This window comes from Lampetra planeri, chromosome 13 (genome assembly GCF_965212315.1).
Source record: "Lampetra planeri chromosome 13, kcLamPlan1.2.h2, whole genome shotgun sequence".
Taxonomy (NCBI): domain Eukaryota; kingdom Metazoa; phylum Chordata; class Hyperoartia; order Petromyzontiformes; family Petromyzontidae; genus Lampetra; species Lampetra planeri.
The window spans coordinates 12,662,770-12,734,858 of NC_136119.1; the positions used below are offsets into that span (position 1 = coordinate 12,662,770).

The 72,089-nt window shown below is 54.8% G+C and overlaps 1 protein-coding gene across 1 annotated transcript; it reads right to left on the bottom strand.

Annotated features, from left to right (window-relative positions):
- Positions 1-915: 915 nt before the first annotated feature.
- On the bottom strand, positions 916-55,760 carry LOC144722087 (hepatocyte nuclear factor 6-like). The gene is made up of 2 exons (XM_078600214.1): positions 54,414-55,760; positions 916-1,223 (listed from the first exon to the last, which is right to left on the bottom strand). The coding sequence occupies exons 1-2, from the start codon at positions 55,600-55,602 to the stop codon at positions 916-918; spliced, it is 1,497 nt and encodes a 498-aa protein (XP_078456340.1). The 5' UTR covers positions 55,603-55,760.
- Positions 55,761-72,089: the final 16,329 nt, after the last annotated feature.

Here is a 72,089-nt window from a genome sequence, read left to right on the forward strand (position 1 = left end):
GAACGACGTCGAGACAGAGTTCATCTTTTTGTGTGTTTTGGGGGAGGAGGGGGTCTCCACGCCAAGTGCCGTTTGCTCGCCGCGCGCTTCCCACGTCCCTCCAGTTCCTAGAGGGGGTTTGCGCGCGAGGCCGTTTGCATCACCAAGCCTTTATCTGTTTGTTTCTTCGTCGTCGTTTTCTTCCTCTTTCTCCTTCTTCGTGTGTATATATAAAAACAACAACAACAACAACAGAGTGTGGTGGGGGTGTGGGGTTGGGGTGGGGGGGTGAGTCTTTGGTTTCGCACGTAGATATTTGGAGCTCGAAAAATAAATAATAACAATAAAGCTGTAGAGTGAAGTAGTAGCAGAGGAAACTGCTTTGTGCCAGACGATCCAAACAGTTGCAGAGGGGGGGGGGGGGCGCGGAAAGAAAGAGGAGGCCGTCAGACTTTGGCTCGCAATCTTCGTCGTGTGCGGCGGGCCGAGGGTTAAGGCCCAGAGACCGCTCGGCAGAGAGAGAGAGAGGCGTGGGGGGCGGGGGGGCCCAGCGAGCTCCTCCACGCCGCCACCGACGAGTCGCCCCTCGCACACCTCCTCCTCCTCCTCCGCCCGCGCCCTCGTGCGCGTCTCCCGCTCACAACTCCACGCGGCCTCCTCTGTTTTCCCACCAGCACCACCAGCACCACCACCAGCACCACCACCAGCACCACCAGCAGAAGCAGCAGCAGCAGCGGCGGCGGCGGCACCTCCACCGCCCACCCAGGCCGACCCCGGCAACCCGCTCCCCCTCCCTGGCTCCAAACCAGCGACGACCGCCGTTGTGTAAAACTCCTCCGGGCACCGGCCTCCGTGCCACAGCGCCGCCAACGGAGACCCGGCGGCGTTGCTCCGTCCCCTCCCTCCGCCTCCCCCACCCCCCCCATCTCCCCCAACTCAGGCTTTGGTGCAGGTGCCGTGGACCGAGCCGGCGCCCGAGGAGGCTCCCGAATTGGCGCCGGGACCCCCCTCGTCCGACCACTTGTCGAGGCTGCGGCGGCGCGCGTTCATGAAGAAGTTGCTCACCGTGCTGAGCTCCAGGCCCAGCTGCTGCGCGATGGTGATCTGCATCTCCTTGGACGGACGCTTATTCTCCTTGAAGATGGCGAACAGAGTCCGGCGCTGCACGTCCGTGAACACCAGGCGCTGCTTCTTTGGTTGGCTGCCCTTGTCGCGTCCCTGCTCCTGCTCCTTCCGCTTGCACGCTGCGGACAGAGGGAGGGAGGCCGGGCGTCAGGGCGGCGACGGTGGACTGTGGCTCGCGCACGTGCCCACGCACGTGCCCACGCACGTACCCAAGCACGCGCCCACGCACGTACCCACGCACGTACCCACGCACGTACCCACGCACGTACCCACGCACGTACCCACGCACGTACCCACGCACGTACCCACGCATGCGCAGGAGATGCACCTGCACCCTCGCTCACTCGCTCGCGAGTACACACGTGCTCACACTCACATGTAAAGGTTTGCTCGTTCTCACGCTCGTTCTCACACTCACTCTCTATTACACTCACTCACTCTCTATCACACACACTCACTCACTATCACATTCACTCATTATCTATCACACACACTCACTATCACTCTCACTCACTCTCCATCACACTCACTCACTAGCTCATGTGGGACAGGAAGGCAAGCGCGTTTCTCGCTGCTCATTAGCGGAAATTCACCAAATCTGCCACGGTGAGTGCAGCAGTTTGACAGGACTCGACTCCAAGTCAAGAAGGGCGTGAGTTTGAATCCCCATTAGCGTCGCACTCAGCCTATCATCCCTCCAATATTGGGAGAAAAAAGTTCAACTCTGTAGGAGGTTTAACAATAAGTGTCCTCTGAATATCCTCCTCCGCGGCATATGAACGTGGAATTTCCACCACTGGCTTAAGAAGATCACAAACAGGGATGAGCTCCATCCCACGTTCTTTGAGCTGACGTTAGCGAGTGTGGGATTCAAGATTAAGTTCATTTAGATTTTTTACACGGATGATGGTTCCGTGAAGCCAGTTTTTGCCCGGCTATTTTACACGGCAAATCCGTGGCGCTGCATGAGCAACAACAACAACAACAGCAACAACAACAGCAACAACAACAACAACAATGTCAATATCGCAAAGCAAGACGTACAGGGCCCTTACGGAATGTCACAACCCTCACTGGGGTAGAAGACGCGAGCATGCAAAGTGGACTTGTAGAGCGTCAACATGACACCACACATCAGCAACATTGCACACGGAGACAGCGGGCGTCGTGGTGTCATGGAGAGACAGAGATAGAGAGACAGAGACGCCAGCAAGCGGTAGGCGGAAGAGGAGGAGAGGAAGACGATGCTGAGACGGGACTTGGACAGGGAGACGGAGCCGACAGCACGGATCGCTGGGCTGGTCAGGGAGCTGCAGGCGAAGGGGGCAGCGGGGGGGGGGGAGGACGATCGACGAAAGGTTTCGATGACCTCAAGAGGGCGACCCTGAGCCTTGCTGACCCCACGTGACCTACTGGACATCTGTGAGAACGAGAGCTTTGCAGCTCATCGGATTTCTTCTGCAGTGTCAATAAATGTGTTGATTCCGAGATACGGCGTGGCCTGCAAGGGGTGGGGGGGGGGGGGCACCAGGAGGCCGCTAGCAGCCCGCTAGGGCCTCACAACGAAGGACACTGGGGGCCCAGGAGATGAGTTGTTGACACTCGCCGCTTAGTAAGAAATATAAATAGAGAGAGGAGAGGGGGCTATCTTCTGGGAGGTGGTTCTTAGTATCTGGTGGCGTGCGTTCTCTCTCCTCTGGTGTGAGGGTCACGTCTCACTCTCACTCCACACCCCTCACCCCTCACTCCTCACCCCTCACTCCTCACGCTTCGCTTTGAAACACAGAGGGGGTTGGGGTTGGGGGGAAAGCATCTGACGATGGGGAGAACACGGTGCACGGTGAACATGTCTGCCTGCAAGTCATACAACAGAGTTAGACACGCATAGTGAGACACGCAGAGTTAGACACACAGAGTTAGACACACAGAGTTAGACACACAGAGGTAGATACACAGAGGTAGATACACAGAGTTAGACACGCAGAGTTAGACACGCAGAGTTAGACACACAGAAGTAGACACACAGAGTTAGACACACAGAGATAGATACAGAGTTAGACACACATAGTTAGACACCCAGAGTTAGACACGCAGAGTTAGACACACAGAGGTAGACACACAGAGTTAGACACGCAGAGTTAGACACGCAGAGTTAGACACGCAGAGTTAGACACACAGAGGTAGACACACAGAGTTAGACACGCAGAGTTAGACACACATAGTTAGACACCCAGAGTTAGACACGCAGAGTTAGACACACAGAGGTAGACACACAGAGTTAGACACACATAGTTAGACACCCAGAGTTAGACACGCAGAGTTAGACACACAGAGGTAGACACACAGAGTTAGACACGCAGAGTTAGACACACAGAGATAGATACAGAGTTAGACACGCAGAGGTAGACACACAGAGGTAGACACACAGAGGCAGACGACACACAGAGGTGGACACACAGAGTTAGACACCCAGAGTTAGACACAGAGTTAGACACGCAGAGGTAGACACACAGAGGTAGACACACAGAGGCAGACGACACACAGAGGTGGACACACAGAGTTAGACACACAGAGTTAGACACGCAGAGTTAGACACACAGAGGTAGACACACAGAGGCAGACGACACACAGAGGTGGACACACAGAGTTAGACACACAGAGTTAGACACCCAGAGTTAGACACGCAGAGTTAGACACACAGAGGTAGACACACAGAGGTAGACACACAGAGGCAGACGACACACAGAGGTGGACACACAGAGTTAGACACACAGAGTTAGACACGCAGAGGTAGACACACAGAGGTAGACACACAGAGGCAGACGACACACAGAGGCAGACGACACACAGAGGCAGACGACACACAGAGGTGGACACACAGAGTTAGACACACAGAGTTAGACACGCAGAGGTAGACACACAGAGGTAGACACACAGAGGCAGACGACACACAGAGGTGGACACACAGAGGTGGACACACAGAGGTAGACACACAGAGGCAGACGACACACAGAGGCAGACGACACACAGAGGTGGACACACAGAGTTAGACACACAGAGGTGGACACACAGAGGTGGACACACAGAGGTAGACACACAGAGGCAGACGACACACAGAGGTGGACACACAGAGGTGGACACACAGAGGTAGACACACAGAGGCAGACGACACACAGAGGTGGACACACAGAGGTGGACATGCGGGAGGAGAGCAGCCAAGAGAGTGGTTTGCAAGCCCAGAAAGTCAGAGGCAAGTGGAAGCGAAACGGTGACATTGTGCGCGAAAGTTTGCAGCTGTCGGATGACAAGCCCGTGGGTGAATCTACGTCCCCCTGGTCTGTAGACCTTACTTTGTGCGCTGATGACTGGCGATGGATACTGGGCCATTCCAGCAGTGCTCTCTATAAAGTCTAACGCACACACACGCACAGGGACAAACACACGCGCACACATCCCACGTTTTAGCCTCGCACACCGAGCGCTGGGTAACGGCGGCATGACACAACAGCGACGTCATCGCGACGACCCCGCGCGGCCCGCGACACGGCTCCGTCTCCCCACTGCCAAAGCTTCGCGCACACCGCATCAAAGAGAACATTTCAAGGCCGAGCAAACCTAGGGGTTGAACGACCCACGCGCGCGCTCCTCTCGTCGGTGTCATTCGAAGCACGTTTCAGGTTTGGGCAAAGTTTTCGGGCCGCCACCGAATGTCGGGTCCACGTCTCGCAGTGGGGGGGGGGGGGGGGGGTGCCGCTTGCGCGCCGATGAGGACGTCGGTCACGCGGCCGCTCGTCCGTCGTTCCGTTCGCGGGTCCTGTTGTCCAAAAGGGTCACAGCCAGGGACGGGCGGTCAGGGGAGGCAGGGGAGGCAGAGCCTCACCTGTAGTACTCCAATGAAAATAGCTGTTACGAAAAGTCTAAAAAAAATCAAGTAAAATAAATATTAAGATTGTCCCACTGATCTGTGTTATAAATGTCATTTCTGTACGATTCCGATCATTTTTAATAGTCAAAATCGCCAAAATTTGCGGAGCTCCGCTGCAAATACAGGGAGAGACGAGAGGTGAGGCAGCGACGGGCTCAGCCTCCCCTCTGATTGCGCAACCCCTCAGTAACTGGATGGAGCGCGGGCAATAAGCGCGTGCCTGTTACTCTCTCAGTATGTCACCAATGTAATGTTTGTAGACCCCTTCATTACATGTCCTCGCCTTTCATATTCCAGGTAACTTATTTCACGTATGTGTATAAAGATATTTAGGCTCGCTGGTCTCGTCATGAAACTGCAATAAGAAAGCACCAGGGGAGGCAGCTGTCACATCTGCCTCCCCTTAGTGAGGACACGCCCCCCTCCTCAGTGTGTGAATCTGGCTGTGACACTAACCAGTGCCTCCCCAGCCATTGACCTCACCGCACGTCACTGATCACAACCCCCCCACCCACGCACCCACCACTCTCTTGGCATGCCCAGTAGCCAAGAGAGAGGGAGAGAGATGGGCCAGTGGACTCTGTACTCCAGCACGCGCCCGTGTGTTGAACTTCTTTCGCACCGCACGTAGCCAACCGTGCTAGTCGGAGGTGCGGCCACGCGCGTGGTCGGCTTTGCCTCCTGCCTCCACCGCCGTCATCAGCCACTGCCACTCCACTGCTGGATGAACGCCTCCTCGAGCCAACTGCCGCCTCGCGCTCCCTTGCGAAGTTAACAACCCGGCTGGCACCTGCACACAGGGTAGCCACCGTCTCCACACGCCAGGTGGTGGCTAGGATCGCGAGACCCTGAGCGACTGCATGGGGAGGGAGGACTTCATCCAGCAGTGGATTGGTCACAGCTGGCGCTGAAGGTGAAAATGCAACGGCATCTCAAGAATCGCCTCCAGCGAGTCGAGCTCGTCAACGGACCTGTGAGGCACGGCGGCCACGAGAGGGCATGCGAGAGGACTCGGTGCGGGAACTTCTTGTGAGCGTGCGGCTGTTGACGGAGCTTGCGGGACCACCAACTTACAATTTCACCGTCTGGCGGTCAAGGCGAGATAGCCGCGCCAGGAGCAACAGAGGGTATCGTCATCATCATCATCGCTGTGACGTCTCCTTCGTTTGTTTGGTTCGGGGCATTGCGACGTGAGACGTTGCATGTGGTCTGTTCTGGATGAGCCACAGTTGCACACCACTGTATTGTAATTGCGAATAATTGCAAGATATTTTATTAATAAGTTGTATTTCTTTAGCTTGTAAACTATGCAACCCTCCTCGATGGCAGGGCCAAAGTGCCATGCGGATCGTCGACGGGCCAGTTGCTGGTTCCATTTCGTTCACGGGAACCCCGCGGCGAGGGTCCAGGAGGAGGGAATCTCGACGTTAAAGATCCCCGTGCCGACACCGGCAAGAGCCGTAGGGGCCATTGCGTGCCCCGTGTCACGGCTCCAATGTTTTTGTTGTTGTACCAAAGTTTGAAACCCCCCCCACCAACCCTCTCCTCCACTCCCCCCCCAAAAAAAACAAAACCTCTCCGCAAATTACTCATCGTACGTATGTTTAACTTCTTTCGCACCGTACGTAGCTAACCGCGCTAATCGGAGATGGGGGGCGATGACAAACCACACACACACAAAACAACGTCCAGCGAACACTTAGCAGTGCCCTCCCGAAGGAAAGCCACGGAACTCACAGAGCGAGGCTCTTGCCGGGTAAACCATCGGAATGCCAAAAACGAAACATCGCCGCTCTCTCTATCCGAGAGTCTTACGAGTCGAGACCAGCACCGTCCAACATCGAACCGCACAGTACAACTACACCAGCAGCAGCAGCGGGGCCGGGTTCAACTGAGCTTAAGTCGAGAGCGCTAATCTATGCAATGGGGTTGTTGTTGCTGTTGCTGCTGCTGTTTTGTGTGTTTGCAGTCATCGTCGACCGTGCCGAGGCCATCAGCACTCAGCACAGCCGAGAGCCCAGTTTAATCCCGGGTGGGAGCACGGGGATTTAAATGCGGGATTTCAGCCGTGATGGCTCAGTGCTCCGACATTGACACCGCGGGAGACCTCCCAAACCCACCCCCCCCCCGTCTCAGCCACTCAGCAACCCTCAAAGCCCCCTCCAAATTGAAAGCCAAAGCCCTGGGATTGCATGCATGGGTGATGCGGCTCCTGGGGCTCCCCAACGTTCCGAGCGTCCGCGTCGAATCATCGATCGGCAAAGCAATCGTCAGGGCTCGTGACCTGGGAGGGCTCGTGACCTGGGAGGGCTCGTGACCTGGGAGGGCTCGTGACCACCTGGGAGGGCTCGTGACCTGCGAGGGCTCGTGACCACCTGGGAGGGCCTTGCGACCTGCTGCGGCTCCGGGCCAACCGCAGGCGGCGGCTCTTGGAGGACCGCGGCGCGGCTCCTGGAATTCGATATCAACAAAATAAAATGGCTCTTATTGTTGCTTTTGTATGCCGACCCCTGACCACGGAAGTCCAGTTTACCATGGGATTTCAGTTTACCATGGGATTTCAATTTACCATGGGAGTCCAGTTAACCATGGGAGTCCAGTTTGCTATGGAATTTCAGTTAGCCATGGGAGTCCAGTTTATCATGGAAGTCCAGTTTACCATGGGAGTCCAGTTTACCATGGGATTTCAGTTTACCATGGGATTTCAATTTACCATGGGAGTCCAGTTAACCATGGGAGTCCAGTTTGCTATGGAATTTCAGTTAGCCATGGGAGTCCAGTTTATCATGGAAGTACAGTTTACCATGGGAGTCCAGTTTACCACGGAAGTCCAGTTTACCATGGGAGTCCAGTTTACCATGGGAGTCCAATTTGCTATGGAATTTCAGTTAGCCATGGGAGTCCAGTTAACCATGGGAGTTCAGTTTGCCATGGAAATTTCAGTTTACCATGGAAGTCCAGTGAACCATGTGGCAGGGGGGTGGGCATCCTGCGACTCTGGGGCTGCATGCGGCTCATGAAGGACTGCTTCGAGACTTTCATTGATGAAGCAGGACCATCAGCGGTCTCGTGCATTGCGGCTTTTGAAAAAGAACGTTTTGTTTTAAACGAATTCGACTTTTTTCTCTCTCTCTTGTTGTTGTTGTTTTGGTTTCCCACCCCCTTTGCTCGTGACGATACCGCGTGCTCTGGATGAGAAGACGTGCCGGAAAGTAAGACGCACACCGACCGCACCCCTTTATGGCAATAAAACAGGTGTTAAAATGTTTAAGCACCAAATATAACCCCTTTGCAAGTAATCGAGTCTCTGCATGAGCCACACGGCGTACTTGCGGTGAACATGAAGACAAACACGTAGCTCTGATAATAATGTTACACGCGTTGTCTTGAATACTAATGTAACTACAGCAAGTCCCCGACTTACGATATTTCGATCTTACGATGGCGATATGACAACATTGTAAAATATTTTACATTTCGCACGGCAGGCAAACGCAGCAGCGTACGAGGTACGATACTGTGCGTTGGGACGCTGCCGGGATGTACTGTACGCATATAGTTTATACAGTACGGCACTGTAAATTGCTCTGTTTTGCTAATTTATCACCATTCTTTAAGACTTCTGGGTAGGCGAGGCCGTTTTTCGACTTACGATATTTTCGACTTACGATGGGGTCGTCGTAACGCATCTCCATCGTAACTCGGGGACTACCTGTATAATGTCATTATGCATTGTATTGTAAACTGATTGGCCTACTCGAGCGACAGCAGCGGCCTTCTTCACGGCCAGTCTCACCACCAGTGTCAGACCAGAGAACGACGCCAAAAGGCGAACAGCGCAACCCCAGTGCACGCATCGGAGCGTTTATAGCTCGGGTCGATACTGGCAAAATATGTCCCAGAACGACAACCGCCGCCGTTCGCCACGAAGTGACGGTGGCGTCACCGCGGCGCGTGTGCCAGGCTAGGTGCACCTTTTGCGGCCACGTGTGAAAAGTGTCGGAGGCTCGCCGGAGAGGTCAGCGCATGAGACGCACCGCCAACGACCGGCGACCGATTTTTTTTTCAATTTGCACGTTTCAAAGAGATGGCACGTGCGCATTGTGGGGGCGTGTAAAGAATAGGCGGGGGGGGGGGGTCCAATGTGAATATTGTCTACAAATCGAGGGGGTTGGCACCAGACCAGAAGCGTTGATGTCATGTGGAGCAACAAGATTTGACTTTGCGCTATTTGCGGAAGCGAAACGTTACCGCCCTAATTAGATTAAAATGAAACGTGGGACGTGAATGAAAGCGATTTCTTGAAAAAAGTAAATAAAAATGTAAACCGTGTTTACATTTTTGTTGTTCTTTGTCACTACTGTAGGTGGTTGTCAAGGGGACCCCCTGCATGCCCCCCACGCTCGCTACGCTGCTGACCGTCACTAATGCTCACCCCTGCAGAGTCTCCCTCGGGGAACCACGGGTGTATGGTGTGTGTGTGGTGTGTGTGTGTGGTGTGTGTGTGGTGTGTGTGTGTGGTGTGTGTGTGTGTGGTGTGTGTGTGGAGCGTGTGGGGCCCAAGTGTGTGTGGTGTGTGTGGTGCATGTGTGTGGTGTGTGTGTGGTGTGTGTGTGTGGTGTGTGTGGTGTGTGTGTGTGGTGTGTGTGTGGTGCGTGTGTGTGTGGTGTGTGTGTGGTGTGTGTGGTGTCTGTGGTGTGTGTGTGGTGTGTGTGGGTGGAGTGTGTGTGTGGTGTGTGTAGTGCGTGTGTGTAGTGGGGGCTCCGCGTGCGTGCTCTCTGCGGCGCGCGCTCTGCGCTGCAGTGACGGACATCGGGCAGCAGAGGGGACACGCGGCGCGTGGAACCAGCGCCATCCTCATCCTCCTCGCTCTGCGCACCCACTCCCCCCCCCATACATATGGATTTGCCGCAGTGACCGTATCTCTCTCTCCGGTGTCTCTCCAATGTCCCCCCCACCCGCCCGCCGCCTCCCCGAGCCAGACGAGAGAAATCAGAAAGCGAGACGATGCGACCACGATTTTTCAGATACAATGGTGCGAGTTCGCAGTGCCTCGCTCCACACCCTCCTCCTCCGCTACCTTTCTAATCCACCCTCCTCATCCACCCTCCTCATCCACCCTCCTCATCCACCCTCCTCATCATCCCTCCTCTTTGTCCCGTTCTCGGTGAGAGGCGCTCGCCAATTGGTAGAACCTTCATGAGAAATGAGCTGCGCCTTCCTGTCCGATTTCAATTGATCACTCCTGGTTTGCGATAACGGAAGAGATGTGGACGAGAGATAAGAGATGGGGGCGAGATGGGGGCGAGATGAGGGAGAAATGTAGACGCGCGATAGAGCCGTGTGGTGAGATGGCAGAAGGGGTTATAGGCGAGAGTGAGTGAGATAGCGAGATTAGAGAAATGGAACACAATTCGGGATGAAAATAGATGCCGACAAGATAAGAGACGAGACGGATTAACAATTGTCTTTATATATTAATTAGCTCCTTGTGTTTATGAGGTATTTGAATTCGAGCTGTATATATGTGTACCTGATCCAGCCCTACGTTTTTGTGTATACACCCTTTTGGGCTATTTGGGTGCCGACGCTTTTGCCAGAGGGGGGGGGCACTGCGGACAAAAAAAACCAACCCACACCCACCCACCCCCACCCACCCATTCACATCCACTGACACCCACACCCACCCACCCACCCACACCCACCCACCCACACCCACCCACATCCACCCACACCTCCTCATCCCCCCTCGTGGCGCTGCTCCCCACCGCTCCTCCAGACGCGGCCACCGCGCGCACGCGGGACTTGAGTCACCGCCACAGCGACACTCATTCGCGAGGCGGTGGAGGCGATTCCACTCCCCCCCCCGCCCCCCCCCCCCTGCTTCTGAGTGCACACGGAGACTGAGGATGGGAGCCCCCCCCCACACTCACTCACCACTCCTCGCCTCCCACTCCCCACCCTCCACTCCAGAACGTGTCCGTGTAACAGCCCACGTGGTGCGTGTCGCGAGGGATCTTTCACAATCAGAGGATGTATTTATACTGGGGGAAATCCGATGAGCTGAAAAGCTCTTTTCTTCTTTAACAGATGGCCACTAGACGGAGCGGGCGAGCAAGGTGCCCATATTCTTTGGGTCTTTCGGTAATGTCACGTAGATAGGTAAAACAAAAATAATAAAATAAACAAAAAACTACGAGGTTTCGATCGCAGCACAAGCGATCATCAGGAAGAAAAGGGGGGAACCTATCTACGTGACTTTACCGAAACACCCAAATAATATTAATTCCTGCAGTCACGAAAGCTTTAAGTCAAGATTGAAGGTGTCCAGACTTGGAGCTGAACGGGCCCAGATAGCACGGACGGATGGGGGAGTGGGAAACTCAGGAGTGGGAAATTCAGGAGTTGGAATTCCAGAATGGTGCGGTGGTGGTCAGTTCGCTCGCCACTGAGGCGGTTTGCACTTTCGCGATGGTTCGATTCCCGCTACAGGCGCCTCGTAATTTATTACGTGGTAGCTGACGATCAGTGTAACTAACGGTTAGTTAACCGCCGACATACTGTATCTATTAACCCGGACACATGCGTCTGATTACCTGCCCCATTAGTGACGTGCCCTCCTCTAGCTTAACCAAGTAGAGTCAAACAACCCCATGGTGACGTCTGCGAGGGCGGACCACGGCGTGCCGGTCATGCGAATTATGCACCGAGATTCACTCCAAAGTCTCAAATCTCTGGCCAACCCTCGCGGGCTCTCGCAACGCCATGCACGACAACACCAGGCAAGGCACTGGCGGTCACCTCCACACACAACCCACTGACCAGATCCTCGGCCCTGCTTGGCGTCCGAGATCCAGGGGAGATGGCGAGACGCACTCAGGACGATTGTGGCGTGCGACGTTTCTCGCCTGCTTATCATACGGGGGGAGGGGACACACCGATCAGTGAACGAAGCCGGGTCCGCACCTGAGCGAGCAGTTGCGCGCCACGTTGGTTTTTGCGTGCAACTGGAATTGTTTCAAAGCGCGCGCGTGTTGGCGCTCACGCAAGCAGAGGCACGACTCGTCCCACGGTGACGGCGCTGCGAGAGAATTGGTCGGCTCAATTGGTCGGCTCAATTGTTGGCTCAATTGTTGGCTCACGCGTGGACCCGGCGTCAGATAACACAACCGGCGACGTGGTTCACATTTGAGTTGACGTCCCGTCCCCGGGTTGAGCCCCGCTGCATTCGTGCACTGCTTGCAGCCATTTGGTCAAACCACTGCTGGGTGACTGGGCCCTCCGCACGCCACGGATGGGGTTTTGTTTTGGCCATACTTCACCACGCTGGTCAGTGCGGGTCGGTGAAGTGGAGGGGGGGGGGGTTCCCGGGATCGGTTCAGATATCACTCGCCACTGATGTCATCCGTGGCCGGCAATCGAACTCGGGTCTGAAGCACGGCGCGCTAACCACTGCGCCACCCCTCCACACTAAGAAAAAGTGTTCACCTATCACTGCCAACATTCGATGGACTGTGGTGCAGTAACGTATCGTTGAGTGGCAAATGGTCGAGGAGGTATATGAACATTTCTATTATTTACTCTGAACATTTAACAACCAATTACATAATTACGTATACTTACACAACGTGTCGATGCGAACACACACAACTCCAGTGCTGTCGAGGTGAGGCTTATAAATAGACACACAACTACAGCAATAACCTGGCCCTAAATTCAATAAATCACATTTCGTCTTTCCGTTCCGTATTCGCCACGCAGACCCAATGCGCGTTTGCATTTTGTCGGCGTAACGGCGCTGCGGAGTTCACGTGAACCAGCAGCCCGGTTTTGCCTCATTCTGGAGCTCATCGGCAGAGTCGGGCGCGGCCAACACAAACTCCCGCGTGGCCTGCGAGATGCTCTGCTGCTCTGCATGGCCACGCCACGGGCCGCCAGTGCAAGGGACGGGACGCACCGGGCGACCCGAGTTCGATTCCCGCTTGAGGCCCCCCCAACACCTCAGCCTCAACTGGTGAGATGCATAATCAACACTGGGAAGACAAAGGTGGCCGGGCGCGTTTGCTTGACACCCCACCCCCTCCCTCGTGTGCCGCAGTGCCAGCCTTCACGGGTGCTGCTCGCTAACAGCACTTGCCCCAACAGTCTGTTGGAGGCTATACGAGGGATATTTGTCTTTGTGATGTAAAGTGTTTGTCATTCCTCGAGATATGAAGGGGCGGCGAGGCAGTAGATTGGCAAAACAAAAATGGATGCGCAGTGCAGTACATGCACACGATTAAATAAATAGTCCGTTGGCGGAAGAGTCGAACGTCTGGCGGTAAAATTATCGCAAAACTCCTCCGCCGTAGATTGATACTCGGCTCACTCGCTCTCACACCTGTGCAACGAACAGTCTTTTGGAGGAGGGGAGGGGGGCGGTCAAATTGCGTAAGCAAAAATGTGTGTCGTAAGCTCTGCGCCACCCGACACAGCCAATTAATAAAAAAGCTGCCGCGCGATTAGCGGCACCGCGGGTGTCGCTGTCGCGGGTGGCGATGTCACGACACTGAACACGTCTTGGTGTCACGTGGCAGCTTTACTCATTGGCCGCGTCGGGTGGAGGAGGGTTTACGACACCACACACACACACATCTTGCTTACGCGGCGATCTGGCCTCCAGCAATCAACGACGACGATGATGATGACGAATCACACCTCAGAGGGAGTCTCTTCGTTCGGTGATTGTATTCACTCCCCCTCCCACCCCACCCCACCCGGGACGCCGTGAATGGAACCCCACGGATGCCACAGAAAGTCGCTACGCTGCGGGGCGAAGCGCCTCGCCACCCGCGGTGTCTACGGGCGCCCACGTGGGGTTCGAGACGCCCTCCGTAAAACCAAACCAAACAAACATAGCGGCCCTATCTCGCCCCCTCCCCGCCATAAACACAGAGGCCCCTGTGCGCGTGAACCCACACGCGCGCACACACCAGCCAGAGCCGGCTACTGCCCACACAGATAAAGACTCCCTCCACCCAACCACCCTCGTGTAGACTTTATAGACTGTTGGCTGGGGAAAGTGATGATGTTTACACATCGCACCGGTTGCCTATAATGGTTTAAGGCCGAGCCGACTTCAGGGAGGTTTAACCATCCGCTTTTTTTTAAACCATAGGTTTAACCAACTTTCTGCTTGTGCAGCCGTGGTGGTGCAGGGTTCGAACTCGGGTTTGCCTGGTTCGTAGTGCAGCCGGAGCGGGTCAACCCACTGCGCCACCGCTACGCCTGCTAGATTTATATAGGGCCTGTTCGCGTCCTGTTTTATTCCAGGGCATGTGGCACCCACACGAGTGCCTGCATCTCGTGCCACTCACGCCGGGTTCGTGGGTCAACAACCCACTTGCTGTGCCGGCACCTGCAGGCCAAATAGCGCGTTCCCTTGCAAGCGGGTGGCCTCGCGCTCGTGGCAATCTTCGCGTGATCCACCAACCCAACCCCCTCCCCCCGGGCCCGCATTGCGCACCGCGGTTGGTGACGTATGACGCGAAAGATCCGCACTTCCTGAATTATATTCGTGGCCAATCGGCGCCTTGAGCAACGCGCAGTGTGGAGGACCGGGCGTGGTGAAGTCTGGTTAAACAAGAGGCCGCGGCTGGCTCGGCGTTTGGAGGCCCTCATCCAGCAGTGGATGGAGACCTGCCAGACGCTTCGAGAGCGGCTCCTCCCGACTTAAAAAACGAAGCCGTGGCGGCGGTGATCCTGAGCAAGCAGTGGAATGTCCTCGTTCCTGTGACAGGTGGGGGGGGGGGGGCAGTCCATCCACACTGCGTGGATTGTATTCTATGTTTTAACAAAAAGGTTTGCCGGCTGGTTGGCTGGCTGGACGTCACCGTTCGCAGGGACGGACGGTGACGTCCAGACGGACTAGCTGCTCCTTGTAAAAACAAACCAAGGTGCGTGTGTGTATAGGTGCGTGTGTGTATAGGTGCGTGTGTGTATAGGTGCGTGTGTGTGTAGGTGCGTGTTTGTATAGGTGCGTGTGTGTATAGGTGCGTGTGTGTGTAGGTGCGTGTGTGTGTAGGTGCGTGTGTGTGTAGGTGCGTGTGTGTGTAGGTGCGTGTGTGTGTAGGTGCGTGTGTGTGTGTAGGTCCGTGTGTGTATAGGTCCGTGTGTGTATAGGTGCGTGTGTGTATAGGTGCGTGTGTGTGTAGGTCCGTGCGTGTATAGGTGCGTGTGTGTATAGGTGCGTGTGTGTAGGTGCGTGTGTGTATAGGTGCGTGTGTGTATAGGTGCGTGTGTGTAGGTGTGTGTGTGTATAGGTGCGTGTGTGTGTAGGTCCGTGTGTGTATAGGTGCGTGTGTGTATAGGTGCGTGTGTGTGTAGGTGAGTGTGTGTATAGGTGCGTGTGTGTGTAGGTCCGTGTGTGTATAGGTGCGTGTGTGTATAGGTGCGTGTGTGTGTAGGTGCGGCAGGGGGAGAGGGGCGGGGCGTGAGTGTCGGCAGCACAGCCTGCGCGGTGCATGGGCGAGCGAGCGAGACAAAGATCACCCACATAGCCTCGGGCAGACCGATGGGGAAAGTGCGGTTATTGAGCAGCACCGATGCAAGCCGGCACGGCACACGAGGGGGTGGGTGCCTCCCGAGTGACCGATGTCTAGGCACGGCACCGGATACTCATTTGAGGCTGAGTCGACCTAGGGGAGGGGCCCAGGACCGGTTCAGATAATCGCCACGGGTCTCTGTGGCCACGCGAGCGAGGGATCGAACTCGGGTCGCCGGGTACAGTAGCGCACCGCGCTAAACCGCTACCGCCCCCCCCCCCCCATCAATATCCCCGCTGCCCCCTGCACACGACAGCAGCAGCAGCAGCCGAGTGGCTGGCGCCCTATCTCGAATCTTTACGACGCAGCGAGAGAGCGCGCAGAGACCGCAGGGCAATCAGCGCGCGCTGATACCAATTACGCCACTGAGCCGCCGCCGCCGCTGCTGCTGCTGCTGGAATGCAAGGCGCGAAGTCCACGCAGGAGGTGGGGGGGTGGGTGGTGGTGTGGGTGGTGGTGGTGGTTTGGGTGGTGGTGTGGGTGGGGACGGGGGGGAAGGAGAGAGGGGGGGGGACGCAAAGAGCAGCGCGTCTTTGTGTGCGCCAAGCCCGTAAAGCAGACATCGCGCGTGTCTCTGTGTTTTTTGTGATTTGCATTCAGGGGGAGCGGTGGCGTAGTGGTCTGGTCGGTGCACTGCTGCCGAAATCAAGATTCCCCCGCTCTCGGCGGAACATCGGTGGCGAGCGATATCCGAGCCGGTACCAGAGGTCGAATCAGCCTGAAACAGAGTCCCTTACATCGGCACTCGGGAGACAAATGCGGCCGGGCGTGTTGCTGGTCACACAAAACCCACCACCTCGTGCGCCCGTGCCCGGCCTTCACTGGTGCTCGCTAACAGCACTTGCCACAACAACGGTTCACCCGTAGGCTACACGGGCGGTCTTTGCATCCAACGCTACGGTAGTCACACACACACACACACGCACGCGCGCGCTGTGCGCTACGTCCACGTGGGTGATTCCACAAGCTCCTGTACCCTTACACATGCGGCGAATGCGACTCGTGTGGGGTTCGCGATGGGTGGTCACGTGCCAGGGTTCGAGTGTTTGCAATGCGCAACGTTTAGGAAGCGGCGCATCGACAATCAACAATTAGACGCGTTTGTGATAACTGTGCTGGCAGTGGCAGTGACGGATAAGCCCTGAAAAGATAAAAAAAAACCCCAGAAGTTTCGGCTACTGGACCTTCCAATCTAAAGGTCGTAGAGATCTCTAATGTCGGCGGTACAATCATCAAGCACCGTCACGCGTGCAGCAGCGACGCCGCGAACGCGCAGTGACTCGCCCCCACCCCCTCCTCCTCCAACTACCACCACGCCAGCGATTTGATTGTCGCGGTGGGAGGATAGCGAGTCGATAATCGATTATAATTGTCTCCTTGTTGAACCCGTCTCGTTCATTATTGGGTTTGTGTTGTTGTTGTTGTTGTTGCAAGACGCGTGACCGCCTTTGACTGCACCAGGGCCCAGCACTCACGTCGGGCCGAGTCCTCCTTGGCGGATACCCAGGACCGCTTCAAATATGTTAATGGTCGTGAGCGGGAATGGAACTCGGATCGCCGTGTTCGTACGCTAACCACTTCGCCACCGCTCCCACCAGTGTGTGTACCACACACAGCGAATATTCACTGTGAATATTCACAGTGAATATTCACAGTGAATATTCACAGTGAATATTCACAGTGAAAATTCGCTGTGTGTGAGTCTCACTGTGTCACTGTGAGACTCACTGTGTTACTGTGAATATTCACTGTGTGCGAGTCTCGCCGTGTGTATGGTACAGTGAATATGCACTGTGTGTGAGTCTCACTGTGTGTGTGGTATAGTGAATATGCACTGTGTGTGAGTCTCACTGTGTGTGCGGTACAGTGAATTTTCACTGTCTGTGGTACAGACCCGCATAAACAGCTTCCGTTTCGCATCTCCCAATAATCATTAGCCATTGGTGTAGAAAATATAAATCATTAATGGACGCGAGACACAGTCTGCTTATCCATTTCGTAATCCAGCATCAAGTCGTAATCCGGTATAACGTCGCTCACCCCCCCCACCTCTCCACCCCCTGCTCGCCAGCGATTCTATTGTTACGATTCTATTGTTACGATTCTATTGTGACGAAACTATTGTGACGATTCTATTGTGACGAAACTATTGTTACGATTCTATTGTTACGAAACCATTGTGACGATTCATCAGTGCCCGCCCTTCCAGTCCTCGCTCCCCTCCCATCACCACCACCACCACCACGCTCCCGTCTTTCCGCGTTTACCAATTTACCCCTCCCCCATTCAAATTAACTCGTTCCACGCTGCACGCGCCCGATGGTTGTTACACGCGTTCCACGCGACGCGCTAAGAAATGAACGCTGTCTGCGTTTAATATTCACATCAAGATTCAGATCTCAATGTGCGTGCGCGTGCACACGTGGGGAGCGCCACGTTGTCGCGCTGCGCTGCGAACCCGGCGACCTGAGTTCGATTCCTGCTCACGGCCAACGCGGGTGACGATTATCTGAACGGGTTCCGATCCTGCGCCTCCCCTAGGTCGATTCAGCCGCAAATGAGAGTAGCTGTTGTAGTGTGTAAACATTAGTACTGGGGAGACAAAGGCGGCTGGGGCGTGTTGCTTACCATCCATCCACTCGCGTGCCGCGTAGGCCTTTAAAGGTGCTCGCTAAAAGCACTTGACCCAACAGTCTGTCGAGCCTACACGGGGGGGGGGGGCTTTTTTGTTCTTGTCTTTGTATCTCAATTGGCGCCGTATTGACTTGGGCAATGAATGTGTGGCTTGCATAGGGAAGAGCATTGCTGACACGGAGTCAGGGTATGGACAAAGATGCGCCTTTGCTTCCGTGCGTGTGCTGCGTGAACACTGCACACAGAGGCGCTTAGACGCGGCGTCGATCTATCGTTCTGTGCCAAAGCCGTCGGTCGATCTGTGTGTGAACAAACCGCAGGACATACTGGGGATTGATATAATAAGGCAAATCAACGTTTTTACACAATCCGTCTGGACGCCACGTTGCTGTAATGGGAGGCTGTGTGGCGATTGGCACGGTTGGCTACGTACGGCGCGAAAGAAGTTCGACGGACAGACACACACGCGGAGTGAGCGACGTTTCTGGTTGATGCGCTTTCGTTGATTGCCAAAAGCGCTCTCGCAGTGAGACGAACGAATCCATGCGGACATCTCAAACGCGCCCTGTGCCGCTCCCCCGTGTGTGTTTGTGTGTCTTCACGAAACGGGCTTGCGTCAAATGTGTGAACCGAATGTATTCGGAACAAGGAAAACAATCCTTGCAAAATAAATCAATGTCGGCAATTGTAAGTTTAAAACAATAAACAAAAAATATTTTTTTTTTGCAAAACGCCGTCGTTGGTGACCGGTCCGAGATCGTCACCTCGGCACGGCTTCGACCGCCGTTTTAATCGCGGGTGGCCGAGCACTTGCCCCTACAGTCTGCGCAGGCTACAGACAGGCAAGGGGGGAGGGGGTCTTTGTCAATACAAATGTAACCTCCCTCCACCAACCCACCCACCTCCCCACCTAACCACCTCCCCACCCACCCACCCATACCCACCTCCCCACCCACCCATACCCACCCACACCCACCTCGCTACACACCCACCCATACCCACCTCCCCACCCACCCATACCCACCCACACCCACCTCGCTACACACCCACCCATACCCACCTCCCCACCCACCCATACCCACCCACACCCACCTCGCTACACACCCACCCATACCCACCTCCCCACCCACCCACCCATACCCACCTCCCCACCCACCCACCCATACCCACCTCCTCACCCACCACCTCCCACCGCCCCACCCACCTCCCTACCCCCACCTTCCACCTCCCCTCCCACCTCCCCACGTCTATAACCGCGAATGTGCCACTGCTGTCTCGTATTCGGGGTAATGACTCTGGAAGGGCTCCCACCTGCTCCAGCGAGAGGACACTGCTGGCTTGATTGATTTGCTGATTAATTGACTGATTGATATGTACGCACTGCGCGCACCCTTTGTGAAGGGAGCGAGGCGTTTGACACGGTAATGAGGACGCGACAAGGCGGCGTTTATGTGAATGCACCACACACACTACACACCACACACACACCACACACGCACTACACACACACACACACCACACACACACCACACACACACACACACCACTACACACGCACCACACACCACACCCGGCACTCATTTGAGTCTCGAGTCGACCTAGGGGAAGCACAGAACCGGCCCAGATAATCGGTACCGTTCCGATTTGTCCTTTGCGATATTGAATCAAACCGTGCCTTCTTAAATCGAGGCAAGCGATGAGGTGCTGGCGCACTGCGCTCTATGAACCCGGCTGAGTCATGTTGCCCGTATCGAGGCGCATCGAGCAAGTGGCGGGCAATATCTCAGCCGGTCCTGAGCCTGGGTCATAACCGCCGGCCCGCAGTGAAGGAACGGCGTGTGGCGTGTGTGGGTGAAGACTTTCGCCTAGCAATGGATTGGCAAATGGCTGTAACATTATCATGGCAATTATGCATTGTTTGTAGAACCACGGTCTACACACGGGGCGAGCTTGTTGTTGTACCAGGCTAAGGACGCATCTCAAAGGGTTGAAGTCGCAGTTTATGTAATTTCACTTTAGATGTCAAATACACGCAACGTGCCCTCCTACAATGTCCCCCACAATGCGCTCACCCACCAACTCGTCTCGCCAACAGTCGCCCTCTAACTCCGCGCCTCCCCCGTGTGTGTGTGTGTGTATCTGCAAGTTGATGTCACGTCCCACGTCGTGCAATCAACCCCTCCCCCAACCCCCCCCCCCCCTAAGTTGCAAACATCAGCCGCGGATTTGCTTTTATCTCTTCGGCAACAACAACAACAACCCCACGTCAACTCTGACTAATTGCGACGCGGCCGAATTGACCGCAACAAAAGTTGACCCCCGTCGAGAAGGGGCCCTTTGGCGCATCGTTGTTGCGGATGAGTCCGTGGTGGCCTCTCTGTTCCGTTCATGCGCCCGGATTTCCATCCAAATGCCTCGCCCTATGCGACGCTATCCACCACCTTCACCGTCGCGAAGCATAGCACCGGTCCGATTTACTTATATAATTTGATGATGTCGCCTGGGCTAATGTCCGTGTAGGCGTATCGCGTCAATAATCATCATCAACGCCAACACACAATGGCTTGTCTCGTCAGCTGACGCTGCTGCTGCTCCTCCTCCTCCCGGTAAAATGGCCGCTACCCAGAGAGAAAAATGGCGGCGAAGGTTGTCGATCGACAGCGCGAAAGGGGGCTCGGAGTCGAGCCCGAGACATCGTCTCTCCTTCCGCGTGGGGAGGTGATCGGGCGAGGGTCCGAGTGCCAATTTGCCGGCGAGGTTGGCGCAGCTGTTTGTTGTCTTCCGTTGTGGATCCACTCACGCTCCACGTGCCGGTCGGATTGTCGCCCCGATTGAGAAATCCACTTCGCGCGGTCCGCGGATCGCATTCATCGGCGCGGCGACCGAAACAGTGACGCGCGTTTGTAATTCAACTAAAATAAACAGTTTTTTTTCCCAAACAGGTAAGGCTCACTGAGATGTGTATAGCTGTTTTTCAGAAGCGAACTGGTTATGACAATTTATAGGTAAACGAAGTGGCTTATCACGTGGGAATGTACAGCAGCCGAATACTCTAAACGCGTTTTTTTATAAACGTGGAGGGAAAAACCGGAGGACCCGGAGAAAAATCCACGTTACCACGGGGAAACAGACACGCAAACTCCAAACATACAGCAGGCATCGTCAGGGCCGGGATTGAACCCACGACCTCCTGTATAACCAGGCGAGGTAGTTAACATCTCCTAGCCACCGTAATTATCCCCGCGCCCCGCCCCCCATTGCGTTAACGAACAATTACATGAAAAGATATCTATGAGACCTTTTTGCCAGTATCAAAATGATGAAACAATAGCAATAGGCTTTATCCTTTCTAGGAATAAAAAAACGGGTGTTAAGACATTCGCTTTTGGCGTTGTACTCTGGCCTAACATTGGTGAGACGAGGCCATAACGAAGGTCGTCTCTGGTGGAGGCCAATCAGTTTCAGACACAATGCCGTACATTACAAGAGCATGTTTCTTTGCATGTTTTCTCACAGACTTGATGTCTCGCAAAAGGTCATCTCTATTCGGTGTTTGAACACCTTAACACAACTCCTGTTTTATCGCCAGAAACGGTACGGCCTGATTCTCATTTTTTTTCTGCATCTCATCGAAATGAAAACGAGCGGATCGCCTGGGGTCTGGATCGAACCGGGGCCCGTGGATGTTTTTCTGCGCGGCTTCTTTGCGGCTGCCGCTGTCACGCGCGCGCGTGCGCCACATTCAGCTGTCGTTTTGTCGGCCATGCCAGGAATCCCCCTCTCCTCCGCATCCTCCTCCTCCGTCTGCCGCGAGCGCGGGTCGCCCTATCGATTGCGAGCTAATGTATGCGTTTGTCAAAATCACATTACACTGGCGAGCGTGCAGCTATTTGCTGTTGTTGTTTGCTGCTGCTGCTGCTGCTGATATCGTCCCGGGTGTGTTGTATGTACATACTGTACAGCCACATACCATTGCAGTGGCACACCCCACCAACTGGTGCCACCCACTCACTGGTGCCACCCACCCACCAACTGGTGACACCCAGCCCACTCACCCACCCACTGATGCCACCCACCCACCAACTGGTGCCACCCACCCACTGGTGCCACCCACCCACCAACTGGTGACACCCAGCCCACTCACCCACCCACTGGTGCCACCCACCCACCCCACCAACTGGTGCCACCCACCCACCCACAGCACTCTCCAAACCTGCCAGAATTGTCGCGGAGATTCTCGAGAAGAGGAACCCAACACACGCGGCGGGGTCTAACACGCGGATCGACGATGTCCCTCGTTGTTACAATGCGTGCCTCGTGCATTTCTATTATACAGTTACAGTATATACATAGAGACGTGCGTGCGTGTGTGTGGTGTCTACACAGTTATATACATAGACGCGTGCGTGTCTGTGGTGGGGGAGCGGTGGCGCAGTGGTTAGCGCACCTGCGCTCGCAACACACCCGGCGAACCCGGGTTCGATTCCCGGATACAGCGCTTCATCCAGCAGTGGATCTACAAAGCGGCGATACCGTGACGTGATGTAGTCATGAGTAAGAACCCAACGTGCTGATCAGTGTTGTTTCTGTTGTGTCGACGTTGCACATGTTTGTATAAATGAAAACTAAAATGTACACGGCACTTATAGAAGTACTGTATATACCTGCCGTGTGTAGTAGGCGCACTGCGCATGCACACGCAGATATACGAGTGCTGGTTAGCAAGCTCCTATTGTCTAGCACTGCACGTGGCGTTGTGGCAGGCACCACGCCAAGCCGCCTTTGTCTCCCCAGTGGAGACGTTGTTACGCTCCACGCAGCTCTACTCGATATCTAATACTATATGTACACACACATTATATATACTACACACAAAGATATACACACTATATATACACACACATATATATCTATACACACTATATACACAAAGGTATATACACTATAGATACACACTATACATATACAATAAACACATATACTATACACACATATATACTATACACACATATATATAAAACTATATATGTGAGTGTGTATATATGTACATTTTTCACTACATATATGGGTCGATTCGGCCTCAAATGAGTGCCAGCTGCTGTGTGTAAACATCGACACAAGGGAGACAAAGGCTGCCGGGCGCGGTACTGCTCGCTAGCAGCGCTTGCCCCAACACTCTGAGTCTTTGAACGCTTCACATGCGCATATACACACACGCAAACTGTGCGTGTACACACACACACGTGCGCGTACACACACACACGTGCGCGTACACACACACACACACATGTACGTGTACACACACACACGTGCGCGTCGCTACGTGGTCGAGACTAGCGACGGGTGGCAGCGCAGGGATGGAACGCGCCCGCTTCGACGATCGCTCCATCTCCTCCTAGGTGCGGTGTCGAGAGGCACGTCCACCGGGGAGACGGAGCGATGAAAGCGGCTCGTGTGTGCAGGAGGAGGAGCACAACGTGCATCGCGAGAAATGGTGTCGGCTTGGAAGAGACCGGGAGGCTTTCATCCAGCAGTGGATCGATCATGGCTGATGACGACTGATGATGATGACGACTGATGATGATGATGCGCATGAACAGATGTCGAGTTTTGCGCAGTTGAGTGGGAAAGATCATCAAATTTAGATTTAAAGCTTTCGTGACTGCAGGGATTCATATTCTTGGTTCTTTCGGTAAGGGAAATAATAAAATAATATGTATATTATTTTATTTTTCCCCTTCTACGTGACTTTACCGAAAGAACCAAGAATATAAGATCATCAAAAAAATAAAATAATATAAATATTATTTTATTATTTCCTTTCGACATGACTTTACCGAAAGAATCAAGAATATAAGATCATCAAAAAAATAAAATAATATAAATATTATTTTATTATTTCCTTTCGACATGACTTTACCGAAAGAACCAAGAATATAAGATCATCATAGTTGAACATCGTGTGACGAACATTCGCCCTCAATGCGACGGATAGACACATATATATGTAGGCGCAAGCGAACGGTGAATCCGTGCGTCACGGTCTCATCTGACGTGACCGCTGCAAGCGCGCGGGCGTTTAGTAACTCGTTGCGAATGTTTCAAATGACACGGAGGGAGGAAAAAAAAATGACTTAAATTTTATGGCACGTAAGAAGTTTTGTAAAAAAATTATTTCAACAAGCAAAATAATCTGCGGTTGTAGTGTGAACGAACCCGTTAGTCTACTACGCTCGTACATTGTACGTATGCCTTATCCGTCTGTCCGTCAATCAAAAGCCCCAGGATAAATTAAACAAACTGAATATCGATTGATGCCATCGTGCACACGCCTCTCTCCAAAGCGCTGCTTTGCACTTCATGTTCTAGCGAAACGAAGAGACTCTTCTCTCTTGATTTGAAGCTTTCGTGACTGCAGGAGTTCATACTCGTTGGTTCTTTCGGTAGGTAGAAAATAAAAGAAATGACGACGTTTCGGGCGCAACACAAGCGTCCATCATCAGAGGCTCTTCCCCAAAACGCGTCTGTCCACCTTTTGAACGCGGCACAACACTCGGCGGACATCGCAAACTTCAATCGTCCCCGTGTCCACCTACAGCGCTCCACTCGAACCAAACGAATCGACCGGCCCCGTGACCAACGCAATTAGCTTGGGAAATATGATTGGGGTGGAGCGGTGGGACAATGGTAAGCGCACTGCGTTATGACACCCGGCGAACCGAGTTCGACTCGTGCTCACGGCTAACACTGAGTGGCGACTTGGCGAGACGGCCGCAGCGGCACACCCCAGTTGGATGTGGATATACCGTTACTCGGCATAGGAATGTCGAATTTCCACTCGCGGTATTTAAGGCTCGTTTGGGAGAGGCGACTGTTGTTGTTGTCGTTGTTGTTAAACGACTGTTTCCAAATCAACACGCTGGTTATTTTTCGCGTTTACCAATCATCGGGCGGTTGCAGTGTGCATCGATCGTAATTGCATCTGAAATATCGAGTGGGGGATGTGTCCACTGTGAGGTGGGGGAGGGGGGAAAGGGGGGGAGGGGGAAATGGGGGAGGGGGAAATGGGGGGGGTTGTCTTAAGTGGTTCCTCTCACTCCGCGTGCTCTGATTGGCGGTGCCGATTCCCCCACGTGACCGCTAATTGGCCACAACGTAGACTCGGGGGCGTTGAGCGCGGGGGGGGGGGACGTCGAGCGAAGGGCGGGGCGTTGAGCGAGAGGGGGGGGGCGAGGGGGAGGGGCGTCGAGTGAGGGGGGGGGGACGAGGGAGGGGGGCGAGGGGGGGGGCTTCTTTGTTGGTGCGCGCGCGACGCACGCGGCATGGCGATGCGACGGCGCGCGACTCGTCCCGAGAGTAGCGATGGAGTCAGCGCGCTCGGAGCGGGCGGGGGGTGACGGCGCTCTGGGGAGACGTTCATCCAGCAGTGGATCGATTGACCGACCGTGGCTGATGGTGATGATGGTGGTGATGTCACGTGGCAGAGAGGGAATCACCGTGACAGCGTGCGTGTGTGTCGAGAGGTGACCCTGTGTGGGTTGTAGTAGCGGGGAGCGGTGGTGCAGCGGTTAGCGCACTGCCCTATGAACCTGGCTACCCGGGTTCGATTCCCGCTCACGGCCAACACCGGTGACGATTATCTGAACCGGTCCTGGGCCTCCCCTAGGTCGACTCAGCCTGAAATGAGTACCTGGTGCGGTGTGTAAACATCGCCACTGGGGAGACAAAGGCGGTCGGGCGTGGTTCTGGCCACCCACCCCCTCGTGTACCGTTCCGGCCTTCATAGGTGCTCGCTAACAGCACTTGTTAAGGCTATACGGGGGATCTTTGTGCGAATTACAGCGCATTATTAACATCGTAGACATATTTTTTCCCCCCATAAAATATTTGTGCATAATAAGTAATATATAACGCGTATGGTGTAATCCATCTGCAGTATCACATACATGTATACCTGCAAGTGCGTCCAATGCCCTCGGCGTCTTCATTATTGGGTGATGTTTTGTAGGATCGTGGTCTCACTGGGGACGGACGGACAGCGCACGCGGGAGGTCAAAGTGCAGCGCGAGTGGGTTTCGCCAAGAAATGTCACGAAACACCACGAACCGGCAGAGCTCTGCCCGTTCAGTCGGCGACTCGGCTCCCAAGTGGGGAAAACTTTGCCGGGCTGGCTGGTCGTATCGCCTGGTCGAGAAACCCCCCTTGTGTTTGATAATTATCAAGCGATGAAGGTTACAGATCCCCCCCTCCAGCATATCCTTCACGACGTGGCTGGGGCAATGACTGTCCGCCAGCACCGACGAAGGCTGACACTGCACACGAAGATCCCCCGTGCATCCGACGCAGCGCCTTGCGATCAGCACGGTTGGCTACGTACGGTACGAAAGAAGTCCAACACACGAAGGTTAATAAGCGTGGCCAGCAAAAAATCTAAACACCCGGCCGCCTTTGTCTCTCCCAGTGTTCATGTTTACAAAACCGCACCAGGTATACGACTGACTTCGTCAAGGGCTGGATTCATCTCCTTGCTCTGGGCATGCGCCGATGTGGACGTGGAGGCGCCATCCCCCCCCCCCACTCGAGGCGGTTGAACCAGAGGACTGCGCCAGGAGGAGCGGAGCGGCGATGCCTTCGTCGTGTTCGCGAATCGGGCGCCGCGTGGGCCTAGGGGAGGCTCAAAGAGCGGTTCGGATGTTCGTCACCGATGTTGACATCCGACTCGCGCTCACATCTGGGCCTGCGGGAGGTCCGTTTGTTACTTTCGATTTTGCAACAAAAAAAAAGCGTGTTACTGGTAACAATAATAGTATTATTATAATAGTATTATTGTTATTATATCGCTGGGAGGGTTATAGCCTGAGCCTGCTAGGCGGAGAACCACCGGTTCGATCCCTGCTACTGATCGATTGTAAACGCACGCTCTGGCCAAAGCGCGCCTCCTCCCCGTGATGCGAATTGGACGTTAAAGACCCCGTGACGTGACTGAATCGTGAACAGCCGTCGTCACACCATTCTACTCCGCCGGTAATTATAATTGATGATGAAATAATTAACGATGGAGATTTGTTGACTCTCGTTTTGACGGTCCTCTACAATCAAGGAGGGTGGCACGGTGGCGCAGTGGTTAGCGCACTGCACCGTGGATCGCAGCCACTTGGGTTCGACTCCCGGGCTCACGGCTAACATCAGTGGCTCTTCCGTCTCCCCAGCCCCTTAGCCGACGCGCAATGACCCGCGTGGTGAAGTATGTTCAAACAAACAACCCCGCGATCGTTACCGCGTGGGGGGAGAGAGAGAGAGAGAGACCTCCAACAGTGAATTGCCGATGGTACATTGGCTTGTCATTTTGTGTTTATGATTATGATCATCACCATCATCGCTATTTGTGACTGTGTAACCCAGGTGAGACGAGTTTAGAGACCCCCTGTGGAACAACAACAACAGCAGCAGCAGCAGCACGCTTCTGCTGGAGTTGACTCTAACCAACCCACGCGGCCGTTCCGGTCTTCCATGCAAATGAGTTAATGACTCCCCGACGGGATTTCGGTGGTTAAATAAAGGGTATTGAACTGAATTGCGTCCTCGCAAAAACAGGGGGGGGGGGGGGGAAATCGAAGGCGGGTGCACTTATAGGGGAGCTAGACTCGGCGATGGTGAATGTGGGCTAATGGGACGCGCCTCGCGCCGCTCAATGGCACCGATTGCGTCGGAGGAGCCACGGAACGCGGTAGCAGCGTGGCGGTGCGTGCTCTTCTCTTGCGTCGTTGCGAGCTGTGACAATGAAAGGGTCGGGAGTCTCTCCCCCCTCCCTCCATCTCTCTACCCCCCTCCCTCCATCCCTCTACCCCACCTCCCTCCCTCCATCCCTCTACCCCACCTCGCCCCCTCCCTTGGCACAAACACGACCTCGCCAAGCGCTCGCCTGCGCAGCACACAATCCACAGGCGACTCACGCCCCCGCCAGACCAATGCACTGCGCCAGACACAGCCCGCAGACACAACCCACAGACACAGCCCGCAGACAGCCCACAGACACAGCCCACAGACCGCCCGCAAAAGTTCCGTCGCGCGCCCGACGGAACGACTCACGCAGGCCCGCACGTGCCACGCGCCGCGGTGCGTAACGTTGGAAGTCTCCATCCAACGTCGTCGTCGTCATCATCAACGGCCATGGTCACTCCACTGCTGGACCGAAAGCCGGCGCCTGGCTCAATCTCACCGGGTGGAATTCACAGAATAAAGAGCCGAATGGCTCACAGGGTTATTCCAAATAAATGAAACTGAGAAATAAATTAAAAAATTAAACTGATTATCAATAATTCTATGGTAAAATTTACAGTCGGAACAATTTAACTGAATTTATAATGAAGGCCTCCCCATGCCCGTATCGATCGTGGAGGTTGTTTGACCATACTTCACCACGCTGGGCAATTGGTGCGGTAGATTCGGAGGCAAAGAACTCGCCACTGACGTTACACGTGGCCGGGAATCGAACTCGGGCGACTAACCACTGCGCCACCGCTCTCTAAAGAAACCCCACGTCATGTTAACGGTAATATATACACTACGTCTTCTTAAAACACGGCCTATAGATAGAACACGCTGTGTGGTCGTTCTGTGGATGAACTGACTCTTGCCATGGGAACGTGGAATTTCGACCACGAGCTCACGATTCGAGGTTGAGCGGCTGTCTCCCACCGAGTGGGACACTCAGAATGGCGCCTCGAACCCAAACCACGTTGGGTACGAGGCCGACCTCGCCAGAGCTCGCGAACTTAGCAGCTTCACAGTAATAATGGCGACGATGATGATGATTCACGCCTTCACCAAACGGGCGCTGACCAGCGTGGCGAAGTGTGTGGCCGAACGACCTCGACGAGCTGCACGGGCGTGCGTGGAGGCCCTCATCCAGCAGTGGACTGACAATGATAATTCATGTTTTGGGTAAAATGTGTGTCGTAACCCCTCCTCCACCCGACGCAGCCAATGACTAAAGCTGCCACGTGAGACCAATATGTCTGTCCATGTTTTACGTTCGCGATCTGAGCGAAAACAAAATATAATTTGTTAAATAATAATCAAGACGATGATGAGACGTGCACGTTTAGCGAGGGTACGGCAGCTCTGAGCTCGCAATTGAACTCATTTCTAAAATCACGCGGCGCCTTCTTACACAACAAAGCCTGAACATATTTTGTGTGCAAGCGCTGTTAGCGAGTAGCACCAATGAAGGTCTGCCCGTCCACCACTCCCAGCCGCCTTTGTCTTCCTCGTGATCAATGTTCACACCGCACCAGGTACTCATTTAAGGCCGAGTAGATCTAGGTGAGGCCCAGGTACCGGTTAAGATAATCGTCACCACCGGTGTTGGCCGTAAGCGGGAATCGAACTCGGGCCACCGGGTTCGTAGCGCAGCGTAGCGCTAACCACCACACCACCCCCGCCACACCACCCCTGCCGGCCCCCATCTCCCACACTCGGTCGATTCACGTCTTAAACACAAAAAGTAGTTCCTGTACTTACCTGGGTGCGTGGTGCGTAAAATATGAACACGGGGAGACAAAGGCGGCCGCGCGTGGGAGCTGCTGGCCACGCGAACTCGTCCGTGTTGACCTGCCGGGGCCTCGCGAGTGCTACTCGCTAACAGCACTTGTCCCAGCTGTCTATGTCGGCTATACGGGGGATCTTTGTTAGTGTGTATGTATGTATGGTGTGTGTGTCTTTATTTCGTTTGTGTTTGTATGTATGTATTTAGGTCAATATCTGACACTAACCGACACCATAGCACTGTCCAATCCAGCTTGACGACAAACGTATAGTCGTAACGAGACCACAAACTACATACCCCGATCACAACCCCGAACAACAACGAGTCAACAACCCTTCCAAACACTCGCTAGCCCCAATAACCCTCACCCACAACTCCATACACAGGTCTATCACCAAATCACGAATACCAACCCCATCAGCATCTCGATATACGGAACCTTAACACTGGCCGTAACCTAATGTCTAACCATAACTGAAGCCCAAACCACAGCCAACACCACCCACCCCAACCCTGAACCACAGAGCCGCAGCTTTAATCATATCACTAAACCTCACGGCAGCCACTACCTGGGCACGTTAACCACCTCACGAACGCTAATCATATACAAGCACCGGTATAGCCCTAACTCTAACATGAAGCTACAACTCTTACCCTAACCACGATTGGTAATACGAACCTTACACGTATAGCGCTAACCTGGTCACAGCACGACAGCCCTAACCCCCAACACTCGGCACAACCATACCGGGGCTTGCATGTGACACAAACCCCGTTACCTCCTAAGCCAACCGCGAGTCTGCAAACTCAACCTCGACACCATCAAACTCGAGCCACTACAACGTCTCTTACAGCAATCACCTTACACCATCACGAACAGTAACCCCGACTCTCTGGCCATAACCATTCCACTACGAACCCGGCAATACTCACCACGACCCCATTCGTGAACCCGGACTCTAACCACAACGCTGTTGCAGAACATGAGCTGATCCTAAACTTAGCAAGTCACCACAACCTCCTCTCTCGTAGTGACCAGTCGCGCCTTCATCCAGCGCTGGGTTAGTCAGACGTAGCGGAGGGAGCGGGACTGTCTGCCGTCCGCTACGGAAGTGAGGGCCGTGAACTCCCCGTGTCGTCGTCGTCGTCGGGTTCACTGAGCGGCACGCGCGAAACCATTGCGCCACCGCTCCTCCCACCGCTGCTACCGCCCCATCTCGAGCAAGGCCCCCCACCCTCCAACCCCCCCACCCTCCAACCCCCCCACCCTCCAAACAAACCCCCCACCCCAAGAGGAACCCTGCCTTAGACGAGCAACCCCAACCACAATCCCACCACTCCCCGAACGGCTCGCGCAAACCCGTCACCATAGCGACAGCCCGACCCAAAATCCTCATCGATTTATGTAAATTGGTCGACTATCTGCGGGCCGCACGCGCGTGCTTAAAAGGGACGCACTACATTTACTCTGCACCCCGTGGTAATTTACGAACGTCAGTTCAGGTCCAAATGTTTAGAAGTTGTCAAAAAAATAAACCCACAACCAATGCCCGTTTTTGCTCGAAGGCAATTTCTAGATTTCACTTTATTTTTTAAACCTGAAAAATTGGAGCCGTCACGGCGACGTCGGAGAAGACGGTGGCGGATTGTAGCGTCCGCGACCATCGGTCGACCGTTCTCCCCGCTCAAACGATTCCACGTTCCCATGCCGGGAGCTAGCAGACATATCAATGAATGTATATTGTAATTTACCCAGGTCTCCCCTGCGACTAGCACGGTTGGCTACGTACGGTGCGAAAGAAGCTCAACATTCATACGTATCGATCATGGGGGGATGTTTGACCATACTTCCCCACGCTGTGTCAGTGCGGGTTGGTGAGGGTGGCGGTGGCCTCGGTTCCCGGCACGGTGATGTTGGAGCCCTGACAGGTGACTCGTGTGGTCACACGTGCCATCTACACCACGCGACTCGTTTTTATAAAATAATAAAAACACAGAGCTCGTGCTTATCCCGCTGGCAATATACAAATAAGCACATCGATGATGTTTAAACTTTGTCCTGAAAGAAGAACAAAAAACCAGATCTAAATCGACGTTTCGGACAAGGATCCTTCATTGCAGAGCAGTCCGTAGCCCGATACGCCACGCGAAACTATATATCGTCACATATAGTTTCCCTTCGGGGTAGTGTTATTGACGAATATGTCCAATTGTTTCCCTATTGATACAATTATCATGATTATTATATTCTTGGACGAGTTCGTGTTTAAGTTGGACGCGTTACACACTTGCTCGGCATGCCTGAGCGTGCAGCGTCTCTGCTGAATGTTGCGAGCGCATCACTCTGCCGACAACGGGTCCCGCGTTCGGGCGATGTCGCAGGCCTCATGGCAAACGAGAGGCTCGTCGGCAATGGACCATTCATTTTGAAAGAGCGACATTACTAAACATCTATGTGTGTGTGCGCTTCTGATTATCGAGATTTGCATGTGAACGCACACACGCGCGCACGCGGTTGATGTCCAAATTGAACGCGCGCGGCTTTGAGAACGACGCAACGTGGACCGTGAACGATTAAAATGACGCGGTTTAACCTTCATTTGAAACTCCCCCCCCCCGATATATAGCTGCCTCCGAAATCGATGTGATTAATTATCGCCTGCGTCCAGCACCCAAAGGCTGCGATTCAAAAACACACTCGACTCGTGTTCTGCCCGTGGCGTCGACCAATTTGACACAAACGCACAAAGCCAATGCGCGCGCGTGTAGCCCTTAACAGACTGCAGGTGCAAGTGCTGTTAGCGAGCAGCACCTACGAAGGCCGGCACAGCACACGAGGGCAGGTGAGTGACCGGCACCACGCCCGGCCGCCTTTGTCTCCCCAGTTGCGATGTTTACACGCGGCACCGGGTACTCATTTGAGCCCGAGTCGACCTAGGGGAGGAGGCCCAGGACCGGTTCAAATAATGATATTCACACACAAAACCACACACACGCACGAGTAGCAGCAGCAGCCTCCTCCACGTGCGCTGCCCGCGATGGCAGACGCAGCTCGCGCGGGTGAATCACGGGAGCTGTCACGGTGCGCTTCTCATTTGGCTGAGAGTGAAGTGCGTGTTCTGCTATTCCCCCTCCGATTACAGCGCGGTTACTATTCACGGAGTCAATCAATCGATAGGGGAGGAGAGGGGGGTGGTCGGGGCCGGGATAGGGGATGCGGGGTTGGGTCTGGCAGCTGTGGCTACCTCCCCTCACCCTTCCCGCAGAGATTCATTCCAGCCAGAACGTTGATTCCAGGAATTATTTTTTGCCACGCCACAATCCATCTCGCCTCATTTTTTCGTTGTTGTTGTTGCGGCGTACGTTAACATTTAACCTGGTCAAATGGGATCAAAGGGGAACGTGGAATAATCGCGTGCAGCCGTAGCGTATGCTGTAGTGGTAGTGCCTTACGCCGATAATTACCACTCGCTCCAATCCGGCCTTGCGGCGTTGAGAAACGGGAAGTTGAAGCTTGTGAACAACGGAGCGAGAGGCGTCCCCCCACGTGCGCCGTGGGTGTTCGCGGTGGTCGACGCTTTGTGTGTTCTACCGTCGTATCTCCCCCCCCAATGTGGATAACGATCACAACCTTCTTGGTCAATCATTGGCTGCACACATCCTTCAAATGGGGACAACAGCAGGACAATTCCTGCGAAAAATAGTCCTATCGCGGATAAAGTAAATTACTACTATTGTGATCGTGCATCGACTACGCTGGATAGGGAACTCTTTACGGATAACGCTCACTAGAGAGACACACACACACACACGCGCGCGTATATTAGTGTGTGTGTGTGTTATTGGATGGGGTGGAGCGGTGGCGCAGTGATTAGCGCACCGCGCTCAGAACCCGCCTAACTTGAGTTTGCTTCGACGGCGACCAGCAGCGATACATTCATCGGTCCGCTCCCCCACGTCCCCGTAATTGTGTCACCGCCTCACGCTGACCAGCGCGGTGAAGTAAGACCCTCGTCGCCAACATATTCTGGCGACGCTTTCATCCAGCAGTAGATTTGCAAAGGGCCTAAAGCTGTGAACCATTTATTGAGTACAGCAATGATTTATTTTACCGGAGATCGACTAAGCCCACCATCCTTCCCGAGATCGTTAAATTAGGCACTGCTTTGTGGAAATCCCACGGTAAATGTCCTGCAGACAGACTGCCGTCCGTCATAGTAATGTGGAATGTCCACCACGAGCTAACGATGCGAGCCCCGTCTCTCTCTCTCTCTCTGCAGCACACGAGTCACTCGAGTAAATGAACGTTTCAAGTTTGATATTTCCCTTTCTGTTTAAATCCGTTTTAAGTTAAACATCTTGACTATTTTGAATGACGGAGTCTGTGTTGGGGCGAGGCTCGTTCGCAAGGCTCCCTGGGCCTGCGTTGTCGCGATCTGGGCAGACGGTCTTCGCGTCCTTGAGACCAATTCTCACAAGTAGACTTTACGGTTTCTCTCTGTGACACTAAGGCCGGCTCTCTGAATGCACGTTTGTAATAGTAATACTATCACGAGGTATTTAACGTCCATCTGCGCACTTTTGTGAATGAATGTATGTTGAACTTCTTTCGCACCGTATGTAGCCAACCATGCTCATTGGAGGTGCAACCGTTAAGGACTAATTCCATACAAAAAGAACACACGGTGACTATGAATTCTGGAATAAGTAATCGCCAAGTATCAATGAGCATCAAGACTCTTTTTCACGATGGTTCTGCATCGATTTGGCCAATCCCGTGCATTAAACGTGGGAGGAATATCTGGAGAAACACCACATCAGAAGGAAGACGACCACTCCACACGTTGCAGTGTGGCAGCTTCATCAACCCACTTGCTTTACTGCCATCTCTTGGCCACCTCGCTTGCAGCTTCAGCGGGCTCGGGTGTTTCACAACTCTCTACGTGATCCACCAACCCTTCCCTACAAAGCGCCGTGTGCCACGCCGCCCGGCTATAAATGATCATCGTCATCATCAGCCAGGATACAATCCACTGCTGGATGAAGGCGGAGGAGATGTTGGTCACTCACCCATCCGACCAGTGATGGACTTAGATAAAAAAAAAACCGGCCAATGCATTTGTGAACACACCGGGCCAATTTCCGGTAATACGCATCTTTTTTTGTAAATGCTTGTTGTGGGATGACAAACGGTGTACTACTCGTAGATAGATTTGCAATGTGGCGACGTTATCAGCGTGATTTTGCCGCGCGATCTCATTGGCTCATGTGGGGCTGGGTTCAAAAAAAATTAACTGGGACCGATGAGGAAGAATCTTCCGGGGCTGCTGAATATGTGGGGACTTAATGCCAATTGAGAGCGTAAATAAGCAATGAAGCGTACACATTAGAAGTAATAACAATATTTTGAATAAATAAAATATGTTTTTTTTTTACTCTCATCACATTTGCTGCTGCCCTCTGGGCCAAGTCCTGGCCTGCATCCCACCTCCACCCGCGGGGCCTCGACCCTGCTAAACTTGGGATCCGCGTGAGAATAAGTGCATTTAAATGAGCAGCACTCCGCATGTCGCGCTGTTCAACAAAGGGAAGCTGTTGTGGAAGTGAACATTAGTGCAGCGCTAATGGCCTCGTTAATATTAATGTGGCGCGTTATCTGCCACTTGTTTCCAGCGCGTGCGAGCGCGTGCGAGCGAACGCGTCACTGCCGTAGCCACCGGTCACGTGCCGCCCTAAGCACCCACGCGCGGGGCCCACGTATCACGTGATCGCCGTCGTCGTCAGCCATCAGCCATGCTCATTCCACTGCTGGATGAAGGCAGTCGGCCACGGTCTCGTGGTTCGCCGCGGTCTCTAAGTGTTATAATCCATCGAGCAGCTGGGGCATGAAGTGATGTTACCGGCTGATGCACACACACACGATACTAATTCGGTCAATAACTCAGTGTCGTTAGACTAAAAAGTAGGCGACGTTTCGGACAATGGTCCTTCCTCAAATGGCGTAAATCGTGAGTTTTTTATATGTTTTTTTGTTGTTTATTAAGCTTGTGCACCGCTGCCAATGCAGCAGCAGCAGCATCGCCAACGAATGTGTTTAAATGTATCAGCTGATTAGCGTCAATCGACCGCACTCCGCGTGGAATCTCACGTTTTAGTTGCTCGAAGTTCCACCCCACACCTCTCAATCAACGCGTATGTCACGGGGCTGTGTCATCGCACACACACACACCGCGTGTGCTGTGTGCACATTGTGTACCCATTGTGTGCACAACATACGACGAGATGAAATCGAGCACGTGAATTATTAATCGCTTCTATTGCACGCGCAGTGCGATGGTAATCGTCGTGCGCACGCCACCGCCACTGATTTTCAATCCGCCGCTGTCACGGCGAGAGCGTCTCTCGACGCCGTGCGGGTTATGCACGCGAGATTTGACCATACTTCACCACGCCGGTTCAGTGGCGGTTCAAGGCGGTGCCGCGTGCGAGCGAGAACATCAAAGCAGGCGCGGCCGTGGATGTTGCCGCGCCCGACTTCTTCATTTGGTGGCTCTGTTTTTAATTTCCGTGCGGTTTTTTTTGTTGGCGGGGGAGGGGTGTATGTTTTGTTGTTGGCATTGCCACCACGCGTTGGCATCCCCCAGTCGATATTCTCCGTCTGATGCAGCCCCCACGTTCTGTGGAGATGCCCTCGCGTGCTGCAGGCTTTGCTATTCAGACTGCACTCTGAGTTTGTGTGATGCTGTGTTGGCGGTGGTGGATCAGCACGTATCCCCACGGTACGAAGAAACGTCGACGATTACACATACTATACACACCTTGAGGGCTGTGCGTGGTTGTGACTAAACTGTACATTTCGAGCACTATTCATATCAACATTTTGCATGAAATTCTTCCATCGGTGTGTTTTTTGTTTAATTTGTAAATAGATTTAATTTCATTGGTATTTTCCTACTCCCCTACCCCGCCTACATATATATTCTGGGGAAATAGCGCACACGCCGCTCCCGCTGGACCCTCGCTCGCTGTTAAATAAAATATTTTGATTGATTGATCAATGGCTCTCCTACTTACACTGTTTACAGCATCGAACGGACGACGCGCGGACTGCGGCCGGCCACGCGTCGCGGGTTGATTCCCTGCACACGGACGTGGCCACAGATGGCTCCTGAACAACCCCGAAGGCCGCGAACGTAGTAAACGCACACGCGCACACACCCCCCCCCCCCCCACACACACAGAGATATCCCACGCACACACACACACACACAGATAACCACCCCCACACATCCCACACACACAGATATCCCACACACACACAGATAACCCACGCACACACACACAGTGAGATATCCCACGCACACACACACACAGATAACCCACACACACACACACACAGATATCCCACGCACACACACAGTGAGATATCCCACACACACACCCAGATAACCCACACACACAGTGAGATATCCCACACACACACACAGATAACCCACGCACACACACACCGCCCCCACCGCCACTACAAAGCCGGGTTCAATTCCTCAATCGGGACTTTAAGGAACGCCTATAGACCGGTTTTTAGCGAGGGGTTAGCGGCGTAAGGCACTACCACTAGAGTTCAAGGTAGTCTATCTATTATTATGCTCCTATATTATCGTGCCATGAATTGGGCAAAGCGATGTGGATGTGGAGCGCCAAATCATCAAATCCGGGAGCCGCGTTCCGGCCTGTGCCCTTTGAACTCGGCGAGCGGTCGGTGCCCCCCGATGCTGAGAGAGAGAGCCTTCACCCACCAGCAGTGGATCGAGCACGGCTGACAATCCCTGTGAAGAGGCGCGTGCCGGGTGGGTGGGTGGACTCCCCGGGTCAAAGTTCGCACCCGGAGCCACGCGAGCCTCGCTAAGCCGCCGCTCCACGCGCCAACTCGCACAGCGGCGTGGTCAGGGCGCCACCACTGCGACTCGCCCTGCTGCTGGTGGTGATGGTGTAGGTGCAGGTGGTGCTGGTGGTGCTGGTGGTGGTGCTGCTGCTGTTGGTGCTGCTGGTGGCGCTACTGCCATTGCTACTGCCAGTACTGCTGCAGGTGGTGCTGCTGCTGGTGGTGGCGCTACTGCCATTGCTGCTGCTGCTACCGTTTCAATGCCATTGTTAGCGTGTTGCTGTTGTTGCTATTCACGAATTATCGTTGATGCCGTTGTTGTGTTTGCAGTTGTTCCCATTTTTGTTGCTGCTGCTGCTGTTATTGTTGTGCTGCTGCTGTTGCCGCTGCGTCTGCGTGCGGGGAGACGCTGGGAGCAGAGCGGGATGACGACTCAAGATGGCGGTGTTGGATCTCTCCCTCCTCCTCCCCCCACCCCACCACCACCCTCCCCTCCATCCCCCACCCCCCTCCAACATCCCCCAGTGCCCCCCCTCCCCCACCACACATCAGCCCTGCCCCGGGGCAAGGTCCAATTAGACGACAAAAAAAAGTTAACGGTGAATAAATAATAAATAATTAATACTCCTCTTCGTCGCCCGCCACGTCGCGAATTCGAGAGGGGGTGTGCGCTCAGAGACACTCCAGGAAACATACAACGTTCGGGCAACGTTGGCCCAACGTTCGGGCAACGTTGGCCCAACGTTCGGGCAACGTTGGGCAAAACGTTCGGGCAACGTTCGAGCAACGTTGGGCCAACGCTGAGGCACGTGGTTGACTGGGGACTCACTGCGTCGCGTAATTCGCGAGCGAGCGCGGCGTTGCGGCGTTGTCCGGATTATAAGACGCACATTCTTTTATTTTTTTAAACAAAAAGTTGGTAGGGAAACACCGTCCCGGGCAAAAAGCGGCCCACGAGAAACGAAGAAGAAGAAGACGTCGCCCATGAGACTCATCGAGCGGCAGCCGATACAATGCCGACGAATTGCCCAACGCGCCCCGGCAGCTACCCGTCCCGGTTTCCGTGCCGCTGATTACGTGTCATTGTTCTGTAACGCGTCGACTACTCGCGAAGACAACCGCGTGAGAGTCTGCCGTCTGCGCCGCGTCGTTCATCGTGGGCCGAAGCGTCGGGCGGGCGTGGCTGTGCGCGCTGCCGTCTCCGTGATGGTTATTGATGGCGAGACGCAGCTCAGTCAACGCACGCGAAGAGCAGCAGCAGCAGGATGGTGATGATGAGGAGACATCCGTGGGGCGATGTCACGACAGCCCCGTAATTAACGCCGCCAGCACCGCGCGTACATTGCGGGGACGCCGTGGGAGGGAGCCGCCTACGCGAGTTTCGATCATTTCCATAAATCACCACCTCCCCCACCCACCCAGCATTGACAATTGCACCTCACTGCAACGATCATCATCACCATCATCGTCGTCGTGTTCATGAGTTTACAATGCGCCGGCCATCTCCCTGTACGCATAGGTGTGAGTGCACGCCGCCTATCAGCGTGTGTGTGTATAGGACACGTAGTGGGGAACGGTCGTGTAGCGGTTTTATATATATACACACGCGTACCTGTATATATATCTATATATACATACACGCGTGTATAAAACACGTATGCAAAAAAAACCCCCCAGCTATTTGATATTACCATGTAAATTCACAATGCAATATCAAATGCGTACTTCATATAAGCGTATGTGTGTGCAATACATTTCCCGCACGTATGTATGTAATATATATATACAGCCGTTCATGGGCAATTGAACGGCATGGTGCGAACAACAAATAAAAGACGACTAAAATTGACAAAAGTCTCCGAGGAACACGGAGCGAAGCTTGCGGATAGAGGATCTCAAACGTACACGCCTGTCCCATCGCTTGTTCGTTCATAACACCACCCCTTTGCTACAAAAAGGGCCCTAGCCCGAAACGTCGCCTATTTATACATCGTGTCTTTTTAGAGCAGTGCATTTGACGGATGTGTTGGGTTCGTGGAACATTAGCAAGGACGCTTCATGGACTGATGGGGAATATTTAATTGGTAATGCGATGTTATGTTTAATGCCCCCAGTACAAATGTGTGAGTCAATTGTAATTGTCACCATTTACGAACAGTCAGTAAATACCCGCGTTCGTATATGTGCGTACGTGCGTAAGTATATGACCATAATGCACATAACTGCACGTGCGTACATTATGCAAGTATGTGATGCAGCCTCTGTGTTGACGCGCGCGCGTGTGTGTGGGGAGCGGTGGCGCAGTGGTGAGCGCATTGCGCTTCGAGCTTGGAGAGCCGAGCTCCGACTCTGGCTCACGATCAACATCGGTGACAGCGATGATACAAACGGGCCCTGGGCCTCTCCTGTGTCGACTCAGAGTGCCTGGCACGTGGATGTGTACACGAACAAAATCGTCATCGGGGAGACAAAGGCGGCCGGGCGTGGTTCTGGCCACCCCCTCGTGCGCCGTGTCGGCCTACACAGGCGCCACTCGCTGACAGCACTTGCCCCAACAGCCCGTTAAAGGCTGCACGGGGGATCTTTGTCTCTGCACCGACCGTGCATTTTGTACGCTATCGCACACGCGTGGTATTTATACAGCGAGATAACGGAATTCAGTGCACGTGTCTCAACACATCCATAGGAAAACAAAACAGGAAATAATCAATAAAAACAACACTCACACACATACGGCCGCCTAACTCGGACATCGTGAACCAAACATTGTCATAATTGCGATTGGTAATGTATCCCCAATACATTGTGTGTGTGTGCGAGTTAGTGTGTGATGGGCGCTTCATAGGTGGTGCTCGCTACGAACAGCACTTGCCCCAAAAAGCCTGCCAAGGCTACAGGGGGATCTTTGCCTTTGACGCTGCATTGGTAACGGTGCACGAGCAACACACAGCACGAACTCGGCACGTCATCCAACGGTGTTGAGATACAGTGAGCGAGGGCCGATAATGGCTCTTCTTTACAGTGGAGAGATACTCTCGATGGCGCTAACTCATCAGGGAACGGAGGATGATGCAAAGAGGAGGGGAAGGGGCCAGCTCCACCACCACCACCACTCCCTCGAACCCGCGCCCATTGTCGACTGCGCGTTTGAAAGAGCGGCGCTCGCCTCTCCCTCAACGGAGACCCGCGAGTTAATTACCCGCGCCACGCGCCCAGAGCTTGGCGAGTGCAATGATGATCCACAGACAGCGGCAGTCACCGTCCGTCTGTCAGTCACGGGCTCGCGCGCGCGCATTAATTAATTATTAACGTCGTCATTGCAGCGTATCGCCATGTCACCACCGTCTTCTCCTTCCCGCATTCATTCGAAGATGACGCGGAAAAGTAAGACGCACCGATGACAACGACAACAAAATGACGCAAAAAAGTGTGCGCCTTACCCCCCCCTCGCCCCCACTGTCATTACGTGTATACACAAATCTGGTTGTACAACACGTGCCAGCACGCACCTACGGGATTATAAGACGCACACCCCCCCCCGCCAAATAAACAAAGTGCGTCTTATAATCTGGTGAAAGCGACGTTATCGCACCACCTTGGTGTTGGCTGGCTTGGTGAGATTGTTGTTGTTTTAATTTATTTTTTCGAAGACGCGCAATACAAGTCGCCGCCCCCGCTCTGCGTGTTGACACCACGAGTCGCCTGCGCAGCACGAGGCTGCGAGCCGCCTCGCCGCCAGGGCCACGGCGACACAACGAGCGCCCGCGTTCGATCTGCGTCGTTTATCCAAATGGGTCGCGCGCGAATTGTCCACGTGGTGACCCTGGCGCGTGGCAGCGTGACGACCCCGAGTGAGGGTCGCGAGCCGAACCGTTGGGCTATTTCACGTGCGTTCTGCAGCACACGGAGGCACATCGATTGCGTGCTTGCTGTTATGAAGCGGGGGGGGGGGGGGGGTCTATAACACCTCGCTGAACATCGTTTCTGGGTGGCTGGTGGGGCTGTGTTGGTGTGGCACGCGACTCGGTACCCACGGCCACAGCGGGTGGTATTCTGGATGTCGTGTGCCGGGTCTGGATTGGGGCTATTATTTGGTCCGGGTCGCTGACCTGGGCAAGATCCTGGCTGCAAAAAAAAAGAAGTAATAACCCCGTCTATTAAGGACTCTTGAACAGATTATCGATCTCTCCGTTCAGAAGAGGTGCCCCGTATCCCTAAACGTTTCATTATACTGCATTTGCATTTCTTTGAGGGCAGTGTTCCTGACGAACGCGCTTCGCGACTTCTTGCGTATCTTCGTGCAACGCTCGTAACGCAGGATCCTGACAAGATTTCGCGTAATGCGTTGATTATGATTATACTGATTCTTCGTCGTCGTCTTCTTCTTCTAAATTATCGAGCGACGGTTGCAAAGGCGGCTGCGGGAATCGCACCGGGGCGCTGGTGGCGCAGCTTGCGGACGTTGCGTGGAGGAGTGTGGGAGGAGTGTGGGGGGGGGGGGAGTGTGGGGGGGGAGTGTGGGGGGGAGTGTGGGGAGGAGTGTGGGGGGGAGTGTGGGAGGAGTGTTGGGGGGGAGTGTGGGGGGGGGGGGGAGTGTGGGAGGAGTGTGGGGGGGAGTGTGGAGGAGTGTGGGGGGGAGTGTGGGGAGGAGTGTTGGGAGGAGTGTGGAGGAGTGTTGGGGGGGAGTGTGGGGGGGGGGTGTGGGGGGGAGTGTGGGGGGAGTGTGTGGGGGGGGGGGGCAGCAGCAGGAAGCGAGAGCCGTGAAATCGGCTCCGTCTCGCCGCTTACGAGGCCACGATGTCTCGGCGAAACGCATTCGTCGCGCTCCGAACGGGGGATTCATTAGCGGGGCCCCGCGCCGCTTCGCGTCCATCACGGGGGACGGGACCCGGCAGATGCCGCGGGAGCGCGCGGGCGGCGATTACGCAGACGCGTAAACTCGGCAGTGTGTGTGGTAGTGTAGTGGGGTGTGTGTGGCGGCGTGTGGTGGGGTGTGTGTGGTGGGGTGTGTGGCGGTGTGTGTGTGGTGGAGTGTGTGGTGGTGTGTGTGTGTGGTGGGGTGTGTATGTGTGCAGTGTGTGTGTGTGGTGTGTGTGGTGGTGTGTGTGTGTGTGGTGTGTGTCGTGGTGTATGTGTGTTGGGGTGTGTAGTGGTGTGTGGCGGTGTCTGTGTGTGTGAGGTGTGTTTGTGTGGTGGGGTGTGTGTGATGGGGTGTGTGGTGGGGTGTGTGTATGGTGGTGTGTGTGGTAGGGTGTGTGGTGGTGTGTGTGTGTGTGTCGGTGTGTGTGTGTCGGTGTGTGTGTGTCGGTGTGTGTGTGGTGGTGTGTGTGGTGGTGTGTGTGGTGGTGTGTGTGGTAGTGTGTGTGGTGGTGTGTGTCGGGAGCGGTAGTGGAGCGGTTAACGAGCTGCGCTACGAACCGGGCGACCCGGGTTCGATTCCCGCTCACGGCCTCCCCTAGGTCGACTCAGCCTCAAATGAGTAGTTGGTGCTGTGCGTAAACAAAAACATCGCCACTCGGGAGACAAAGGCGGTTGGGCGTAGTGCTGGCCACCCACCCTTTCGTGTGCCGTTCCGGCCTTTATAGGTGCTCGCTAACAGCACTTGCCCCAACAGTGCGTCCAGGCTATACGGGGGATCTTTGTCTTGTGTATAATGTAAAGTGGTGGCTTGGTTATCAGCGCACTGTGCTACTATGCTGACATGTGTTATGCACGTGTGTGTATGTATATACCCAGGGTTTCATCTAACCTTGTCCTCTGCCTCCCCTAGGTCTACTCAGACTTAAATTCGTACCTACCGCGTGCCACACCATAGCACGCCTGTTGCGCCGTACGCTCGCCTTGTTAATAGGTGTCTCGCGAACGGCAGTTGTGCCCTTAAATTCGGTATTAATAAAATCGAGGGAAGAGAAATATTTTAGTTCGTACCAGCGGTTTTATAACTACAATATTAAAATTTCGCATCACAGTAAATTGTGACGACATCATCGTAAGCCATGATTCTTCCAGCTATGATATTTCGGTGTGTATATACGTAGGTGTACATTATATGTATTTAAAAAAATACTAATAATTGTATATATATACTTATGCGCATATGTGTATCAATTTGTATATGTATATTTGTATGTATGTAAAAGAGTACGTAATGGTGCATACACTGTAGCCTACACACGCAGTCTATGTGTTTGCGCGACGCTACTTTCGGACAGTCGTTAACCAAATGTGAACATACAGAGGGCGTACACTTCAATTTACGTTATTTACACATTTGTGTGCAGAACACGTGTTCATATTATTGGTTCTTTCGGTAAAGTCACGTAGAAGGGAAATAATAAAATAATACTTAATAAAGCATAATAAAATTATCACGACGTTTCGGCCACAACGCAAGCAGCCGCTGATTGCGTTGTGGCCGAAACGTCGTGATAATTTTATCATGTTTTATTTATCTTATTTCTCTTCTACGTGACTTTACCTAAAGAACCAATAATATCAATCGCTGCATTTACGAAAGTTTTAAATCGAAACAGAACATGTGTGTGTATATACACTCATTCGCCAACAGTGTGGCCTTAAAACGAACACATATCGGCAACGTTCTGGGCAATAGCCCTTCTTCATAGCATATATATTATACATTTATATTAAACATTTCTATTATACATTTTTATTATACATATATATATGTTATCCGGGTAATATCGAGAACATTGAACCCGGTCCGGAGTTTTCTCCGCTAAAACGAAATTCCACCGTCGGCCAAAAATAATATTAATACATTTTATTAATTTATAAATTGTTTAATGGAGAGATATCGAAATTCTGTTCAAGTTCATAGATATATAGAAACACTTTAACGCGTATCGTTACAAGACTAGAGGGTTACGACTGTGTTGTTGTTGTTATTGCTGCTGCTGCGTGTGGATTCGCTGCGTCCAAATCAACTCGTCCCACGCTGCGCGCGCCTGATGATTGTTAAGCGCGTCCCACGTGACGCGCTAAGCAATTAACGCGGTGTGCGCTGCATACAAGCAGATTCACGTTAAGATTGAGAGCTCACTGTGTGTGTGTGTGTACACGGGTCACACGTGTATCTGTGTGTTACACGTGGGTGTGTGTACGTGTGTGTGTACACTTGTGTGTACACGTGTGTGTGTGTGTGTACACGGGTCACACGTGTATCTGTGTGTTACACGTGTGTGTTACACGTGTGTGTGTACACGTGTGTGTGTACACGGGTCACACGTGTATCTGTGTGTGTACACGTGTGTGTACACGTGTTACACGTGTGTGTCTGTATGTGTTACACGTGACGCAGACGAGGGGGGGGTCTTATATTGCGGACAATACGGCGATAAATAGACAGTAGTTTTCAAATTCGGTTTGTCACAGCGGTTGATTTTTTTTATTTTCAGATTGGTATTTTTTGTAGGTTTATGTAAATATTTACAAGACTTGTGTTTGTTAGTTAATCCATTTGTAATTAATTAAATCGCGTCTACACGTATACGCATACAATATACTGTACGTATACTTAGGCCTACATAAAATTGGCATATGTAACAGGAATGTACTATTTATAATAAGTTAAATTAAAATGTATGGTGATGTGAACAGTCAGTTCAGGTTAATAATCTCCAACATTCGCACGGCGCTTGAATTGCGCACACACGCACGCACACATAGACAAAGATCCCCCGTATAGCCTGAACCAACTTTTGGGGCAAGTGTCGTTAGCGAGCACACGAGGATGGTGGGTGGTCAGAACCACGCCCGGCCGCCTTTGTCTCTCTAGTGGCGATGTTTACACACCGCACCAGGAGGCCGAAGAGCGGTTCAGATAATCGTCGTCGGTGTTGTCCGTGAGCGGGAATCGAACTCGGGTCTCCCGGGTTCAGAGTGCAGTGTAGCGCTAACCACGACACTACCGCTCCCCTAGTATAACACACACACACACAACTACACCCCCACACACACACAACTACACCCCCACACACACACACACACAACTACACCCCCACACACACACACGCACAACTACACCCCCACACACACACACAACTACACCCCCCCACACACACACAACTACACCCCCACACACACACACACAACTACACCCCCACACACACACACGCACAACTACACCCCCACACACACACACAACTACACCCCCACACACACACGCACACAACTACACCCCCACACACACACACGCGCACAACTACACCCCCACACACACACACAACTACACCCCCACACACACACACACACAACTACACCCCCACACACACACACGCACAACTACACACCAAACAAAGACACACACACACACGTGAATAATTGATGTACACATATAAACGACACTGCGGGCCCGTCACGCGTGCATTAATCAACAACACCACAAACAACAAAAATAACAATCCCAACAACCAATCTCACACGAAACACGCGCAAGCGATCTAAAACACTGCGTGCCATGAAGAAGGGCCATTGCCAGAAACGTCGCCTACTATATATATCTTTTCCGTTAAGGCCACACACACACACGCACACCGTGTTAGCTGGTGAATGTGTTGGGCGTTGTGTTCACACGGCGAAGTCAGGGCGCTCCAATCTTCCCTGCACCGAGATTAGAACATCGCGAACTGACGGGACCGATCCGTCTCCCGATATCATCACCGACAAACTCCCTGCCGCCACCAACTCTGGCGACCATTGCCGTATTTTTGGGATTATAAGACGCACCTCCCCCTACCAACCAATAGATTCCAAAGCAAAAGTTGAGGGCACGTCTTATAATCCGGCACACGTGTCCGCGTGTAACCAGCAGAATCCGAGTGCGTCTTACATTCCGGAGCGCCTTCTAGTCCCGGAGCATTCGGTCAGAGCGCACGTGGAGTCGTGACGCAGTGGTAAGGGCTGCGAGGTGGCGATCAGCGGCGGAGTGAGACCCCCTTCACCGACCCGCACTATTCAGCGTGGTGAAGTATGGTAAGACAACTCCCCCGCCGCCCCCCCCATCAATGTCACGGTGTAGGGATGTCTTCATCCAGCAGTAGAGATGGGTGGGATCGGATGCCATCAGTAATCCCGGGCCCTCAACACCACCACCACCACTATCATCATCATCATCAGTGAGATCGGGATCGGGGCAAATTGAACGCGCCTAACGTATCAATAAACGAACGGGATTAATCAACGTCAATTATAATGCAGCCTAACGCAACACCGGTGACTTTCATTTCAGTGAACAATTATAAATACGTGCATGCACGCACACGCGGATGCATAGGCGTCGTTAGACCGCGATGTGATTGGTTAACATTGAATATATTTTAGGGGTAATTAAAAAAAATGTCCTAGGGGTTCAATGGGGACCCGTTTGCAAGACACGGCACGCGACCCCCTCTACAGCCACTGCGGCCCACGGGGATGATGAGAAGACGACGTGGCCGGGAGTCCAACTCATGCCCTTCCAACTCGGCGGCAAGCGGCCACTCGCGAATCGAACCCTGCCGGCGATCCATTTATAGATACCCCACTAACCCCCCCCCCCCCCCAACACGTAACCGACCACCCCCACAATAGAATTGCTGGGAGGGCGAAGGTAGCCAGCATCGTGTCCCACATTTTTTTTTACAAAAAGCCACTCTGCACCTACTCGGGTATACACTACGGAGCCAACGCTTTCACAATATACACATCGGCTGTAGAGAAGAGTGTCATTATAACATCGGTGGGGGGGGGGGGGGTATCTGTAAATGGATCGCCCTCGGTATTCCGCTTGACAATTATTATTCTAGAAAGCCAATAACGCGGCTGGATCGTCGACGGGAATTTTAATTTTATTTTACATAAACGCGTGGAGACGGAACAGCGGAGGGGCCCCGCCGAGATCCGCCGTCACGCGTCGGGCGCGGCACCGCGCGGGGGCCTCGGACGAGTGGCCGCCGCGCGCACCGGAGCCTCGGACGATGCAGCCAACCTCCTCCTCCTCCTCCACCACCATCATCATCATCATCCTGCTCTACCACCACCACCTCCACCACCACCACCACCATCATCATCCTTCTCTACCACCACCACCTCCACCACCTTCATCATCTCCTCCTCGTCGTCGTCGTCGCTACGTGTGGGCGACCCGAGCCCCCCCCCCCCTTGACGGACGCGCACGTGGACGCACCCCACATTGCTAACCTCCCCCCCACCCCCAATCACCCCCCCACCCCCATCACCATCACCCCCCACCCCATCACCCCCCATCCCCATCACCCACCCCCACCCCCCCACAGCACAGTGGCCGGGCCGTCGCGCAATTAATGCGGAGCTCCGAGTCGCCACGTCGACGCCACCCAACGCGTCTTGATCACGTGGTCCGCCTCCCGTCATAAGTGTCTGCAAATAAGCGGGGCTCGTGACAGCCACTGCCTTAAATACTTTCGCCTATTAACTTAATAGGTTCGCGCGAGGGGGGTATTACCCCCTCCTCCCCTCTTATACCCCCCCCCCACGCCACCGTATTTGCAATCACGGGGCCACCCCACCACCCATATCCCCCCCCCCCCCCCACTAAAAAAAACAAATCTCGCATCCTCACACTGCCACCAACCCTCCCGCCACTCCACCTGTCCATAGAGACCGCTGTGTGTAGCGAGGAGGGAGACGACACCCCCCCCCGTACCCCCCCTCCATCGTATGCGGCTCTGCACCCAACAACCACCCAACAACCACCCAACAACAACCCAACAACCGTCGACGGCTGGGGTAGCAATCCCCTAAAACCACACCGCGACTGACTCTCCGCTCGGCCTGCAAGGCGTGCGGCGACGTCGCCACTTGCGAGCTCCACGCCGCGTAAACAAGGACGACGATTCCCCGTTTAGCCCGGGCGGACTGTTGGGGCATGTGCTGTTAGCGAGCGCACACACACATACACGCACGCACGCGCACACACACGCACATACACACGCACATACACACGCGTGCACGCACCCACGCGCGCGCACACACACGCACACACGCACGCACACACACACGCGCGCACACACACGCGCGCACACACAAGCGCACACACACGCGCGCACACACGCACACACACACGCGCGCACACACACGCGCACACACACGCGCGCACACACGCGCGCACGTACGCACACACGCGTGATGCGGGTGTGTGCATACGCCGTGGGTGTCGACTTTATAGGTGGCTTCAATGTGCACGTGTAAGAATATTCACGCAATGCTTAAACCGTAATTGTACCAGACATTGCTCCGCGTATATGAACATATTCGCATGTAAAATTATGCACATGCCTGCTTGTGTGTATGTGTGTATGTCTACACAGGCATTGTGCAAACCAATTGTCAATGTACACGTGTATGTCTGTTGCCCCTGTACACACGCCATTGTGTTATACAGGTAACACACAAACGTGGCTTCTACACAATCAATCACGTTGTGTACAAGTCACGCAATCATCGCCGAGTGAAGCTCCCGTGTCACGTCTCGTTTTTGCACAAACACGTCCACGCGCAGGTCACGCACCGCACGCACTGCGGCAGCCGAAGTACACACAAGTATAGTACAACATTCATAGATAATAGTACAACATTCATATACGCAAGCACGCACACACACACAGGCCCCGCACGCAAATATTCACGGACACAACCTCAAGGCAGTTGCCGCGCGTCTCGCGCTCCCCCCGTCGACGCCGCCGTTTACAACTCGCACAAGAGTAGCAGGCCGCGAGTCGGACAGCAGCTATTGGGGATACCGTAACGGCGATTAGGATAGCGCTGCGGAGACGAGGCTAACTCGAGAGATGATGGTAACGTCACAGCGAGTAGGAGGAGAGAGCATCAGGAACAACCGGGCGCTCTCCGCTCTCCACAGCGGGAGACTGCGCGGCCGATGCCCAAGTCGGTTTCGCCGACTCGGCGCGTGTCGAGTGGCAGCCGACCCCGCGGAGAGTGCGCGCCACCTACTCCTCCTCCTCCCTCCTCCTCCTCCTCCTCCTCCGCGGCGTCGAGGCGCTTTGTTTGACCCCCAGATGTAAGGAGGAGATCAATCTTTTGATGACTGCGCGAACGGAACAAAGGATTCGGCCGCACGGCAAACCCCGCGCGCGCGCGTGCGAGCGCAGCGTGGCATTCGGGACTCTCTCCCTACACGTGCATATGCATGCGTGTAGACACACGTGTAGACGCACACGTGTGTAGACCCACGTGTGCATATTCACACGTGTAGACGCACACGTGTGAATATGCACGCGTGACAGCGGCCCCGAGCGCTGCCTCGCCGAGGACGAGCGCGGTCCGCGCGTCTCGCTACCCTGGGGGTGTTGCTGCTGCATCTCGCGCACGCGCGTGTGTGTGTACACCCGCGCGCACACGCAAGCACAAACACACATCCCCGCACGCAAGCACAAACACACATCCCCGCACGCACAAACACACATCCCCGCACGCGCGGTGTGCACGCGCATTGATTGGAGTTCCTTATTCCGCGAGAGGAGGGTTGGTGGTCGTAGTAGTAGTGGTGGCGGGGGTGGTCCATGCGCCAAGAGCAATCGCCTCCATCGTCGAGCACACGCTACGAGGGAGCTGAGAAGAGACGTTCTGCGCTATCGTTGGGGATTCATTGGGGGCTGTGAGATCGCCACGCGAGTGAGTGCCGCGGCCACCGCCAACGATGCCACCGCGGGCCTTCGATCGATGTCAAAGGAGGAGGAGGAGAGAGAGAGCCCTTAAATGTTTAGAGCCGACGGAACGGCGAACATAAATTAAAATCGCTCGCACACAAATTCACCCGGCGGTAACCCGGGAGTCGAACCTTCTCTTCCAGTGCAGGCTGACCTCTAAGCAAGACGAGGGGGGGGGGGGGGGGGCAAGAGGGGAGGGGGGCTATTGTGGTCACTACTTTAAGCTGCCCACTCCACTGCTGTATTCGTTAACGGTGCAGGCGGAGCCGCTTGCGCTCGGTTGCGACTCGCCGCGGCGTGCGGCCGAGGCGCCAACGTCGTAAGAAATAAAAAAAAATCTTCACAGAACCGCTCCCCCACCACCACACCATCCCCCCAAAAAAATCCCAAAACAACAACCTCATAGACGCGTGCTAAATCGTGCGAGGTCACGTGGGTCAGCAAGGACGCATTTAGGGCTCTGCCTTGGCTCATCGCGCGAGCACCCCCCGCGGGCAGACAACACACAGCTGCTGCTGCTGCTGCTTGCTGCGAAACGTCGCCGTCTCGAGGCGCGTGGCCCCGGTCGGGCGGCCGCTCCTCGTCAGCCCCGGCGAGGAGCTGCGAGCCGCGCGGCTTTGATCTCAATCAGGGAGGCGATGTACAGTGGCTGCAATTAGCATATGCCTCGTGACGTCACAGAGCCAATCAGCAAGGAGCCAATCACGGGAGGGGACGGTGGGGGGGGGGGCGCCCAGACTCGAAGTTTGAAAGTTTGTCTTCGTGAGCCATTTCGTCGATGAATTCGCCGTACGCCGAGTGCTCATCAGAGATGAACTCGCTCGCTACGCCACAACGCACTGGAGCTCGCTCTCTCTCTCTCTCTCCGGGTTTTTTTGTGTGCTAACTACAAGCTGTGTGTGTGTGCAAGGACACGTTGCTGTATCATCACACACCGGGTACGCGCGGCGCATTTGAAGTGTCACGCTTTGGTGCACCGCACGTAATATGCGCACGGAACACACGAGCCCACATTTCTGCATCTGCGCGTTTACCAACGCGGTTCACTCACGGCCCCCCACCACGTACAAGCACGCAATCGCTACGCACATTAACACCTGCAGACACGCAACGCGCATTGCTGTACCTGCACACACACAGGTGTAATAGACATTCACACACACACAATCACACACACACTCAATCACACACACACACACAATCACTCACACACACACAATAACACACACAATCACACACACACACTCACAAACACAGGTGTAATAGACATTCACACACACACAATCTCACACACACAATCACACACACAATTACACGCACACAATCACACACACACTCACATAATCACACACACAATCACACACACAATCACACACACACAATCACACACGCGCACGCTGGTCTGGGGTAGGGGGGTCCTGGGGTCAGAAGGGGCCCAAGGGTGGGGACACTGGGCAGCTCCCCCACCACGTGGCCATCGCTCAGCACGAGCCCCCCCCCCCACGTGAGAGAACAGTCCACGACATTAGCCACGATGCGTGCTCATCACAAAGTTGTCACTGCGACGGCGGGACGGGTCGCACAATGCAGCGGGAAACACCGATTACAGAGGGGGAGGTGGGGAAATGCAGCGTCTGTCGCGACCTCAAAACAACGATTTAAATAAAATCGATAAGTCACGGCGGCAGGAGGCAGAAGACAACAAAACGCAAACAACGCGACGCAGTCGCGGCCACGAGGGCGCGCGCGTGGCGCAGCTCTCGCAACCTCCACGACCATCAGACACACACACAGAGACACCACCACACACACAGACACACACACACAGACACACACACACAGACACACACACACAGACACACACAGACACACAGACACCACACACACACAGAGATACACAGAGACACACAGACACCACCACATACACACAGACACCACACACACAGACACACAGAGACACCACACACAGAGACACCACACACACAGACACACAGAGACACCACACAGACACACAGAGACACCACACAGACACACCACACACAGACACACACCAAACACAGACACACACACCACACACACACGCAGAGACACACCCACCACACACACAGACACACACACAGACACCACACACACACACAGAGACACTACCACACACACACACACACAGACACTACCACACACACACACACAGACACTACCACACACACACCACCACACAGACACACCACACACACACAGACACCACACACACCACCACACACACACCACCACACACACACCACCACCACCACACACACACGCAGAGGCACCACACACACAGACACTACCACACACACAGACACCACACAGACACCACACACACACAACACACACACAGACACCACCACCACACACACGCACGCGCCCACTATACACGAGCCCCGCGTCATTAACGCACTCACAATCATCCTCACACGCACACGCGTCCGTATATCGCACGGACCAGCACACTTATCCTACTAATGACCGTCACGCTGACACACGCGCACACGCACGCGCGATCACGCTGACACACAATCACATCACGAGCACACACACACACACTCGCACTGACACAATGACACGGACACGCCGACACACTCGCACACCCACACGCGGTGCACGCACACACGCCACCCTAAGGCACACCGCGGTAGCCACGACGCAATGACAGCAAGCGCACACCGCACACTTTGCTCGGATACAGATGACACCAAAACGCAGCCCCACTTGACACACACCGCACGCGTCGCGAAGATGCACAAAGACAACTCCACGTCGCACTCCGCACTCACAACAACCCACACAGCGGCACATGCACAGACGGCGCAACACAAAGAACACAAAGAGCACACACGGCAAGACAAAGATCCCCCGTATAGGCTTATCAGACTCTTGAGTCAAGTGCTGTTCGCGAGCACTTATGAAGGCCGACGCTGCACACGAGGGGGTTAGGGGTGGCTAGCACCACGCCCGGCCGCCTTTGTCTCCCCAGTGGCGCTCTAAGGGAGGCCCAGGACCGGTTCAGATAATCGTCACTGGTGTTGGCCGTGAGCGGGAATCGAACTCGGGTCAATGGGTTTCATAGCGCACCCCCCCGTCACTAAAGACAAAGATACCCCGTGTGGCCTCACCACACACAGTCTCACCCAGGGACACATAGTGCCCCACATGGGCACCGACACACACACAGCGATCGTGGCACATTGACAACACGACGCGCATTGCTCCGGCACGCAGGCGCGCCGCAATGCACGCGACGCGTTCGAAGCCACGACACACGGATCACAAAGCAGTTCATGAAAGGGGCTCTCACTCACTCACAGACAACAATACGTGTGTGAGCATGCACGCTCACACACTCACACGGCACGGGGTCCTTGACAGGCACAGGGACACTCACACTAGCAGTGCCACGCATTGTAGGGTCCGGCAGAGAGCACGACAGACAATCTCATTATAGTGAGCACGGCCGCGCATCCAGCAGCAACAACAATGCGCGGAGCGGCACGGCCACGCACGATACGCGCGCACTCGCACACAGACACGCAGACTCAGACGCAGACACACACGGACAGAGGCAACACACACACAACACACAAGCAAGCAGGCAGACCGATACACACACAGACCGATAGACAGACAGATAGACCGATAGACAGACAGACAGAGCGATGCACAGACAGACCCCTCGATACACAGACAGACAGACCGATGCACAGACAGACCGAAACACACAGACACACAGACAAACAGATAGACATACAGACCCCCCGATAGACAGACAGACAGAGCGATGCACAGACAGACCAAAACACACAGACACACAGACAAACAGATAGACATACAGACCCCCCGATAGACAGACAGACAGAGCGATGCACAGACAAAGACGACACGCACCCGAACCGCCCGCTCGCCTGTGCGCGTGTAATAAGCAAACGGTGCTTACTAAGTGCCGATGATGTCGCATTGTAGGCGGCAGACAGTGCTGGCTTGCAGGGGACCTTACCGGCCAGCCGCAGAGCCGACATGCGTTGGAACTCGGGCTCCTGGAGCCACTTCCACATGCGTCGGAAGGTCTCACGGCCCGACTTGAGCTTACTCCACGGCTTGGGGTTGCGCAGCAAGTCGGACAGCGTGCCCTGCGAGCGGCACAGTACGCGCTGCGCAAAGATAGCCTGCGGAATGCTGTACCGCTTCAGCTCCGTGCTGATCCGCTGCGCCACCTCCCTCGTGTTGATCTCCTCGGCCTGCGCGGCCCCGGGGGGCCCCGCGCCGTGCGGGCCCCCCGCCGACTGCGCCACGAGCCCGGCGGCCACCCCCCGCTCGCGGCACCCCCCTCCGGCGTGGAGCATCGCGCCCCCGCCGTGCGGCTGCTGCTGGCCGTGGTGGGGCGGGTGGTGCGGGTGGTGCGGGTGGTGAGCTTGCGGGTGCATGCCGTTGAGGGAGGGCATCATCCCCGCGGCCGACGGGGGCGTAAGCCCGCGGCCCAAGTGCTGCTCGCCGCCGCCGCCGCGCGCCAACATCGCCGAGTGCGCGTCGAAGCCGTTGTGCGCCGCGGCCGCAGCGGCCGCCGCGAGCATTTTGTCGTTGCCCATGGGCCCGTGGTGATGGTGGTGGTGGTGTCCGTAGGTGGCGAGGCCCTGCTGCGAGTTGTGGATCGCGCTCAGGCCGTTGGTGAGCGTGGAGCACGAGAGGGAGGAGAGCCCCTGGCCCATGCCCGACATCTCCTTGTGGTAGGGGCTGTAGAGGCTGTTGACCGTGGACAGCGCCCGCTCGTCCCGCATGAGCGTGAAGCTGCCGCTCACGTTGCCCGCGAGGCGCTGGTGGTGGTGGTGATGGTGGTGGTGATGGTGGAATTTATCCGACACGGTCGAGATGGGAGGCAGCGGCTGCAGCGGCGTGAGCGTCGTGTAGGTGCTGCTCATGCTCATGCCTGTGGGCGAGTCGCAGGTCATGGTGATGGCCGGGTGCAGGGAGCCGGCCAGCGAGTGGTCCGCTCGGTAGTCGCCGCCGTCCAGAATGGAGGTCATGTTGGACACCATCGGTGGCCGTGAGTGCGTCTGGATCTCGTAGTGCGGGTGGCGAAGGTGCGGGCTGTGGGTGCTCATGAGGTCGTTCTGCTGCTGCTGCTGTACTTGTTCATGACTCGCGCCGTGCAGATCTCCCATATTTTCCATCGTCAGCTCTGGATTCATTCCGCCTAAGAGCGGCCTGATTACTCATCTATCTCGTCTCGCCGGGCACTATTCACTTTGTCTTCTTGTTGTTGTTGCTGTAATTTCCTCGTCTTGTTCTTCTTCTTCTCTTGTTTCCCCGTGGCTCTTGCTGCTGTCGCGGTCTGTCTGTCTCCCTCTCTCCCTCTTCCTCCCCACCACCACCACCACTCCCCTCCACCCTCTGCCCCCCCCACCACCACCCCCCCCGCACCGCACAAGACAAACCCGCCCCACCTCGCGTGCGTCCGTGCGTGCGCGCGTCCGTCGCCGCCGCGTTTTTTGTTATTTTTTATTTGTATCGGATGCAGCTCGGTCGGTCGGTCACGGCAGTCGTCGCGCGTTTTACTCCTGCTGCTGCTGCTGCTGCTACTGCTGCCGCTTCTTCGGTGGCTGCCGCCGCCGCCGCTGTTCTAATGTCGTCGCTGTGACACACGGGGAACGCGTCCGCCCGTCAGTAGCGCCGCTCCTGCTGGTAGCAGCAGTGGAGCAGCGAGGCGGAACGGGGGCAGCAGGAGCCGGAGAAGAAGAAGAGGCGGCAGCGGCGGGAGGAGGAGGAGGGGCAGCACGATGTTGACGACGACGACGATGACGATGTGGCCGTGTGAGCCATGCCCGCTCAGCGGCAGCAGCAGCAGCGGCGGCGGCGGCGACGACGGCGGCGGCGGCAGCAGCGCAGCCGCCGTGGGCGAGAAGCAGTCGCGGCAGATTGTGAGCTGCGTGGTCGCGCACTGCGCACCGCCTCGCACGGCCTGACGTCAGCGTGCACACACGGATTGTGATGGAGACTTCCGGGTGCTGCTGCTCTATAGAAGGACAAGGGGGGGGGGGTGGTGGTTGGTGGTGGTGGTGCTCGTGGTGGTAGGGGGGGGAGATGTTTATTATATATCTCTGAAAGGGGGGGCGGGGGTGGATGGGAGGGTGGGGGGCACGTGAGGCCAAAAACTGAGATTTTTGATATGTTTTGGGTGGCGTTTTGATTTTTCGTGATTTTTTTGCTGAGGGTTTTTGTTGGTGTCGTTTGTTTGTGATCGTGAACGCATTTTGCTCGAGCGTTCCGCGTTGTGTAAAATAATACTTTGTAATAATAAAAGCAACTAACATAGAAAAACATTATAATAAAAATGAAGAAGGCTTTGTACACACAATGCCCAAGTGTGGTGCCTGTGACATGGCAGTGTTGTCTTGACATCCTCCTGTCTCTCTCACAATCAAGTGCCTTTTCCCCCTAATAGAAACCTCTGCTTTGAAAGGTCAACACACAACAACCAACGATTAGGAACGCACTTTGATTAGTCCTGCTCAGCGCATTTTTTTTCTTTCACTCAAACAGCAAAAGAAAAAAAATTATATAAAAATTTTTTGTCACCATCTCCAGCCGAATTGAACACTTCGCTCCCATTTCACTTGCACCGTCGCATCTCAAGCTCAATGTCTAACCCCGTGAAAAACTACCTACTTGACGCACTGCCCCCTCTTTCGCTGTCCGTACTGCGTCTGTCGTGCGTGTCGCTCTCCCCGTGCGTTCAGGGTCCATCCGTGTGCAGCCAAAGCCCATTGTCGTGCACACGCGTGCGACGCTATTGCCGTGTCGAACTCTGACTCTTCCGTAACCTCTGCGCCCCGTGTTTAAGAGTCGTCACCAATGATCCATATACGTGGGCTTATTCACAGGGAGAGCGTGCGCGTGTGTGTGTGAGAGAGAGGTCCGTGCTGAGGACTATTGCTGTAATTTGGTTAATTATTAACTTTGATGGCACACATTTAGCCCCAGCCAGTACATATTCTATTAATATTGATTTTTGGTATTTAGCAGATGTTGCTTGTCAGCCACTTAGAATCGATGCCTTCTGTAGTGGAGCGGTTATAAGGGCCACGGCTGCCGAGAAGGGGCCTGTAGCGGCGGCTAAGCAGCCCTTTGTGCACGCATCCTGCTGCACGCGGCTGCGTGCGAGACAGATGCAGACACGCACACGAATTCCCTACAACAACAACAGCAGCAGCAGGAGCAGCAGCAGCAGATCCGTCCATCTGTGTACGTGCGTGTGAGACGGAGCGATTCCCAGTGACATGGGTTGGATTTCCGTCCATGGATGAAGTGAGTGGCAAGCGGTCTCCCAATCTGTGCCACGCGGATGTCCTCTTGAGCAGGTCGACTCAGCCTTGAAAATTGGTAGCAGCTGCGGTTTGTAAAACATCAGCACTAGGGGGTGGTGGCGTGACCGGGGGGTCTGGGGACAAAGGCAGCCCGGGCGTTGTGGTGGTGGTGGCGGCGATGACGATGACGGTCACACCCAAACCCCATCCGTGTACCAATTGAGCCTTAATAGGCGCTCGCTAACAGCGCGTTGCCTCGTGCTCGGTGGTCGATGTCCATCTCGGGCTTCGCGTGAAGGGACGGAGAGACGAGCACCGCGCAAACAAAAGCGAGAGATGTTCTGTCTCTCTCTCTCGCCTGCGAAACAATTCGCGCCGCCGTGGTCCGCACAGAGAGAGAGGAGCGGGGTGGGGGGTGCAAGATCTCGGCGCGTGTTATGATATTATCGCGCTGCGAGACGCTGGAGCGGTCGTCTTTGAACGGAGCGATCTCGCGCTCTTCGTCGTGGATGCGACCGGCCTCGAGCAGGGCGATGGGTGTTGTTTACATAATCTCCAATTAGCCTATTTGATCAACTGCGCTACGGTCCCGGACCCGCTGCTCGAGGGGGCGAGCGTGGAGAGGCCACTTCAGCACAGGGTGCAGCGCTTTCACGCCGTGTGAAAAGAAGAGGCTAGTGGCCTTTCTCTGTCAAGAGACCTTAACACATTTTTTTTGGATGGTGGCGGTTGGGGGGGGGGCTGACAATAGGAAAGGGAGAATGGAGGGAAGAAACATACACTTGGAGGGTTTTTTTTTTTTTAAAACAAAGCGGTGGCCGGGATGCCGCGCTTATCAAAGTGATGCTTAGTAGTCGAACGTTACGCTTCATGGGAAACAAGACGGGAGAATGACCACCAATGTGTGTGTGTCTACTCCGCCTCAAATGAGTACCTGGTGCGGTGCACGGTTAACAGCGCCGCTAGGGAGACAAAGGCGGCCGGGCGTCGTACTGGCTGAACCCACCCCCGAGTGTGCCGTGCCAGCCTTCGTAGGTGTCACTCGCTAACAGCACTTGCCCCCAACCGTCTGTCTTTGTGTGCGGAATGGTACACAGAACGGTGGCACGTGTCTTCATTGGTACCAGGACACACAATACTGTCGGGTGCAAGTTGCCATTCGTGAGCAGCCCATGCAGGAAAGAGCCGCAATCACGCAAGCGAAGATCTGCCGCTTGAGTCAATCACGTGGGCCACTCGTGTCTCACGCGGCGGACTCGTTCCGAAGAGAGCGAGCGGTCACTTGCTAGCGACCACATTTTGTGATAGATTGGACTTACCCCCCCCCCACCCCGCTCTCTTTCTCTCTCTGCCCACGCGGTGAAGGGCCCGCGTGTCACACGCAAGCACGGCGGGCCCCACTGTGTGTCCTCTGTCACGCAATTTGACGTGAACGCGAACGCACCACGCCTCTTCCAACGGCTCCTCTTGACGGAGAGTCGCCCAGAGTCGCTTGGCGCGACTCGCGGACTCTGTCCGAGCCGCGCGTCGTGACGCATCACGAGGCCCGCGAGCCGCCGTACGTAACGCGGCCAGCTTCACGGAGACACCGAGCGGCCTTCACAGCGCCTCGTAGCCAATGCCAGGCGCCGATTTCCTTCCTCTAAGAAAACATCAAGACGGGCTGAGTAGCGTGTGTGTCGTGGGGCGGGGGGGTGTAGCGGTTCGTGCATCGAACCCGGCCACCCGAGTTCGATTGCTGTTTGCAGTCAACATCACGAGTCACGCTTGTCCCAACCAGCCCTGGGCGTCCCCTAGGTCGACTCAGCCTCAACTAAGTAACCTGATGCGGTGTGTAAGCATCGCCACTCGGGATACAAAGGCGGCCGGGCGTGGTGCTGGCTACCGTCCCTCTCGTGTGCCGTGTTGGCCTTCACAGGCGCTCCTCGCTAACTGCACTCGACAGCCGGTCTCTGTTGAGGCTCCACGGAGAACTTTTTGTCTTCGTGTGCGAGTCTGCGATGTTGATCTCCCGGAATCGAGCGGTGCTCGACAAAAAAAGAAGGGGTGCACAATCATCGCACGTGTCCCGGTCTCTCCTCGCATCCATTTCCTGTGCCTGTCCCGTAACGCGCGGCGAGACGCCGATTAGCATCTTGTGTACAAAATGCACAAAAAAACCCAACAACAACAACAACCTGGGAAACGCATGTTGTTTTGGCTGGAGTGGCTGTGTCAACAGGAAGGGAAATTGATCGCGTATAGATAAAGCAGTGCCTGCCTCGATGAGATCCGATATTTCCCGAGCAATACTATTGACAGCGCTATCGATTTCCACGCTTTACATACATCTGCATTACCAGCGAACGCTAAGAGTGAGAGGGCTAAACACAAATGTGCCTCCCTCGGAACCGCGCATATGGCTCGCAGCCCTTTTCTCATTTTCTCCTCCATCCTCGCGAATCGTGGCCGGATTTGAGGCGGCTGCGGCTGCGGTGCCCTCGGCCCCCATCTGGCCTCCGCCTCGGCCCCGTGGCGATCGCGGGGTGCTCCCGCGGAAGGGCGAGAGGCGCAGCGGGGATGGCGCCGCTTGCGATGCGGCCGCTGGGGCTGCTCCCGGAGAGTGCGGGGTAAGGGCGATGCGAGAGAGAGAGCGAGAGTGTGTGCGAGCGATTATTCTATACACACCACCCACACGTACACCCACACACGTACACCCACACGCACGCGAGAGCCTACAGTAAACGATGCTCATCGTCTTATCTTCGGTATTACCCCCAACATCGTCGGTAATGTTGCTGCGATTCATGCCTCTCTCTCTCTCTCCTCGCTCCGGGGCGTATCAACCCGCCGATGCGCAATAGCTCCCGCCCGCGAGGCCGTGCACACGCGGCCGTCTGTATACGCGTGCGAGCACGCGTGGCTATTGGTGAAGGAGGAGGTGGGTTAGAGAGACGGGAGGTGAGGGAGCGAGCGAGCGAGCGAGCGCCGCGTTCACCGCTCGTCCATCCCGAGTCGCGTCCCGCGCGCGCTCCCCTCGCCCCCCGTCCGTCTCTCGTTGCGCGCGAACAAAAGAGGCAGCGCGGGGTAGCAGCAGCAGCAGCAGCGGTGTGACCCACGACGCACCGCGCGCGTCCCGCAGCCACCCACGGCGAAGGGAGCCCTTGCGTTTGTCGGTGCGTCTGCCTGTGCTGTGCACCTAGCCTGGCACACGTACCGCGGCGCCGTCACTGCCGCCATTCCGTGTCGAATGGCTGCTGTTGTAAATTGCTTGTTGCATGATAGCCGCACAGTCGGGGAGTTGGTGGTGGTGGGGGGGGGGGGGTATACACACTCTGTTGTTACGCTTTGGGCACAACGCAGCAGACCCGATAGGGCGCAGAGGCCGAGTGCGACTCGCTGCTGGAAGCGTGGCCCCGCGCCACGAGCCGCCGTAGCCGCGCGGCTGCTCGACCCCGTGGCGTCGTCACCCGCACGCCGCCCGCTGCGTCGCCTCGGGGCGTCAACGAGGCCGGCGCGTGACGCGTCCCGCTCCAAGTCGCGAGGACCGAAGCGCTCCACGCTCCACGCAGGCGCCGCGCGCGCGCGGGCAGCAGCGTTCGCGAGCCATCGACGCGGCCCAAATGGTGACGATGCAGAATGTCGGCTGATGTGCGTACAGAGGGCACATCGCGGCGTGCATACGCGATCATTTATTCATATTTGATGACATCGTCAATAAAACGCATAGGGTCGACACGGATGCATTTTTTTTACCCATTTGGACGCAAATGAAATCCGGCTACTCCCCCCCCGCTCCCCCCCGCTCCCCCATCCCGGAGCTGATGAGTTCAACTCCACGTATCTGGAGACCGCTTCGTAGTCACTCCGCGGCCTGGGCACCTCGTGCGATGAAGACAACGCGTGTGTCACGCGTGTGTCACGCGTGCAACTCCACTTGATGGAGGCAGTTATAACGTGCCTCTAATCACGCGCGCACACACGTGTCTCCTCCTTCCCGCTCCCTCCCTCTCTCCCTCCACCCCCCGAGCAAACGCGCCCTTCTCTATCAACCTCCCATTAGCCATCGTCGCACCAACGGAGGTCCTTCCCTCGCCTGTGCTGTGCCCATTGTCTGTATCGCCCTCCCCCCGTGCTACCCATATATTTCAGACGTCTTCTCCCTGCTTCACATCTAAAGGCGGGGGGTGCGAAGGGTGGTGGTGGGGGGGGGGATGGAGAACGGTGACGCGGTGGTTAGCGCACTGCGCTTCGTCTCCACGTTGCACGTGAGTTAGAGTCTCGGCTGCGGCTGTCACATCAGTGGCGACAGATAGTTGAACCGATCTGACCCACCCCCTCCCCTCCCACCATGCCGCTGCTCTTCACCGACACGCACTGACCAGCGTGGTGAAGTATGGTTACACCACGACACCCCCCCCCCCCCCGCCGTCGTGACTGACACATCGTGTGGAGGCGTGTGTTCAGCGAGGAGGCTTTCTCAAATGAATCCCACCAAACGATCTATAATTCTACATTCTTCTCGTTCAGTGAATATCGCCGGGGCGTAGTTCACAGTCAACCTCCGACATCCGCAGTTTGTGTCCAGGACGAGCGCCCAGGGCTCATCGCGAGCGGAGGACGCGGCCCGCCCGCTCGGCTCGACACGTGGAGCCGAGAAAGAGACGGCGGCCGCTTCCTACGTTGCGCCTGTTGAGGTCACGGGCGATCATCATCATCATCATCATCCAGCAGTGGAATGGAATCATCATGGGCTGACACCGATTGGGATGGTGATGAAGATTTTGTCGATTAAACAAAACAAACTCCGTTGCTCGTGTGTGCGCGCGTGTGTGTGTGTGTCGCTGCGGCCGTGCAGCGGTTCGCGCGCTGCGCCACGGACCCGGGTTCGATTCCCGCTCACGGTCAATTCCACTGACCAGGATCTAACCCGGGTCTGGGCCTCCCCGAGGTCGACTCATCCGGGCGTGGTTCTGGCTACGGACCCGCTCGTGTGTGCCGTGCCGGCCTTCATAGGTGCTACTCGCTAACAGCACTTGCCCCAACAGTCTGTTCAGGCTATACGGGTGATCTTTATCTCTGTGTGTAATTGCGGCCCACGTGTGTGTGTATTGTTCGACTGCCGTGTGAATTCGTGCACGTATACTGGTAGGGCGCGCGCGTGTGTGTGTGTATAAGCGTGGTGTGTACGTGCGCGTGTATACGCGTGGTGTGTACGTGCGCGTGTATACGCGTGGTGTGTACGTGCGCGCGTGTGTGTGTATAAGCGTGGTGTGTACGTGCGCGTGTATACGCGTGGTGTGTACGTGCGCGCGTGTGTGTGTATAAGCGTGGTGTGTACGTGCGCGTGTATACGCGTGGTGTGTACGTGCGCGCGTGTGTGTGTATACGCGTGGTGTGTACGTGCGCGCGTGTGTGTGTGTGTAAGCGTGGTGTGTACGTGCGCGTGTATACGCGTGGTGTGTACGTGCGCGTGTGTGTGTGTATACGCGTGGTGTGTACGTGCGCGTGTGTGATTTTTGTTAGTTGTGAGCGTGTATCATTGGGGCGTGTACGTGTGCATGTGTATCCTGTGTGTATATATACACATACCGTGTGTGTGTACATACACACATACCGTGTGCGCGTGTGTATACTGTATATATACACATACCGTGTATGTGTGTGCATGTATATACTGTGTGTATATACACATACCGTGTGTGTATGTATATTTACACATACCGTGTGTATGTATTTACTGTGTACATACACGCATACCGTGTGTGTATGCATTTACGGTGTACATACACGCATACCGTATGTGTGTGTATGTATTTACTGTGTACATACACACATACCGTGTGTGTGTATGTATTTACTGTGTACATACACGCATACCGTATGTGTATGTATGTATTTACTGTGTACATACACGCATACCGTGTGTGTATGTATTTACGGTGTACATACACACATACCGTGTGTGTGTATGTATTTACTGTGTACATACACACATACCGTGTGTGTGTATGTATTTACTGTGTACATTCACACATACCGTGTGTGTGTGTATACACTGTGTATATATACACACACAACGTGTGTTTGTGCATGTGTATACTGTGTATATATATACACATACCGTGTGCGTGTGTGAACGTGAGCACGTGTACACACACACACGGGGTGCCCGTGACGACCTCGTGATGAGTGTTTCACAGCAGCAAAACACTCGCTAATGGACTCGTCATCATGCTGATGGGTCAGCGCTGTGCTGCGCTACGAACCCGGCGACGCGAGTTCGATTCCCGCCCACGGCCAACACGCGCGACGATTATCTGAACCGGTCCTGGGCCTCCCCCTAGGTCGACTCAGCCTCAAATGAGTACCCCGCGCGGTCTGTAAATATCGCCACCGGGGAGCGTTTTTTTCCGGCCACCCGCTCCATCGCGTGCCGTGCTACTCGCAAACAGCACTTGCCCCAACAGTCTGTGACGGCTATAGGGGGGATCTTTGTTTTTTTTGGTTTGCATACCTGCTTTGTAAACAAAATCCATGTATATACACACACATACACGCACACACGTGTGTATACATGTATGTGCGACATTCCCAGCAGCGCGATCAGCGAACTCGCACGAGACGAGATTCAGAACGGTCGGAATCAGATGACGTCCAGAGTACACGCGCCATCACAGGGCGCATCAACAACGCACAAACAACAACAACAACAACAAACACAACAACAACAAACACAGGGCAGGGAGACCCCCCCCCCACACGAGTCATCGCCCCGGCCTGCTGTTGTTTCTTCATGTTGTTGATGTTGTGGATGATGGTGTTGACAATGTTGTTGATGTTGTGGATGATGGTGTTGACAATGATGCTGATGTTGTTGATGTTGTGGATGATGGTGTTGACAATGTTGTTGATGTTGTTGATGATGGTGCAGGCGTGGATGCTGCTGCTTTGCTCGGGGTACATCACACTCAGCGCCCGCTCCCCCCGTGTAACCTTAACAGACTGTTGGGGCAAGTGCTGTTCGCGAGCAATTATGAAGGCCGGGATGGCACACGAGGGGGGTGGGTGGCCAGCATACAACGCCCCACCGCCTTTGTCTCCCAAGTGGCGATGTTTTGACACACCACACCAGTTACTCATTTGGCCACCACCACACACACACAACCGCAGGTGGCATCGGCTGCCGTGGGGTTACACATACGGTAAGCTGAACAATATAAATTGTTGTACCGTACTTTGTTGCGACGTCTATCCCCCCCCTGCCCAACCCGAGCCGGCCTTCTCCGACCCGCATCAGCGCGCTGATTGGCCATCGAGTATCAATGACATTGATCGGTATTGCCGGCGTCTCTCGGCAGCCAACAAAAACCTCGTGAATGGAAATGTCCAAACATCATCATCGTCGTCATCATCATCATCATCAGTCGTGGTCATTCCACTGCTGGATGAAGGCCTCCCCAAGCCCCCCCCCGTCGTCACCTCTCGCGATTCCTGCGATGTCACCGATCCACTGCCGATGTCATAAATCGCTCCGTCTCCACGGAGAACGCTCCCCTCGGCCCTCTCTCCATCTCTCTCTCTCTCTCGAACGCCGTTCGTCCCGCGGGTGCCGCGGGTGCCGCTCTCTCGTAACCCTCGAGCATCGCGGCACCTTCGAGCCGCGGCGCATCCGGCTCCATGCCCCCCCCCCCCCACTTAAACCGCTCGTGGAGACGAGACTCATCGCCGCGCCGTCTTTAACTCCGCCCGACGTTTTCCAATCCACGCGTTACCCCCCCACCCACCCACCCACCCCCCTCCGCTTTCTGTCTCTCAATGTAAATAAATAAATGTACGCATCAGCTTGCCCGAACGAACCCTTCCGACAACGAGCCTGAAGATTCCAGCCAGACTTTCTTTGGTGCTGCGTGCACATTACATTCACAGCATTGTCACGAACCCACATGAAATACTGCCGTTATAGTTGTATACATTGTAGTTCTATACATTATAGTTCTATAGATTATAGTTTTATACATTAAAGTTCTATAGATTATAGTTTTATACATTATAGTTTTATACATTGTAGTTCTATACATTATAGTTCTATAGATTATATTTCTATACATTATAGTTGTATTCATTATAGTTCTATAGATTATAGTTCTATACATTATAGTTTTATTCATTATAGTTGTATACATTATAGTTCTCTACATGATCGTTCTCTACATTATAGCTCTCTACATTATAGCTCTCTACATTATAGGTGTATACAGAACACGGCGGTCACAAAAGCGAGAAAACGTGACGTGTCTCCAGCACGATCCGAAGCACGCACACCACGTGACGCGAGGCCTTTGGTCAATCCGCTGCTGGATGAAGGCCTACCCACGCATGACGTATTGGGTCGTTTGGGTGTTTGACCATACTTGACTCCGCTGGTGAGTGAGGGTGCGTGAAGGAGCGATGACGTTCTTGGGGGGTTCGGGCTGTTTGGCTGACTTCCGAATGCAAGAAGTACCACTAAGCCACTGTTGTTAGCCGTGCCCGGGAATTGAACTCAGGCGGCTAGCTTCACGGCGCATTACGATAATGTTACTACTACTCTACTGTGCATCTGCCAGTTACGAGAAAAAAAAACGATATTGCGATGCATTCCCTAAAATATTATTTCAGAGAAAAAAAAATCAAGGTATAAAATGCACTAATCGCGCTTACAAATTGCTCCGAACGACTCGAATCGGATTCATGCTCTGAGGACTCAATACGTGAGCCACAGTGGACGAGTGTGCCAGTGCGTATTGCATGCGCGGTGCTCAGTAGGCCCCGTGTGCTGTTATTGTCTGTAAGTGTGGATGTGTGTGCGGTGTCTGGGGAGCGGTGGCGCAGCGGTTAGCGCGCGGCGCTACGAATCCGGCGACCCGAGTTCGATTGCAGCTCACGGCCAACACCCAGTGATGATTATCTGAACCGTTCCTGGGCCTCCCCTAGGTCGACTCAGCCTCAATTCACTGAGTATCTCTGGTGGTGAGTGTAAATATCGCCACTAGGGAGACAAAGGCGGTCGTGGTGCTGACCACCCACCCTCTCGTGTGCCGTGGCGGATTTCATAGGTGCTCGCTAACACCACTTGCCCGACAATCGGTTCAGGCTATAGGGGGGATCTTTGTGTGCGGTGTGAATACGTGTAAGTGTGTGTGTGTGTTATATCGAGTGTTTGTGCCGAGTGGGTGAGAATGAGTGAGCGAGAGTGAGTGTGCGTGAGAATGTGAGTGTGTGTGAGATGTAAGTGGGGAGCGGTGGTGTAGCGGTTAGTTAGCGCTGCGCTACGAACCCGGTGCCTCGAGTTCGATTCCCGCTCACGGCCAACACTAGTGACGACTAACTAATCCGTTCCTGGGCCTCCCCTAGGTCGACTCAGCCTCAAATGGGGAGACAAAGGCGGCCGGGGGTGGTATTGGCCACCCACCCCCTCGTGTGACGTGCCGGCCTTTATAGGTACTGCTCGCTAACAGCACTTGTCCCAACAGTCTGTAACAGGCTATACGGGGGATCTTTGTCTTTATGACAGTTCCTAGCGCGCTGCGTCCTCAGTGGGCCAACATCGGTGAGGAATATCTGAACCGGTCCCGGTGTTCTCCTAGGTTGACTCGGCCTTAAATGAGTACCTGGTGCTGTTTGTAAACGTTCGGACTGGGGAGACAAAAGCGGAATCTGTATTTGTCCTGCAGAGATCCGTGGTTACTGACCGTTCCCTGCCTTGGTGTGCCGCGCCGGCCTTAATAGATGCTCGCTAACAACACTTGCCCCGACAGTCTGTTCGCGCTACACGGGGAATCTTTATCTTTTGTCCTGTTCTATACGTGCGTGTGTGTGCTTATGCGTAGTGTAGCGGTTCGCGCTACGCTGCGCTACGAACCCGGCGACCCGGGTTCGATTCCAGTTCACGGCCAACACCCAGTGGCGATTATCTGAACCGGTCCATGGGCCTCCCCTAGGTCGACTCAACCTCAAATAAGTACCTGGTGCAGTGTGTAGTAAACATCGCCACTGGCGTGGTGCTGGCCACCCACCACTTCGTGTACCGTTCCGGCCTTCATAGGTGCTCGCTAGCAGCACTTGCCCCTACAGTCTGTTAAGGCTATACGGGGGATCTTTGTGTGTGTGAGTGTGCGTGTGAGTGTGCGTGTGAGTGTGCGTGAGTGTGTGCGTGTGTGTGAGTGTGTGTGAGTGTGTGTGAGTGAGTGTGTGAGTGTGAGTGAGCGTGTGAGTGAGTGTGTGAGTGAGTGTGTGTGAGTGTGTGTGTGAGTGAGTGTGTGTGCGTGTGTGTGTGTGAGTGTGTGAGTGAGTGTGCGTGTGTGTGTGACTGAGTGTGTGTGACTGAGTGTGTGTGAGTGAGTGTGTGTGAGTGTGTGAGTGAGTGTGTGTGTACGTGTGTGTGCGTGTGTGTGAGTGTGTGAGTGAGTGTGTGAGTGTGCCCGTGCCGCCGCAACCGCCGCGTGTCTGTCAGCTCCTCACGAAAGGGGGGAGGGGTCCTGGGGGGGGGATCCTGGGGGGGGGGAGGGGTCCTGGCCGTGAGGCTCCAGATGCTCGCGTTCTCTGAGGCCGGGTCGATAGCCGGGCCCAGCCTCGCGGGCCCCCCCCCCGCCCCCCCCCCCTCTCTCTCCGGGGCTCGCCGAGGTCGCCCTTTTGTCGGCGCGCAATCAAGCGAGTTGGACCCCCTCCTCCTCCTCCCTCCCCCACTCACACCCCTCCCTCCCCTCGCACCCCGCTAACCCCAACCCGCGCAGTGCAACACGCACACACACACACAGGCACTCTCTCCTTAGCAGCCCTCCTCATCCTCTCTCTCCATCCCCCACCTCCTCCTTCAACCACCACCACCACCACCGCCGCTGCGATATCCCCATCGCCGCAGCCTTCACACCCACCCCGGACACGCACCGCCCACCCCCAGCGCACACGCGACAAGCCGAGTGAATAGGAGCGTGCCTCGTCACTTTGTTCTCGCGGCCGCTAAGAGAAAGGACCCCACCACTCAGAGGGGGCTCGTAACGGGACCCTCCCCCCCCCCACCTCAGCTCGGCATCCCCTCCCCCGAGTAGAAAAGGCGGTTCCTGCGCACGGACCCATCACTGCATGCACCAGCGTGGCGCTGGCTGGCTTGGCTGGCTTGGTTCTCTATCCGGTGGCCGTAGCGCGGTTCGCATTGGGCCATGGTAGCGCGATGAATTTAAACAACAACAACAAACGATTTGTTGTATTTGAGCAGGTAAGGCCCACTGAGCTACTACACAGCTCTCTCTCTTTCAGAAGCGATCTGGCCACGAATGATGGCTCAATGGAGTGGCTTCTCATCGAGTGGACATTCATCGCAGCCAAAGCGCTCTGAATGCGCGACGTTGATTCTGAACGTGCAGGGGGGGGGGACCGAGGAGGACCCGGAGAAAAATCCACGCGACCACGAATTCAATGTTCCCCCCCACTCCTCTCTCTCCAATCCCCTGGCTCTATGCCCTGCGCCTCTCCTGACCGCGCGGGCCCCCCACGCAGTTGCACAGGCGGTGCACACTGCGTGGGGGGTTGAGGCCGCACCGGACGATCTGCCAAAAGCGTGTTGTTGAGTGACACAGAAAATCGACGTTTCGGGCAATTTTCCTCCTCCATGCACAGTATATATATATACACACACACACGTGTACTGTATACGCTTTTGTGTCTGGTGCAGTGCGCGCGTGCGCGATTGCGATTCGGTCATTAGCGAGCGAGCTGAGCTCTGAACCCGGTGACCCGAGTTCAACCTCGGGCCACGGCGAACAACAGCGCAGGCCGATCTCTCAAACAGGCACGGCTGGGCCTACGCGGCGCTGTGGGAGGCATTGTTGTGATTGTGACGGGCGTGGTGAAGTATGGTCAAAGCCGCCACGTGCATGAGTGACGCGGCCTGAAGAGCCTCTACCCAGAAGTCGATTGACGAAGGCTGCCAATTGTATTTGTCGTGATAGTTTCTGCTCTGTCGGTAGGAGTTGCCTTTGGTCCGGACATGCGCTCTTGTTCACGCAGTCTCCTGATTGTTCCAGATGTTCACGCGCATTTACTTATTGCACGCACGTGGTATATGTGCACATGTACAGTGTTTTTTTTTTATTATAGCTATGGGTACATCACGATACATACTATCATTATATAGTGGTCGAAATTCAACTGCATCGCAAGACTTACGAAACAAAAGTAGTTCTAGTGAAATTATACAAACGCGTTGCAAGTCTTTTGTCAAGCCACTTCTGAATGAAGTCTGTCCCGTGTATCGTGTCCGTGATGGAGCCAATGGGGGATATTTGACCATGCTTCACCCCGTCGGTACGGTGTGATAATATTCATAAACAGCACCGCCGTGAAGAAACTGGACGTTTTGGTCGGCTGGCCTCCGTCAGTATAATTGTTACGTAAAATATAAATCTTAAGAAAACACCACCCCCTCTGTCGGTGTAAACACATACACTTAGCAGGTGCACACATCGACAGAGACACGCACCTATTGTTAACGTGTTGAACTCTGACAAAAATAAATTGCTGACATCATTTTTTAAACATACAAAAATATTTTTTTCTCGTGTAATAATCTCGTCTAACACGCGAAAGCCAACGAGTCCATCACGATCTCGCCGCGACATCGCGAATTGGACTGCACCCCCCCCCCCACTCCTCTCTCTCTCTGCTGTTGCTTCTGCTGTGTTTGAGCAGAGAGCAGAATTATCGATGTGTCCGTCGCTGGCTCTCTTCACCCCGCGTTGTATATGTCCATGCCATGTGGATGATACAGAGACAAAGACCACCCCCCTCTCTCTCCCGTATAGACTTCAGAGAGTGTTGAGGCAAGTGCTGTTAGCGAGTAGCACCTGTGAAGGCCGGCAAGGCACACGAGGGGGTGGGGGTGGCCAGAACCACGCCCGGCCGTCTTTGTATCCCGTGTGGCGGTGTTTTACTACGCGTGGCACCAGGTACTCATTTGAGGCTGAGTCGACCTAGGGGAGGCCCAGGACCGGTTCACATAATCGTCACCGGTGTTGGCCGTGAGCGGGAATTGAACTCGGGTCGCCGGTTCCGTAGCAGAACGCGCTAACCGTTACGCCACCGCTCCTCACAACGGTTTGCCTGAACAGAACACACACACACGTGGTGTACACACAGCCTGCTTCCACGCGGTGTGATTCGTGACTATGCTCTTGTGATTTATACTATTATTTATATAATTATTTATATTATTTTTATTCTTACTTTATTATTATTTATTTACCTACGTGACTTTACCGAAAAAACCTAAGAGTATGAATCCTTGCCGTCACGAAAGCTTCAAATCTAGAATTGATTCGTGACTCACACGCGCGTTTATAATCCAGCGACTCGAGCACATTGAGCGCGCGTGTGTTTGCATTATACAGTATACATACACATGCAGCGGGGAGCCGTGGCGCTGCGGTTAGCGCACCGCGAACCCGGCGACCTACGGATCGATTCCCTCTCCCGCCGTGCACAAACATCGGTGGCGAGCGGTTTCTGAACCTATCCTGGGAATCCTCCCTAGGTCGACTCGGACTTAAATGTGTGCACGGTGCGTTGTGTGAACATCTGGACTTGGTGGTGGGGGGTGGGGGCGAATGAGGCTGGGCGCAATGGTGAGCACAGCGCGTGATGAGTACATCACTTACACACCACCTCCAATTGTACCATTCGGGCCTTAGAAGATGCTCGCCCACAGCAATTGCTGTGGGTGGTCAGTCAGCATCAAGGGCTGGATGAGTCCTGTTCGCCTCCACCAGATCGTGCGCGCGTGCATTCACGTGCGTGCACTCACGTGCGTGCACCCACGTGCGTGCACTCACGTGCGTGCACCCACGTGCGTGCACTCACGTGCGTGCACCCACGCAGCACAAGAACGGAACTCGTCGGCGCCTCGCGCGCCCATTGCGAGCGGGGCACGCCGCGACGCTCACGCCGACGGCGGCCGCTGTCGCCTTGACGCGCGAATGGCGGTGACCGTGGGCACACGGAAATTCGGCGGAGAGAAGCGGATTCGTTCGTCCCGTCATTAGACAGACGCACACACACGCACACGCACACGGGCGCACGCACACACACGCACACGCACACACACACGGACGCACACACGCACACACACACGGGCGCACGCACACACACACGGACGCACACACGCACACACACGCATACACACACGGGCGCACGCACACACACACGCACACACACACGCGCGTGAACACACGGGCGCACACACGGGCGCGTGAACACGCAACTCACACTTGTTACGTGGTCACGTTGGGCAGATTCATCAACGTGACGCCGCGTGTCATCGTTACACCCCAGCAGGGCCACCCCGACTGAGTCCACGC

Bases quoted from the DNA above. Each gene is read 5' to 3' on its own strand.
- LOC144722087 (XM_078600214.1), bottom strand. From the start codon at position 55,602: ATGAATCCAGAGCTGACGATGGAAAATATGGGAGATCTGCACGGCGCG. The intron at 1,224-54,413 runs GTAAGGTCCCCT...CTCTGTCCGCAG, and splicing joins GTCGGCTCTGCGGCTGGCCG to CGTGCAAGCGGAAGGAGCAG.